General features: G+C 38.9%; 1 protein-coding gene across 1 annotated transcript; it reads right to left on the bottom strand.

Annotated features, from left to right (window-relative positions):
* Window positions 1-24,816: 24,816 nt before the first annotated feature.
* On the bottom strand, window positions 24,817-42,833 carry LOC149263433 (uncharacterized). Its single transcript, XM_089426283.1, is given in 7 exon segments — window positions 24,817-25,168; window positions 25,261-25,325; window positions 25,411-25,951; window positions 25,953-29,354; window positions 29,644-31,285; window positions 40,695-42,071; window positions 42,550-42,833. Coding segments are annotated over 5 exon segments (6,717 nt in total). The 5' UTR covers window positions 41,797-42,071; window positions 42,550-42,833; the 3' UTR covers window positions 24,817-25,168; window positions 25,261-25,295.
* Window positions 42,834-72,089: the final 29,256 nt, after the last annotated feature.

Below are 72,089 nucleotides of genomic sequence, written 5' to 3'. Positions count from 1 at the left end.
GATGTGAGGACAATCATAGACTCCCAAATGGGTGGTCATGTCCCTTAGATAGAAGGGAATTATCACCATAGTTGATCCAGCTGAACCTGGAAGGTATTTTCTTGAATCAAGTAATGGAAAAAGGTTGAGCATATGAGACTGATTGATAGTGGAGGAGGAACAGTGAAATAAATTTAATCAATGGTTTTAGCATAGCCTTATTCATCTCATCATGGAAGAAGACTCTTTAGTGTGGTCAAAAAAGAAATCAGAATGTGAATATACACTAATATTGAGATAGCAATGTTTCTGGATGAGGAAAATACAGGATTGGCATAGGTGGTGAAAGCTAGTGGAAACTGAAGGAACCACTGAAAACTCCAATTTTCCTTTGGTTGCCTTTATCTAATAAAATTTTAACTTAGGGTATCCTTCAAAGGAGAACAAGGGAGGGACCCAGTCTTTGTGTCTTCTACAGGAAATGTGAGGAATCTATCAAACAGATTATAATGTGTTAAATTGGGCAACTAAGGCCAAAATCCACCCTGGACAGCTCATATGATGCAGCTGATATTTTTATTGGATTCGTCTCTCCGAGAGGTGTAGGATTGATCTAAAGATCGTTTCATTCTAACATGTACAAATAGAATTATGAATTTATTTTGCTTATGAACTAATTGTCAAAGTCGGCCAGCAATCTAATGTAGGCTCAGAAGCCCAACAGTCACATCTATTCATCCTCAACGTTTGCATATAAATAGAAGGTACCTTTGCTTCATTTGGACATCACTCATCTTCTCACACATCTCTCTCTCCTCATCTGATTGGGTACGGATTTCTGGGCAACTTCTCTCTCCACACGTGCGAAGGAAAGATCAGCAATTTTCTGTTTTTGGTCGTTGACCGAATTTCAGGAAGGGCTTGACCAGCGTTGACCTGTCAGCATTGACTTGTTTGACTGCAATTTTGGTGGGAAAAATTCTGTTTGGGCAGGCTGCATTTCTGGGCACAGAAATCGAGGAAATCCATACTGTTTGACCAGCGTTGACTGCAGAAGGGTTTGACCGCAGCGTTGACCTGTGTTGACCAAGTTTGACTGAGTTTTTGGGACTGTTTTGGGCTGATCTTGATGACTGTTGGAGGCCAAATGGACTAAGTTTGACCGAGCTGTTTTGGAAGTCAAATTCTGCCCTGTTGACCAGCGTTGACTTTCTGGTTAGGGCTTCCTGTGGCTTATAAGAAAATTGAAGTAAATTTCTCTTAAGCATAGAACATACCATTGTTATCTAAAATTAACATAATGGACTGCCAATATTCCAAGCAAGATAAGGACGTTGTAAGAAGTTCTATAAAATGTAAGTGAAAATGTGAAGAACATACTCCAGCTGAAGATCTTAAGTAGTGATTTGAAGATGCTATGGTGGCAGGAAATAAGGTTCTCCCATGTATCATTTCACGGGCCATCTAGTTTCAGGAGAAGAACACACACCCCCACCCCCAAAGCTTTTAAACTTACTATTTTTAGGAAATAAAAATTATTTACAGGGGTATAAAAGTCAATCACAAAGCAGAAGCTCCCTAGAAAATCAGGAATATTGAGATAAACAAATCTAAGCATGGGGGCTTATTTGATGGAGGTAGTCAAGGTAATCTTGAAGCATGTGATATAACTTGGCTGAACTGTGTTCATTGGCAGTACTCCTCAAAATTGCACTTAAAAAACATCAAATATTTTGGAAATGTTTCATAATTCAAAACTGCTGATTGAGTGTGTTAAGGAGTTCTCTAGGTTTCAGAATTTTATTCTCAGGTCAGTTCTTGATCAAATCATTGAAATGGCAGGCAGATTCAGAGGAGAAAAATTTCCCCATATACATAGAGAGCACAACCTAGGTAATTTGTTTTTTAAAACCTTTTTCATGTTTTATTTTTACCAATGTTTCCCCAGGTTTTCCTAAAACCTATGATAGCAAAGAAGTGCACAATAGGGGCATGTCAGAGTCACTCTCACGGGAAATCATGGCTCACTCTGATCTCTAAGTCAAATGCTAAAAGACCTGCAAACGTCAAATAAGAGAGATGTTTAGGTGAATTAAGTTTACTAGGTAATTTTTGTATGTTTTATCTTTTAAGTTTTTATGCTTTTTGCCAAAAATAAAACCACTTAGGGGGCACACCAACAAGCCCCTTTTTTTGTGAAACAAATCTCACTTTTCCGGAGGGGCATCACAACAAGCCCCCTTTCTGTGAATCACATCCCATTTTGAAAAGGGGCACCCATAAGCCATCCTTTTACCAAAGTCATCCTGCATCTCATAAAAATACTTTGTGTGTGTTTCACGAAGTTCCAGAAAAAGGAAGGTGTGGCAAAAAGTTTCTCTAGGCAAAACAATCACCCCCAAGGTTGCGGGAGGTGTGGCTCCCCCCCTTTCGAATTGATCCTGGAGTGCACTCCGAGCAGGAACGAATCAGGAGCAACCCAGGAGCGCTTTCCGCCAAAAAAAAAAAATCCGCTCCCTGGTTTTTTCACAAAACTTTTGTCACAAAGATGTTCCAAACGCAAACTTTTGTCACAAAGATGTTCCAAACACAAAATGTTTTCAAAGAAACAAGAGTTTTTTAGTAGGGCAGCCTAATATTCAACCTTATGTCCCTAGTATTGATATACAATTCATGGTAATGTTAAATTCTTAAAGCAAAAAAAAATTTCATTTTCATCATTTTACTTAAATTTTTAATATTACTATGAAATGAATCTGGATGTTTGAGATTGGTTCTGACCTCATTAGATTTCATATGGAGAAATTAGAATTTTATATCTCACTCAAAATCCATTAGACTTATCAGTTTTTCAGGATTTTAGGATTGGAATGATTGCAATGTTTCCATTGAATTTTGTCATGTACTAAGGTATGGGACTCGTATTTAATCAAGAGGACCAAGTCCTCTATGTACCTTGATGTTAGTGACATTGATTGTCGAACTCCTCTATCATGACCCTATTAAAAATGTACCCATCACTCAAACAAAATCTTGACTTGACATGCTACATTTTTTCTATCTTATGTTAATTGCTTAGAGGGTGATATTAATGACAAAGATTCCAAGGTAGGCAATGATTTTGATGATATGTAGCTATTTGTTGTAGCATGTTTTTTTTGGATGCTAGAGGCCATCTAGAGCCTATTTGTTGATGTATTTTCTATTCAGAGATGGATTGCACTCAACACTATTTTGGTTATGTGCACCCTTACATGCTATATAAATGGGACCTTGTAACTTCAAGACATGGTTAATGAAGATTATAACTTCTAGACGATTGATGTTATATGGTTTAATCCATCTTTTTATGCTTTTTATCTCTAATATATATATATATATATATATATATATATATATATTCGCTCCCAACACGGGAGCTTTTGGAAATGTCGCTCCCCGCTCCCAAGTAACCTTAATCACCCCCCACCCCCGCAATCCACCAATAGTTCCCAAGACACAAGGAGAGAGGAAGAAACACCCAACCCTTTGGGGCACATCCACATGTAATACTAAATATAACACATTAGTGAGCATTAGACTATGCCCTAAAGCCCAAATATTGTGATGATTCCTATTTGCCACAATTTGGGGTTAAGGCGATACCTTCAAACAAAGATAAGCATGTACCTATTGGAAACAAGGTTATGTTCATATCCTTACCCAAATGGGTTATTGGATTTTGTATGCAACTCAACACGTTTACCACTTGCAATAGTTCGTATGGGAACAAAGAGAATCGTATTTTTGCAGCTTCACTTGGGAAAATCATATTCTGATTATCGTCTATTCCTAATACTATTGAATCGAAGACCATGGAAATACAAGTAATTTTCCTTATTTTCTGACATGACATTAACAAAATATATAGGGAAAAGTAATGACTGAAAAATAAGGTCCATGATACAGTTGAATAATGGATGAGAAGGGACACTAAAAAGCATTGAGGTCAAACAATGATATGGAAGGAAGCCGTCAATGCCTCACCTTTTATACGAAGGTGGTAGGACTAGAAAATTGGTAGCAGTGAAAGGATCGAAATAGAATACCCTTGGATGGGAAGCATGGAACCTACAGCTTTTTTAGATGAATAGAGAAATGTTCTGTTAAATAAGAAGATAGAAAGCCTAGCAGAGGCAATTGATCCTTAAACTCCTAGAATCAAGATTGGAAGTTAGCAGTGTGTATAGGTATTCCAGGTTGACTAGCAGAAGAGTGGGATCAATGTCTCTGTAATCTCATAAACAGTGCTATCAGATTAAAAACAAAAGCAAATATAATAGCTTTGCCAAAACACAAAGCAACAGGGACCTATACTACAAAAGTAGGTTATGGGGCTTCAAAGAAAGTAATTGAATAAGAAGAGATCCAAAGGTGGTGGAACGTTGTATGGAAGCTTATATGCCTGCCAAAACCAAAAAGCATTTTATCGTTAGCTTTATCTATTAAAATTGGCAACTAGGGCCAAACTACATGTGGGTCATCTTATTTATGGCAGTTGATATTTTTCTTGGATTCCTCTCTTCGAGAGGTGTAGGATTGATCTAAAGATCATCCAATTCCAACATGTATTTATGGAGATATGAATTTATTTGTATTATTGACAATTTGTCAAGGTCGGCCAGCAACCAAATTACCCCAACTTATCCTCAACATTGCACTATAAATAGAAGAGGTCTTCAGGTCATTTGAGACACTCATCTCTCTTGGTTTCTCCTCTCCACTTGTTTGGGTTGTCCTCTCTCAAGGAGGACGTAGTGGAAAGGGTCTTCTAAGAGAGCCTTAGAGGCAGTCAACTAAAGAGCCCTAGTCGCAGTCCTAAGGAGACCTAGCTACAGGTAAAGAGAAGGATCTGGCCGCAGTTAAGAGGAGAACTAATATGCAGTCAAGGAGGCATCATACGCAGCACTAGGGAAGGTCTAATACGCAATCCTAAGAAGAGCCCTATACGTTGTCCTAAAGGAGATCAAGTCGTTGTGAAGAGAGGCTCTAATCCGCATCAAAGGGAAGGCTCCATAAGCAGTTAGGGTAGGCTCTATATGTTGTTAAGAAGAGCTCTAATCTACACTTAAAGGGAGGCCCTAATCTGTTGTCCAAGAGGCCCATAATACGCAGGCATTGACTATTGGAATTTCTAAGTCTAACTGTTAGAAACCCTTCATGTACTTTTCTGATTTATTTTTGCCTACTTGTTCTGATTAATTAACAAGTTATTTACAATGTAAATACTGGAAATAAATACAAGTACATGCTCAAAACATTACAGATCATCAACTGAAGGAAACAAAACAAGCACACAAGTGACACCATTGTTTTTTTACCAATGTCCCCAGAAAAACCCAATGCGGGAAAACCGCTACAATTATCTGAGGGTTTTAATTATTAAGCAGTTTCAGAATACAATATTGGTGCCAATACCAGCTCACTCAACAGAGAATAATCTCGGCAGTAGTACCTCTCAGTCGGAGACAGATGTTCCAGCTAAACCCCAGATAAACACTCCGACAGCGCCCAGCTACAATCTGCCCCACGAAAACCCCAGCGTCAGCCTCTAGGGATTGCGTCAGCCCTTTCTGGCCCAGCGTCTACCCAGTGTCACCCTAACTCGCCCTGCGTTAGCCTCAGGAGGCATTGTGTCAGCGCTTAGAGCCTCTGTGTCACCCACGCTGGCTCTTTGAGGCACTGCGCAGCTCCTGGCTGCCTCTACGTGAACCTCTACCTGGCTCTACGTCCCTCTCTCTCGGCTTCTGCGCTGATCCTCCTAGTACAATCTCTGCCTCTCTGCTTCGGTATTCACTGCCCCTCAGCTGCAACTCTGATCACACATTCGATTTCCTCAACAAACCTTGCCCCAAAAAATCGAATTCTTGATCAACTCGGTGTGTTCTCCAAGTGACCCTCAAGCCTTCTCTTATACTTTTCTCATTGACAATTCAACAGCTAAGATTAACTCTAACTTGATCCATGACTTTTCGACCCATCTAACACAGTTTTATATTAATTCACATTAATATTTTATTTTCCCTAAGTCTAGACTCCATTAAAAATATTAATTATTTTAATATCTCCCAAACTGATTAGAATTTGCCCAAACCATTTCTGGGTATTGGATATCTCACGTGCTTTAGCCTTTCCACCAATTTTCATGGCTAGAGCACATCCAATGCTATCTCAAATCAACATTGACTGACCCTAAGCCGCAGCAAAAGGAGCCCTAGACGCGGCAAGAACAATTCTTTTGGGTTAGTTACCGGAGACTGTTAAGGCATTGTTTTGTGACTGCATTTTCTTCTTGTAGGAGGGCCGAGTTAGAGGAGCTCTAGATCAGATTTGTTGGGGTATCATTGAAGGAACAAGGATAACTTTTTTGCTGCCTGGAAGCTACAGGAAGACGGTGTGTTAGGCCGCAGGTCATAACACCACATTCTAGGTTTGCTCATGAGTGTTTAAGGGCTCATATATGCCCAGATCATCAGCATAATCTAGGAGCTGTCTTGTGAGATAATTCTACTAAGGTTAAAGGATGTTTTGATGACTGTTGGAGGACTGTTGCTGTAAAGTTTGGTGCCCTAACTGCTGAAGCAGTGACAGCTAGTGCAGCAGAAGACATCTGAGTTCTGGGAGATGTTTTGGGTCAAGGTTTGATCATGACTGGCTCAGTTTGCTGAACATCCTGTTGATACCAGATGTGTGATCTTCAGAGGAAGATTCTGTCCTGTGTGACCAGCATTGTCTTTTCTGGTCAAGTCTTTTCTACTGATGTCATAAATATCAGTCTTGTATATTTGTACTATCTCTCTCTGCTGAACTATTGAAGAATATAAAGAAGAATTGATTAAGGGTTTCCCCACATCAGGGTTTGTCCCTGGCTGGTGCCACATCTTGTGTCCTCTTCTCTCGGCTTGTCTTCCAATGTTTATGTTTATGTTCTATCTGCACTTTACTATCATGCTGATGTGATTGCTAATCTTAATATTGACATTGGGCTAATAATATGAAAAATTGAAGTAAATTGCTCTAAGCATAGCATAGAACATACCTAAATTTAACATTATCTAACAAAATTCTAACAGGCGAATCACAATAACTGTAAGAAAAGCTACAGCTAGGCTCCTCGTTGGTCTGTTTTAATTCAAAGAGTAGATGAGCCTGTGGATCATTTAATTTTAAATTGTCCATTTACAAAAGAAATATGGGAGGAGGGTCAAAGAACATGGGAAGCAAATACATTGCAAGATTGTTGGGAGAAATAGCATAAAAAGATAACAGTTAAATCTATAGGTCACTTCTGTGTACAGTAATTTGGGCAATTTGGCCATCAGGAAATGAAAGAGCTTTTCAAAACAAATAAGTTAACTGATTCAAGCCTACCATCAAATTAGCTATGTATACACCGGGTATGGCAATCAATGAGGGAGAGGAATCAAAGAATCCTAAACGCTCCAAAGGTAGACAAACTTAGAGTGGGATTATTTTGATAAAGCCTGTCAAGGCAATTGCATAACTTGTGAAGCAGAAATCTGCATATTTTGAAGAGACAACTATGAGGTCAGATTCCAAGCAGTTGTAGGAGAGGGATCAAATAATAGAGCAGAAATTTATGGGCTGTAGTTAATCCTGAAAATAGCGACAAAGATGGGTTTCAGCAGTTACAACTACAAGTAGGAGGTGACTCCAAGTATATCGTAGATTGGAAAATGGCAATATCAATGTGGAAAACTTACTGCCAGTTCCAATAATGGATAGCATAAGGGTGGTAGAGGTCAAATTTCATTTCATAATCTTTTCAGAATGTCTACAGACTGCTTAACATGAAGGTAGATTTATTGTCAAAGGAAGCATTAAGGATGCAGGAAGGATCAATTAAAGTGATAGAAGTAGATGATGGAATTATTCATCAAATTACTTCTCACTCCATTTATTTCTCCACAATATTATATAACAACGTTGTGTTGCAACAATTACTCTAGGAGCTCTAATTTTTTAATGTAAAGTGCAGTTTAAAAAACATGATAGTTGATCTTGAAGTCTTTTTGAAGGTGAAAGCTATCATGATGTTTTGCAAACTTCGTAGATTTACTTCAACAGAAGGCCTTTTGAGTTCTTTTCTATGAGAGTACCATCTTGGCACAACACATTTCACCTCAAAATATGTAAATTTCTTGTTGGAAAAGAAAAGACATTTCGTTCATTTTAAAATTCATGATCACAAGCTCTTTGTACACAACTAAAAAGTTGAATAGATATGGTTGCGTTTACTTTACAAAAAGAAACTAATCAACATCATAAAATATTAAAGATCTTGTTGATATTCATACAAATCTAATATTTGCCTTCACTAAACAAAAGGAGGGACACAAATGTGTGGGATACTAATCCTAAATATTGATAGAAATGTTCAGTGGGAAAATTTGTCCTAAAGGAGTAAAAGTTTATATCAGCCCTCGGCTTTTATTGGGGCGGAGGGGGTGGGGAATCCAATAGCAATCAATGCAATACACTACTAGCTCTGCATTCGAGCATGCATCTACTACAAACTCTTATAATCAAGTTCAACTTGATCACAATGGGAAGAATGATCACAACAGTTGAACCTTGTAGTTCAAACTGTGTAATTAAAATTTGAGACTTTATATTTAACTATGGTATGGAGAATATATGAGAGACGAGAGAAATAGTCTGAATAAGGGAGGCATTATATCAATGTGTGTAAGATTACATAAAATGGTGTTATTTTTTACACAATGGGAAAATCTATCATAACTCTGTTGTCAAACGAGTAGTGGGGACAGCCATTATTGCCTGCTATCCACGAATGTAGGTTGACTCATCACATTTAATCAAAGAAAACCATGCCGCCTGGAATTACCTGTTGGTAGTCCATAAGGGGACAGGCTTTCACCCCTGCCAGTTGCCACTGGGGTCTTGGGTTGTTACAATATATGACGCCCTCTCTTAATGGTGATTTCGTTTTCCACAATCCTAACATCTTTCAAAAATATTCAAACTTCTCCCTATTGAGTGCTTTGGTGATGCCTGCCACTTGACCTTGGGACCTGTGTTAAATTACCTCTTTCTTTGTTCTACCCTTATTTTTTGACATAGTGATACTAAATTTTGACATGCTTCGGCTTTGAATAGTGAATCAAATTCTTTGCCATCTTGATGGCCCTTTGGTTGTCAGATTGTAAAGTTGTAGGTTGCATTTCTGGAAGCTTCAAATCACTTAAAATACTACGTAACCACACTGCCTCACAAGTTGCTCCAACTGTTGACTTGTATTCTGCTTTTTCTATTGAGAAAGCACTATCGAAGGTAGCATTAACTTTTCTGAGAAATCACTCCACTACCAAGCAGAAAAGCATAGTCTACATCTGAAAACCTTTCAACATTAAGTTATAATTCTATTTGAATACAAAAATAAATTGTCAGGTACCTTGATATCGTAGCACTCTCTTTGCTACACTCTAATGAGATTCCCTAGGAAAGTTTCAAAACCTTGATAACATTCCAACTACAAAAGTCTACATCTAAAAAACCATTCAACATTGAGTTATAATTCTACTCCAATACAATACTTAATTGTTAGGTACCTTCCTATATCTTAGCACTCTCTTTCTTACACTCTAATGAGTTTCCCTGTGAAAGTTTCAAAATCTTGATAACATTCCAACCACAAAAGTTACACATGGTCTAGTCTTGCTAAGATAAATACACCATCCTACAATTTGATGACAAAGGAATTCACTCACTACCTCAGTATCAATCTTTGAAAGCTTTATGTTTACCTCCAATGGTGTTTTGTTGGGATTACATTCTAAACTTTTCCAACAATCCTAAACCATACTTCGTTTGTGAAATGAAAATCCCTTGTGGTTGTTGCAAAACTTCAACACCCAAACAATAATATAAATCCCAAGCCAGTCATATCAAATGATTTGCAATGACTATCTTTTTCTTCCTGAATCAAGCCATTGTTGCTATTAGTAATTATTAAGTCATCAACATATACAACCTTAATGATAATTTCCTCACATTTTTCTTTGACATGAAAGTTAGAATTAGAATCAGTTCTATTGAAACTTCTTGATTTAAGATCCACATTAATCTCTCGTACCAAGCTCAAGGGGATTCTTTTAGTCCATACAAGGCCTTCACCAACTTACATACTAACCTTTTTTCCCTTCAATTACAAATACTTCAAGGGGATTCTTTTTGTCTATACAAGGCCTTCACCAACTTACATACTAACTTTTCTTTTCCTTCAGCTCACGATACTTCAAGGCTTCAACCTACTCCATATACACCACTTATTACAAATTCCCATCCAAGAATGCACTTTGGACGTCCATCTAGTGTACCTACCATCCAAACTATGCAACAAGAGCTAACAATATTCTAATTCTGACTAATTTTGTGGTAGGATCAAATGTTTCATCATAATCAATTCCTTCCTTTTATGCATATCCTTGTGCAAATAACCTAGCTTTATATTTATCTATAGAACCATTTGATTTGAACTCTATAAGATATACCCATCTAGGACCTATGGGTTTCTTATTCGAGGGTAACTCAACTAACTTCCATGTGTTTTTTCCACCAAAGCATCATATTCTATTTGCATTGTCTCTTCCCATTCTTGTTTTCGATGTGTTTCATTAAGAGAAATTGAATCATAAGAATGCACAACTTCACTCAACAGAGCACATAGTTATGGTGATTTCGACCTTGTGCTTCTTTCTCCTTATCCTATTCATATGGCTTGAGACTGACTTTCATCATCAAGAGGTTGACTACCATCTTATTCTTTCAACTCCAAGTCATATTTTTCTTCCTCCACTTCTTCATCTTCTTCTCTTTTGTGCCTTCTTTATGCGACAAAAGTCTGAAATTCATTATATTCATTACCGCACTGCAAAACTTAATATTTCCATTCTAAGGTATGGATATGTGGGAGTCGCTCATCAAAAATTACATCTCCACTTATAACAACCTTTTTATTTATTGGATCAATAAGATGTATCCATTTGATTCAATGTTATACACAATAAATATGCACTTTTGACTTTTAGCCTCCAACTTACATCTATCTAGACGTAAAACAAATGCATATTCTAGACAATCAAAAACTTTGAAATTCATTGCGTCTATTTTTTGGCTTGGCCAAGCTTCATAGAGGGTCCACCCACAAACCACCTTTGTCAAACTATGATTTGTTAATTTTTCAGATTGCTCTATATTGTATCAATTACTTTAGCCCAATTCAATACTTCAATTAGCAATCTTTTCAATATCAATTAATCTTTACAATCATCAATAGTAATTGATGATAGAACAATAAATGCAGTGACAAAGGAGACAATCAACACATCAACAAGAGACACCAGGTTTGGTCAAAGACAAGGGGAAACCCCCAAAAGGGAGAAAACCCTTTGAAATTCTTCTATTAGATTTTCATGAAATGTTCAGCACAGAGTACAATGAGCCCAATACAATATCATCCAGCAAAATACCGTGATAACATTCAGAAATATGTTTCCAACATCAATATATATCAAAGACAACTTTTCTTATCTACGGTCAACTTCGGTCAACAATCAAATTTCAATCCAACGTTCCAGTGGCAGGGAGGAGGAGCTGTGCAAACCACTGAGAGCTTCCAATTCCTCCCTTGAGCCTGCAAGCTAGCGACTGCAGCCAAAATTATCCTTTGACAAGCCAACGATTGTAGCCTAAAACCCTAGAAACATATGCAAGCTTCGGACACTGTAATTCAAACCTTTGCGAACTTCTTTCATCGACCTAGCCTCAGACCTGTGCGAACCAATCAATAAAAAAGAGAAGAAGAAGATGCTTGGTGATGTCCAAATGAGCTTGAGGTCACTTGTGTTTATAGGCTTCCAAGGGTGACCAATTTGGCATTAGGGTCGACTTGTCCAAGCTCCCTATCAACTAGGGAGAATTCCACCTACATCATGTCATATGTATCTTGTCATCATATCATGTCCCATCTCTACTCAACTCTATCTGTTGAAACATTATCGAATCTAAAGAAGAAGAATCATTGAGGAGCTAACGCTACCGCCCTCTACATCGTCGAAGAGCACATCTCAATCTGAAACTCATGGGGGAGCTAAACATATTCAACCCCATATCGAGTAATGGGTGATATAGGGGAGCACATCTCAACCCATCTTATTGCCTACCAATCTTCCCATTAATGACCTTCAAGGGTCAGGTGGTAGAACACCTGCATCATAATTCGAGCTTGGGTTGATACCTGACTTACAAACAGGTAGGGATCACATGCCCCAAGCCTCCTCAATTTGTTGGCTATCCGAGGAGGGACAATCCAAACAAGCCTGCCTTGTGGGTATGATGCAAACTAGTTTATACCCTGCAAAGACCAAGATAGGGGAGCAACATCTCCAACCCTATAGGTAACAGATAGGGGTGATACCCTATTGTCGAGAGATCCCTCAACCCCAAGGAGCCCTCTATCTCAATCCCACACCCTAGGAGCTCAAACAAGGGGAGGGGGGGAATTGGCTCAGTGTTCTTGATCAATGATGCCCCTTATCAGGAGGGGTCATATCTGCCAAGCCAAGCTGCTCTTTTGAAGACCAAGAACTTCCCTTTCAGCAAAGTTTTGGTGAGGATATCTACAATCTGCTCATCTGTCGATATGTGATGGAGTCTAACGGCTCCTGTCTGCACCATGTATCGAATGAAGTGATATTGAATCTCTATGAGCTTGGACTTGTCATGAAATGCGGGATTCTCTGCCAGACGGATCCCACTCTTGTCGCAATATATCATTGTAGTGTCTAGGACCTACTCAAATAGCTCTCTAAAGAGCTTCCTCAACCAAACTGCTTCGCAGCTAGCCATGCTAGCAGCAATTTACTCTACCTTTGCAGTACGCAATGCTACGGACTTCTACTTCCAGCTCATCCAATATATCATGGCAGATCCAAGGCTAAAACAACATCCAAACGTACTCTTTCGATCGACAATATTTCTTTCTCAGTCAGCATCGATGTATCCATGAAGTCGAACATCTTTAGCATAATATCTCAGACCAAGTGTGATTGTCCCATGCAAATATCTCAAAATGTGCTTGGCGGCAATACAATGTCCATGGAGATGCTCGGTCATAAATTGACTCAACGTGTTCACTGCATAGCATATATCTGGACGGGTATTCGCTAAGAACATCAAAGCCCCAATCAATTGTCTATACTAGGATGGATTCGCCAATTTGGGTCATGTAGCCTCTCCACATAACTTCTTGAAGTTCATTTCCATCAGTGTGGGTAGGGACTTAAATTCCGTCATTCCAAATATCTCCAACAGCTTCACAACATATTTTCCTTGTGAAAGGAAAATCTCACGGGGCCTTTGCAAGGCCTAGAAAGTAGTGCATGAATCCAAGGTCCTTCATCTCGAATTCAGAGGCTAGCTCCCTCTTACGCTCTATCATCAGGAGCTCACTACCTGTCAAGAATAGATCGTCAACATATAAAACCAAAATCAACAGCATACCTTGGACTACCTTGAAGTAGAGGTTGAGATCGACATTGCTTCTTGTGAATCCCAGCTTCACCAAATAACTGTGTCTATGCAGGGGTACCATGCTCTGGGGGCTTGCTTCAAGCCATACAATGCCTTCTTCAACCTGCAAACATGTGTCTTTCGATCCTCTACTTCAAATCCTTGTGGTTGTTCAACATACACTTCTTCCTGTAATATGCCATGGAGGAGCTAAACATCTTCGACCCCATATCGAGCAATGGATGATATAGGGGAGCACATCTCAACCCATCCTATTGCCTATCGATCTTCCCATTAATGACCTTCAAGGGTCATGTGGTAGAACACCTACATCATAATCCGAGCTTGGGCTAGATACCCAACTTACCAACAAGTAGGGATCACATGCCCCAAGCCTCCTCAACCTGTTGACCAGATGGGGAGGGACAATCCAAACAAACCTGCCTTGTGGCTATGATGCCAACTATGGTATACTCTGCAAAGACCAAGATAAGAGAGCGACATCTCCAACCCTGTGGGTAACAGATAGGGGTGATGCCCTATTGTGTAGAGATCCCTCAACCCCAAGGAGCCCTCTATCTCAATTCCACACCCTAGGAGCTCAAACAGAGGGGAAGAGTTGGCTCAATGTCCTCAATCAGTGATGCCCCTTATCAGGAGGGGTCATATCTGTCAGGCCAAGCTGCTCTTTGAAGACCAAGAACTGCCCTTTCGACAAAGTCTTGGTGAGGATATCGGCAATCCGCCCATTTGTCGATATGTGATGGAGTCTAACGACTCCTCTCTACACCATGTATCGAATGAAGTGATACTGAATCGCTATGTGCTTGGACTTGTCATGAAATACGAGATTCTCTACGAGACGGATCCCACTCTTGTTGTCACAAGATATCACTGTAGTGTTTAGGACCTACTCAAATAACTCTCTAAAGAGCTTCCTCAACCAAACTGCTACGCAGCTAGCGATGCTAGCGGCAATGTACCCTGCCTTTGCGTTACTCAATGCTATTGACTTCTGCTTCTAGCTCATCCAATATATCATGGCAGATCTAAGGCTAAAACAACATCAAGATGTACACTTCCTATCGACAACATTTCCTGCTCAGTCAACATCGATGTATTCATGAATTCGAACATCTATAGCATAATATCTCAGACCAAGTGTGACTGTCCCATGCAAATATCTCAAAATGTGCTTGGCGGCGATCCAATGCCCATGGAGAGGCTCGGTCATAAATTAACTCAATGTGTTCACTGCATAGCATATATCTGGATAGGTCTTCACTAAAAACATCAAAGCCCCAATCAATTGTCTATACTAGGATGGCTTCGCCAAATCAAGTCATGTAGCCTCTCCAAATAACTTCTTGAAGTTCATTTCCATCGGTGTGGGTAGGGACTTAAATTCAATCATTCCAAATCTCTCCAACTACTTCCCAACATATTTTCCTTGTGAAAGGAAAATTCAATGGGGCCTTTGCCACACCTCAAGGCCTAGAAAGTAGTGCATGAGTCCAAGGTCCTTCATCTCGAATTTGGAGGCTAGCTCCCTCTTATACTCTATCATGAGGGGGTCACTACCTGTCAAGAATAGATCATCAACATATAAAACCAAAACCAACATCATACCTTGGACTACCTTAAAGTAGAGGTTGGGACCGACATTGCTTCTTGTGAATCCCAGCTTCACCAAATAACTGTCTATGTAGGTGTACCATGCTCTAGGGGCTTGCTTCAAACCATACAATGCTTTATTCAACCTGCAAACATGTGTCTTTCGATCCTCTACTTCAAATCCTTGTGGTTGTTCAACGTACACTTCTTCTTGTAACATGCCATGGAGGAATGCAGTTTTCACATCCATCTGATGAAGGGTCCATCCTTGATTTGTAGCAAGGGCAACTATTGAATGAATGGTTGTATATTGAGCCACAAGCGCAAATATATCATCAAAAACTTCTCCCTTTTTATGGGAGAATCCTCAGGCCACGAACTTTGCCTTGTATTCCTCAATGCTACAGTCAACTCCATGCTTGATCTTGAATTGAAGTCACCACAGATTTCCCCTTTAGTCTCAACACAACATCCCATATGTCATTCTTCATAATTGATTCATATTCTTCAGCCATAACATCCTTCCAAACTTGCTCTTTCATGGCTTCTTAAAAGGTGGGAGTTTCAGCTTGAATCATAGTGCTCATGGCTGCAACATATCCCTAGTCTCTACATGGCTTCTTTTGGAAACACTGAGAGGGCGAGGGGGGGTGAATCAGTGTTTCTTTTACAATTGCTATTAATAAGAGTAAAGATTTTTCACAACTTATCAACTAGAAGATAGGAAACAACAAATATTTTTTATTAATAATAGTATTGAGGACACCAATCCTCTAATAAAACGATGAGAAGCTCCAACTTGTAAAAATATTTCAAGGCTACAAAATTAAGCAACTTCCCAAGACTCCAATCTTGGTGAGGACACCAATCCTCTCAGTCAAGCACCAACTTGACAGATATAGGACGCCAATCCTTCAGGTTCCAATAGTAAAAAATAGGTTTTCAATGTATGTCTTCATAAGTCTGTCATTGTAAGTTTGTTTCAATGTTGTAAATGAGCTTTCACAAGTCAGCAAACTATGCCACTATATTTCTCCATAGGCTTGCAAGTTATTCATTGTATTTCTTCACTAGTCAGCAAGCTCTAAATATATTATTCCATGGGTTTGTAAAGGAGATTTTCACGAGTCCGCAGGGATGAAGAGAGATGACACCAGTCACGATCAATAAGTTAGGATTAAATTTAGGGTTTTCATAAGGCAAGGGTTTCATCATCTACAATAATGACGTCATTTTATTAACATCAATGACAACTTTGTCCAACAGCTTCTTGCTTTCTCTAAATGATCTTTGAACGGAACACATCTCTCATCACCCTGTAATGAGTCACGAAGCCAAAGCGGCCTCTTCCTGGTGGGAGGATCTAGGGGATCCATGGGTTCCATGGGATCATCAACAATATCTGTCTAAGATTCGGGTACGAAAGGACCATCTAAAATATCCATATCATCATTCTTCTCAGGAGGAGGAGGCAGAGGAACGTCCCTTGCTTTTCCAAGTGCGACATCTTCATCAAATGTAACATCCCTGCTAATTTCAACCTTCCTTTGACCAGGAATATATATTCTAAATGCTTTAGAATTTTCACAATGTCCAACAAACGTACCTTTTCTTCTCGTGGCTTCGAGCTTGTTTCTTTTGTCCTTCAGCACGTGGAAGTATACAAGGCAACCAAAGATATAGAGATGGCCAACATCGGGCTTGACACCTATGAACACTTCTTCAAGGATATTGTTGTCCAATGCTTGACGAGGTACCCTGTTTTTAACATATATAGCAGCATTTATTTTTTCGCCCCAAAGGAACTTTAGCAACTTTTGATCATGGAGCATGGCACGAGCAACTTCTATAATGGATATGTTATTTCTTTCAGCCACTCCATTTTGTTCGTGAGTATAGGGGCACTATTTTCTCTTTCTTGATACCTTCCTTCTCGCAAAAATCAATGAACTCCTTTGAAATGTACTATCCACCATTATCAAACCTGAATATTTCGACTTTCTTTTGTGTTTGATTTTCGATCAAAGATTTTAACTCCTTCAACATTTCGAAGGCTTCATCCTTGTGCTTTAGATAATATATCTATGTTTTTCTTGAGAAGTCATCAATGAAGGTGATGTAGTAGAGATGGTCACCAACAAAATGCACAAGCATCGGACCACATATGTCGAAATGAATGAGATTATGTCATTTGTCTTGTTCACACTATAGGGGAATGGTACCCTAGTCTTCTTTCCATTGGCACAACCTAGCATACTGCATCATGTTGGGCTTGAACCTTGGGAATCCTCGAGAGCAATTTCTCTAATTTTGGAAGGGTGTCATAACACAAATGGGCCAATAATCAGTGCCATAGCTCGCATAGATGATTAGTATTATGGCCCAATGCTAGAAGTGGTCTTTAAGTGGCTCTATAGAGTCACTATCCTGATCCCAATGTGAATGCATCTCTCATAGGTGATCCAACAAGCCAAGTAAGAACCTTTCCCTTGATGAAGTCAACCCTCATCCCTTTGTCTTCCAAAGTGGATATTGATACCAAATCCTTCTTCAATCCCGGCACTTACATCACATCATGGAGCAAAATAGATTCCCAGTGTTCCACGGGGACTCGCCCCCCCCCAAGGGTCTAGTTTCCTCGCTCACCCACGCTCCGGGGACTTGGGGACGAGTAGGGGACGTTTCCCCACACTCCCAAAAATGAGGAAACTCGGGGGGTCGTTTCCCTTTCCTGAGGGGGCGTTTCCGAAAAGGGGGACGAGGGGGGTCGTTTCCCATCTACATCTTCCACTGCTAACATTTTGGAGGTTAATAATATGACAAGGTGTAAGATTCCAACATCAAGTCGTATCCTGATCTCACATATGTAGAGCACGTTTTGTTGCAGGATGAAGAAACGGCTCAACCCCGTCACTAATAAGTAATATAATTGTTAATATTTCTAGATACCAGAGTCTCCAAGGTATAAGTACACGCACCACCCTCATATTCTTTAAATAATTTCACTCGCATTCCTATATCGTTGGAAAACACCGTATTTTGATCACTCCAAATATATATACATAAACTCCAGGATGTGCGTATTCGTTTGACGAAATGGCGTACGAAATTTTCATATAGAATGTATATACACATTGGAAGAAAGTGGTTGACTGAAGACGCTCCCTACTCGACATTATATTTGTATTTTTTATGACTTTATATATACAGCGATTTCTGTCGCTGACTTAATATATGTGTCTGGTTTAGCAAAATTGTCGAGATCTCTGGAGATTTGAAATGAATATAATTATGCTATTAAGCAGCCATTGTTCTTGAAAGTTTGAAGCAATGCCCGCTCAGACCACATGGCCTTTAATCCCATAAGAAGCTAAGGATTTCGAGGGAAGATTATTGTGGCTTGTGGAAAAATTGTATTGCTAAGTGGCTCATCCTTAATTTCACACCATGCTTTATAAAGTTGTTCTTGCAGGTCTAAAAGAAAACATTAGATTTGATTATTATGGGTAAAATTGGGATTGAATTTTGTAATAGATTGTTTAGTTTAGGTGGTTTAGTTTGGTTTGGTGAATTTTGGAATAGATTGTTTAGTTTATGATGTATGATTATAAATTAGAATTTTAAATTTATATGATATTAGAAATTTAGATAATGGTATTCATATCAATGATCATGCTTTGCAGCGTTTCAATTCAAACCCAGTTGTCATAGTGGACTCAATTAATAAATTATATTTTATATTTATAAGTTTTTAAGACCCTGGCGCTCCCCCAAGTTTCCTAAAAAATGGTGGGGAGCTTTTGCATAGGCCGCTCCCGCGCCTTCTCGCCCCCTCGTCGCGAAACCTTGATGGAACATCGTAGATTCCCCAGAATTCAAATGAAATCTGACAGTTCCAAAACTTTTGACCGGATGAGTGAAGTTGTCTCCAATAATAATTTTCAAATTTGACTCCCTCGCTACAAGATTAGAGCGAACTTCCTTATAACCAGAGAAGTGATTACTAACCACACTATCAACCAACCAACTATCCCACGAATCCAGAGGAGATGAACTAGTAAGGGCAGAAATAAGAATATATTCAGATTGATTTGCAACATTACTTTCAGACTTGGAGAATCTTGACTTCTTTTCTGGACGATGATCTTCTTCATGATCACTTGGGGCATCTCTTCTTCTTCTTTCGTCTCTTCCATTGCGATCATTCCTTCAGTCATCTCTTCTTCTTTGATCATTGAACCTGTTGTTGTTGCTTCTAGTATTGTAGCGTGTTCCGTTTTTCTTCTCGGGGCAATCTCGAGCAAAGCGGTATTTCTTATGACAATTGTAGCATTCAATGTGCAATAATTCCTTCCTTCTATTTGAATTTCGAGGAGGCTTTCTTAAACGACCTCCTTTTCCTTTCTTCTTATTCTTGTCATGAGTGGTGAATGCAGCAAGCTCCGCTTCATGCCTTTTAATCCTTCCTCTTGATATCATCCTTGATTCTTCTTGAATGAGCTTTCCAACAATTTCATCAAATGACGAGAGGATATTGTTGTTGCTTATAGTCGTAAAAGGTTTCCCAAATAGGAGGGAGACCTCTTATGGTCACAATCACCAATTCCCTGTCAGGCACAGATACCCCTACTCTTTGCAATTGATCTCTAGGACGAGATATCCTCATTATGTAGGATTGCACAAGCTCTCCTTTGTTCATCTCCGTGTCTTTGGGTTGATCTTTCAAGGAGATGATTTCATTCAAATTGTTGACTTCATACATGCTAGCTATCTTATCATACATGTCCTTAGACTTCCTCAAATTTCCAACATATGCAAGTAAATTATTTTGTAAACCATTAGCTATAATTTGTTTTGTTTTTAACTCACCTTTCTTGTATTTGTTCTTGGCAGAAGCGGAAGCATTCTCTAGAGGCTCAGGTATTTTTCCTTGAATATATTCCAAAACATCATTGTTATCAGCTACGATCTCCAACCTGACTTTCCATTCAGCAAAATACAATACAATACAATGTTTAGCCCAATACAATACAATGTTCAACAAAATGAGCCCAATATAATACAATGTTTAGCAAAATAACGCAATAACATTCAAAAATATGTTTCCAGCAACAATATATATCAAAGACAACTTTTCCTATCTGCAGTCAATTGTGGTCAACGATCAAAATTCAGTCCAACTTTCCAATCGCATGAGGAGTTGTGCAAGCAACTGAGAGTTTCCAGTCACTCCCTCGAGCCTGCGAGCCAGTGACAGCAACCAAATTTATCCTTTGGCAAGCCAACAACTATAGCCCAAAACCCTAGAAATAGATGTGAGCTTCAAACCCTATAATTTCGGACCTTTGCGAACTTCTTTCATCAACCCAACCTCAGAGCTACGTGAACCAATCAATGAAGAAGAGAAGAAGTGCTTGGTGATGTCCAAATGAGCTTTAAGTCACTTGTATTTATAGGCTTCCAAGGGTGACCAATTGACCATTAGGGATGACTTGTCCAAATGTGCATATGTGGGCTTTTCTTCATAAGTACACTTTCCCTTGTCCAAATTTGATGATCTTTAGGTCCATTTTGGTCCTCTTGAAAATAGGAATTCAATGCAATCATCATCTCCATCAAATGAGCTCTCCAAAGTGGAATTTTGCCCTAGTTGCCAATTTTAACATGATTTGAAAACAAGAAACACTATTATCTCAATTGCTTCAGTTCCAAGCTAATACTAAGATGACACCCCTTTAACATGCACCTAGCCATCTCCATAATTTATCTATTCTTCCTCTCTTCCTCTTTGCTACCCCATTTTGTTGAAGTGTTCTGGCCACAAATGTTTGTTTTTGAATACCATGATTAATCAAAAAATGCATCTGATTAATACTCACCTCCTTTATCGCTCCAAAATACATTAACATGCTAACCACTTTCATTTTCAATCCCAAGAGATTAGGTTTTCATTGGACCACAAACATCAATATCAAATAATTGAAATACCTAATTTGCCCTAGTTTTGTTGTTATCAAATTTTGGACCACAAACATCAATATCAAATAATAAAAATGCCTAATTTGCCCTAGTTTTGTTGTTATCGAATTTGAATCGATGTTGCTTCCCCACAAGACATGCTTCACATATGCCTTTATTTTCTTCAATGTTCAGCAATTCGTTTGCTAGATTATGTTTATGAAGCAACTTCAAATAAAACTAATTACGATAACCATATCATTCATGCCACAATTGATTTTCTTAAGTAAAGCATGTCAAGAAGGCTTATTCCTTTAGAATTCCATCAAACCTATACATATCATTACATCACAATCCTTTGGCAATAATATTGCTACAATCTTTAATGTTACCTTATTCAAACTAGCTAATTTGTTTCTCAACAATAAAATTCGAAGTTCATTTTAAACTTCATACAAATTCTTTAACTTTGTCCAAACCTCAAGAACAATGATAATACCATGAATGTGAGGAAGAATATTATCCTCCAAAGCAAAAGGTTAAAAATAATACATTTTTATTTTTCTTCTTATAATCATCAATCAAGGGATCTTGCTTTTGGAGTTGTGCACATAACGATTTCCCAAAACTCGTGATAAGACAATTTGTTCCACTTTGTTTCCAGGCACCAAAAAAATACCATTTTTCCCTTATGCTTCCTTTAAAAAACTTATAACTCCAAAAAATCTGATTTAAAAAACTCATTACTGCTTAAAAAAATCTGATTGATATGGGTAATAAAATAACCTTTTGCCATCATCTGTGCACCACCTTCTACCATAGATCTTTTTATTACAAATGTTGTCTATACAAATTCAAGCCACCTTAGAATTCATTGACTTGATTGGGACACCGTACAATTCTTGAGCCATTAAACGGTTCTATAACTAGCAGCCATTGTACGATTTTGACAAAGTTGTGCAATTCTTCATTGAGCAGTCCATACGAATTGTTGTGCCACTATTCTACAACTGCAAATTTACCGAGCTACAGTCCAGTTATTTCAGATGCCAAATTTAATTCACCAGAGTTTATCAGAATCACCATAAAAATTTTGATTCTGAAAATTTTTAAAATTATAATTAAGTTTGTAACCATGTCGTGAAGATTTAAACTTACCATACAATTGATCGAAGTCACCATATGAATTTTGCTTCTAAAATTTCTAAAAATTTAATTAAATCATTGTGGGGATTCAATGTAGCCAGTCATACAATCTATTCACTGTACAGATTCCTTAGTTGTTGGTCCATATGCCTTTCTGCTTATCAGTAATATGTTGTGTCAACAGTCACATTGATCAATTTCTTCCTCTTGGTACAAATAACAATTTCTTCCAGGTTGTCCGTATAAGTTCTTCTTTGACTCTGCAATTTTGTTTCTTTTTTCTCCAAATTCTCTCGCATGCCAATCTTGGAATTGACACAATACTTTCCACAATCACCACGTTCTGGTCCCATGTGCTATGGAGAATATTCGAGAGATAAGCAAGAGAATCTGAATGAGAGATGTATTATATCAATTTGTGTAAGATTACATAAGGTGGTGTTGTATATATATTATATATCTAGCAAATTCTGCTAGTCCCATTAGGATCCACTCACCTAATTCCATAATCACATTTAACATAAATGTTATATATTACACAGAGACTTGAATTAATAATGAAATCATCATTACAACATCTAACACTTTGAATATCAGATTTTGAACTTCAAATAATGTCCTTTTGCAAATGTAATTTTGTTCTCTACTTTAGTATCATTACTGTTTAAATCATTCATATATATTTCTAGTGTACCTCTGTCACATCCCCACCTAAATCATGTTTAGTAGCCTCCCCTCACACTAGCTCCTACAACAGGCACCAATAACTTAGATACTTTTATTACAGCCTGTGCAAACAAGCACCATTACAACCTAATAACAAAGGATATAAAAAACGCTATGCCTTGTCTCCCACAAAATCTGAAATTTCAAAACACTCATCTTGGCCCAAAAAGTGTGATATTAATACTAGATGCAGATTAATCATTAACACAAGAACCTTAGATTTTCTGATTATTATAATAGGAATTGGGAGAAGATTTGCCAAAAAAACAACCAATATAGTGCATTTCAAGCATGCTGGAGAAGTGGACTCGTTCCATAACTGAGAAATATGCCCACTGCAATGTAGTTCATCTCAAGCATCCAAGAGAAGCATACCTATTCCATCCATGAGAAGTATGTCCATTACACGCAATAGATGGGGATGTAAATTTCATTATTTTCCAACTTGAAGGTGGAAAAATAGTAGTGATATACCCCCAACAAGTGTCATGCAAACTACTCCCATTAGACAAAGAGCATCAATGCTTGACGGAAGGGTATATCTTACTGGTCATGGATACATTTATAAATGACAATGTGTACAATTGAAAAGGTGTTCATACAATGGCAACCATGATTGTCACATTGGCACTATCACATTATATAGTATAAAGAAATGTACATCTCACATTTGGGTAATATTATTATATTAATTATTAATATAGAATTTATCAACACATAGATTGATGATGCCTAATGCATGGCAGTCTTTAATATGTAAGTTGCACATCAATCACGTTAATCACTTATTATTTGGGTATAACTAATTATTATCATCATATTAAATTTAGGTATAGAAAGAAGAAGACTAGAACATGGCAGTCTTAAATATATATTTGTGCATTAGTCATGGCCAATGAACTGTTTTCAAACACATTGCTACTCTGGTTGGTAAAATACCTTATTATTACACTACTCTGGTATGTGGGTACCAAATTCTTGTTCGCATCAAAGGCATCTTAACAAAAAATGACAGAATCATGACTTGCTGGTGAGTATTAAAACATACAAGCAGGTTTACATTCTGATCTCCACAGAGATTTAAATTTAATGCATTCTTCCAATGTAATGCTTATAAGTTTGGAATTATTTTAGTAAAGATGTCAGCAAAACTATACATTCACTTAGGATAGCAGGTTCAGCAATGTGTATTGAAATAAAGATTTAATGCATCTGAGTTAAATGCACTGGTTGATGTAAGAACCAAAAGGACAGACTACCAAAACAATATCTAAAACCCTACAGGTTACAGGAGTTCTTAGAATTATTACAAGGTTGATTGAACAATGATCTTTGAAAACCTATCAGAAAACATTCTGAAGTATTATAGCACAGATATTTAAGTAACAAAGAAATTCTAAAATCTGACTACAATTCCTATAACTACCATAAGGATGTAACTGATATTCTCATAATAATCCTTGAATACAAGTCATATGAAGGTCTTTTAAGTTTTATCACAGAGAAATTTAACTAATGAAAAGGACTTCATATTTTAAAAAATTAGCTCTCTGATAATGCAGAAGTCACAAAACTAATCCTGATATTACAGAAAGAATCTCACTAAAAAAAGAGCAGTCATCTTGCTAATAGCCTTTTCGATAAAATGTGACTTCTGATCATTAATCTAAGATGCTTGCAGAACAATGTATATATCATTGAAAAATGGATAGTTGAATTAATATACATTCGTACATCACCATCACCCAACTAAACTAACAAATATGGACAGAAATATATCAGATGAAATAATCCCGAGACTTTAAAGCTGCATGGATCAAGAAAAAGAAGCAAAGAAAGCAGATTTCATGCACCCAATTGTTCTGGCAAAGCATCACATGGAACAACCCCATGCACAACATCTAATAAGGGACTTTTTCATCCCTGGGGAATGAGTACATTAAAATTGATATCAAAACATACATAGCATAAGCATAGGTAATTGTTGATTATAACAACGGTTTTCAGATGAGACCTCATTCCAACATGATAGAATCTTTTGGGTGCCTTACAGATGTTTGCACAAAAGTAGCCTCTTATGCATCCACAAAGAAAGCTCCTTGCAGCTCTTTGTTACAGACTCAAGCTCACTTTTAGATAATTGAAAGATGCTCTGCAATCAAAGACAAAGGTAGTCATTATCTTACCATGAACAGGCATACGCTACCCTGAAAATGCATTCCTTGATGTTGTAGACAGCGTTACCTTATCTGTACGAAACTTCTTTTGATGCCATTAATTCAAACCCTCACATATTTATCAACATATCCCTGCACAGGTAAAACCAATTATATCAATTACTTCTCCCAACAAGTGTTAACCTTAACAACAATGGTTTGCTCTAATAAATCTAACCTGAACAAGCTTTGTGAGCTTCCGCTCAGATGATGCAACATACTGATCAATTCTCCCTCGCGACTTGGGAATTTGATGGTTTTGCATTGCACCTGCAACTTTATCAACTGCTTTTTTCACTATAGTTTTGAAAGCTTCTTTGCTCATGTGCCCTTCCCGCCATGAAGGTTTAAGTGCCTCTTTCACAAATTCTGCAAGTGCTGACCTGAAAAGCTTCATCGACCGACTATCTTTACTCTTCTTGCTCTTACTAGTTCCCTGCACTTGGTCAATTTCAATCTCCCCAACACCTCCAGCAGCTGCTTCTAATGGATGGTCAGGACTCCAGTTTTTCCCTTCTTCAAGCCCAGGGCTTCCATTTTCTACTGCACCTCCCTCTGCATCCATAGCTGCCACCACACCATTTTCAGCTTCAATTTCTTTAAAAGCAGAAGTGGCACCATCTTTATGTTTGTTGTTTTCTTCCACATCCAGAGGCCGTGAAACACCACCAATTCTGATCTTCCCAGGATTGAAGGGGCTATCATTTTCCAATTGAGGACTCAACCACTACCTTAGCATCATTATCCTTCTCTTTAGTAGAGCCAAGCAATCTCTTCAAGGATTCATTGGCTCCAGTAGAAGCAGGCTCAATACTATCATACAAAGGGTCATACTGGTCTCCAGAAGCAGAAACATCTCTGACTGACTGATGAGGCAACACCGTGCCTGCCATGGAAGACCCCCCTGGATGAGAATATGGGTAAGATTGCCATTCTCCAGCAATAGAAGATGGATTTGAACTAAGAGATTTAATAAATGGCTGCATTCCGGGCCTAGAAATATTCGGTGGAGAAAGAGGCAGCATGGTAACCGGCCTTGACATATGGCTACCCTGCCCATTGCCAGAGAATTGCTGTAAATTGTATGGCTCCAAAGAGCTCTCTGAACGAACAGAGGCATGATGTGAAAAATCAGTTGTTCTAGCGTTGAAAGTGCTTGCATTGAAATCTGGTTCTCGGGTCAATGAATTAGAAATAAATCCAGTCTTAGATTCTGGGTTGTGATTCAAACCAAATGAATTATTTAGACTTGAAGGTGGATATCCACCGAAGTATCCTGGACGAGAATGATCAATAGTGTTCGCCAAATTTAGACGTGATAAAGGTGGATTTCCTTGCAAATTATTCCTCTCCAGCAGAGAAATATTCCCTGAAATTGCTGAATGTGTAGAAGAAGGGTGTCTGACTAGATCATGCTGCTGTAGACTAGACAAATCTCTTGGAACAGAAGGGAAGTGTAAATCTTCTCTAGAGTAAGGCTTTGAAAGCAAGTTTTCTCTAGATTGCAAATCATCTTCTCTAAAACGAAGATCTTCTCTAGGTAAATGTTGACTGCGTAGGCCATCTTTAAGAAATGAACTTGACATAAAACCATCCACCTGCATTTGTGAATGACTTCTTGATAGTGACTGTGCATGTGAATCCTCCCTTAATACATGTGTATGCAATTCTTCCCTGGGAAGTAATGGAGCTCGTGAATCATCTCTAAACAGATCACGTAAATCACGCCTAAGTATCGGCTCAGTATGTAAACCTTCCCGAAGTGTAGTATGTAGGCGTAAATCATCCCGAACCAATGGTGGAGAACGAAAATCTTGTCTAGGCAGAAGGTGACTCTGAAAATTATCCCTGTGCACATCTTCCCTGATAAGTGACTGTGACTGGAAGCCTCCCACAGAGAAGGGTCGAGGTTGCAAGCTTTCAAAAGGTGATGGCCGAGCAGGGAAGCTTTCAATTGGCGATGGCCTCACAGAGAAGCTTTCCCTTGGTGATGGCCTTGCAGAGAAGCCTTCCAGTGGTGGTGGCCGAGTTGAGAATGACTCCATTGGTGGTGGCCGCGCTGAAAATGTTTCCATTGGTCGTGGCCAAGCTGAGAATCCTTCCATTGGCAGTGGCCGAGCTGAGAACCCTTCCATTGGCGATGGCCTAGCAGAGAACCCTTCCATTGGCGGTGGCCTAGCTGAGAACCCTTCCATTGGTGGTGGCCTAGCTGAGAACCCTTCCATTGGCAGTGGCCTAGATGAGAACCCTTCCATTGGCGGTGGCCTAGCTGAGAATCCTTCCATTGGCGGTGGCCTAGCTGAGAATCCTCCCATTGGCAGTGGCCTAGCTGAGAATCCTTCCATTGGTGGTGGCCTAGACTGAAATCCTTCCATCGAATTGGCCCTAGGTGGGAAACTCTCCATTGGCATGTGTCGGTGCCGGAAGTCTTCCCCTGGTAGGTTACGGTGCTGAAAGTCTTCACCTGACAGGTTATGGTGCCGAAAGTCTTCCCCAGGCAGGTTACGTTGCTGGAAGTCTTCACCCAGCTGGGGCCGGTGCCGGAAGTCTTCCATTGGAGGGGGTCGAGAATGGTGATCTTCCATTGGAAAGGGCCGAGAATGCAAATCTTGCATTGGGAAGGGCCGAGATCGTAAGTCTTCCATCGGGGGAGGCCGTGATCGTAAGTCTTCCATTGGCAAAGCATTTGGCAATGGCAAACCTCTGAAGTCTTCCATGGCTGGGGGCTTTTGAAACATCTGGGATCGGAAATCTTCCAATGGCATTGCTGTTGTCGAGGGCTGAGATCTAAAATCTTCCACTTGTAGTGGTGGCTGTGATTTGAAATCCGATCTGAAATTTTCCATATGCAGTGGCTGCAATCTTATATCGTTCATTGGCAAGGATTGTGGAGGAATTTCTTCCATTTTCAAAGGCTGTAGTGGCTGTGATCTGAAATCTTCAACATGAGGTGGCTGTGATCTGAAACCTTCAACTGGAGGAGGAGGAGGAGGAGGAAGAGGCAAAGAGGAGAAATTCTCTATTGGCAAGGGATGTGGAGAAATTTCTTCCATTTTTGAAGGCTGCAAAGGCTGTGATCTGAAATCTTCCATTTGCAGTGGCTGTGATCTGAAACCTTCAACTGGAGGAAGAGGAGGAGGAGGAGGCAGAGAGGATAAATTCTCTGTTGGCAAGGGATGTGGAGAAATGTCTTCCATTTTTGAAGGCTGCAATGGCTGTGATCTGAAATCTTCCATTTGCAGTGCCTGTGATCTGAAATCCTCTGAGGGTAGTGGCTGCAATCTGAAATCTTCAGCTTGTGGAGGCAAAGAACCAAAATCCTCTGTTGGCGTGGCATGTGGAGGGATTTCTTCCATTTCCGAAGTCTGCAGTGGCTGTGTTCTAAAATCTTCCACATGTGTTGGCTGCATCGGAATATCTTCTTCCATGGGTTGTGACTGTGATGTGGAATCTTCAGTTGGAGGCAAAGAATGGGAATCCCCTATTGGCATGACAAGTGGAGGGATTTCTTCCATTTTCAAAGGCTGTGATTGGGAATCTTCTACTGGCAATGACTCTGACTGAAAGTCTCCTCTGTTTTGAGGTGGAGATTGTATATCTTCCTTTCCTGAAGGCATTAGATGCAACTGTGAATCCAAATTTGCATTGGGAGGCGGTTGGGAATCAAGGTTTGCATCCAATTCGGGTAGACATGAATCATGATTTGCTTCCCATCCTGGCATTCTCTTCTCACCAACAGAAACCTCTTCTAATTGTTTACCCTGTTCACTTATTTTCTCTTTTAAAGTAGCAGTATCCTGCCCATTACAAAGTCTGTCAGGAAACATTCTCCCAGGCTTATTTTCCTCCATCGTAGTAGATACTTCCTTTGCAGTGTGAGAACTTCGCACAAGTTCTTTCTGTTCTCTGCTCCGTCCACCACCAGACCACTTGCTAATATTGTCAACAGTGACTTCCTGGTGAACAAATCTGCAAGATGCTCCTCTGAAGCACCTACCATCTCTCTTGAAATAATAACATTCTGGTGCACCCCCCCTCCTTTTTCTTGCTTCTGCTTCACCTCCACGTCTAAAATCAGTTGGAGGTGTTCTGCTTCTGCTCCTTTGCCGTCGGGGAGACCAACTGATACATAGAGAGGGGATGTTAAACACAATTCAACCGGTACACATACATTTCTACAGTAAATAAAATTTTTTAATATGACACCTATAATGCACAACACTAAACTTGAGCACACAGACAAATTCACATCAAAAGAAAATTATAGCAGCTTGCAAACTTCAAATACTACATGTGTTGCCTAGCCAACCACTATAGAATTATAAATCAAATATCTAGTCAACTGAAACTATAATGTCTTTCTCTGGTATAAGCAAATGTCGGTTATTAAAAGGTTTTTTTCGCATCAAACCTGCGAGATCTGCTCCTTCTACCCCTTCTCCTTCGCGGACTGGGACTCCTCCTCCTCCTGTCTCCACGGGAAGGACTTCTGGTCCTTTCTCTCCCAGTATAGGGAGCACCATCTGATTCACTGTCACTTGCCCCTTCCCTTATTAGTCTGCCGAATTCATCAACATTCAGCAGTTTTTGCTCATGCTCCATAGGCATTTCTGTACCTGTCTTTGCATTATCAACTTCACTAATATTGTTGTTTTCTTGTAGAACACATTCATACAAACCTTTGAAAGACTCACTGGCCTCACCTTTAACAGCTTCTATTTCCTTGCCTTCCATATCACTTACAGCCATACTACTTCCCCTTCTATCAGCACCTTCACTCTTTTCTATTTGTTCATTATGTTCAGAAACTCCCCCTGTAATTTCACAGATGGGACCCATAGATCTCACCTCGAATGGCTCTTTCATTGAAGAATCCCTTTCCTGCTCTGCAATCAGCTCAAATGGTTCTTTCATGGATGGAAACCTTTCCTTCTCTGCAATCACCTCTATTGCTTCTTTCATAGATGCATCTCCTTCCTTCTCTGCAATCACCTCTATTGCTTCTTTCATAGATGCATCTCCTTCCTGCTCTGCAATCCCCTCAGATGGTTCTTTTGTCAAAGAATCCCTTTCCTCCTCTGGAAGCACCTCATTTGGTTCTTTCATTGATAAATCCCTTTCCTGAACTGCAACAGTATCAAATGATTCTTTCATTGAGGAAAGCCCTTCCTTCCCTATAATCAACTCAAAAGGTTCTTCCATTGAAGAATCCCTTTCCTGCTCCGCATTCAATTCAGCAGATGGTTCTTCCCTGGAGGCAGAGGATGTGTGCCCTTCCTTGTCAATGTTTGTAAGAGATGTTTGTTGACACTCTTCAGCTAATGATTGAACTGGGCTCGCATCTTCAACAGAAAGTTCCTCATCCATCTGTGGAAGCTCTTTCTGTGAGCATTGAACTGGGCTTAGATCTTCTACACAGGGTCCTTCAGATATATCATGAAGCTCTTTCGGTGATGATCGAACTGGGCTGAGAACTGGACTTAGATCTTCTACACAGGGTCCTTCAGATATATCATGAAGCTCTTTCGGTGACGATCGAACTGGGCTGAGAACTGGACTTAGATCTTCTACATAGGGTCCTTCAGATATATCATGAAGCTCTTTCGGTGACGATCGAACTGGGCTGAGATCTTCTATAGATGGTCCATCATACATTTGCTGAAGACTTTGCAACGAGGAATGGACTGGGCTCAAATCTTCTACAAGAAGTCTCCTAGATGTACGCTCTTCTGGTGAGGAACGGACAGGGCTCACATCTTCTACACAAAGTCCCTCAGATCTTTGCTGAAACTCATTTGGCAAAGATTGAACAGGATTCATGTCTTTTATGCAAGGTGCCTCAGATGCCTTCGGAAACTCATTTGGGGAATACCGTTCTGGACTCAGATCTTGAATGCAAGGCCCTTCAGACATCTCATATAGCCCTTTATCAGCTAGGATTGAGTGTTCAACAAAAGCATCCTCTGGAACATTTTGTAACTGTTTCGGCTGAGATTGGACTGGGCTAAGGTCTTCTACCGAAGGCCCCTTGAATTCAGATATATGACACACTCCTGTAAAATATGCACAGCACATCAACACAGGACAAACATAGAGATTATTCATTATTGATTAACTGAAAACTAGGGATTAAACATCAGGAATTCCAGACAGCAACAGCATACAAATATAAAATATCAGCAGGATTCTGAGACAAGCTAAAAAGATATAAACATGCCTCTTTATGTTTTACAATATTTACCAGTATAATTACTGCTTCAATTATCCAAGTGGACCAAAATATAAACGTCATGTGTGTGTATGTGTGTGTGTGTGTGTATATATATATATATATATACTCATAAATTTGGTTATTTAGCTATAAGTTGCACAGATCCAGATTCCAGATACAGATCCACCGGAATTTTCGAAAAGTCAGAATCCAAACATGAAGACAACATATAAAACGAAGCATAAATCTATATTTTTATCATTTTATGTTGTGTAATATATATATATATAAGTTGCACAGATCCAAATTCAGATCCGGAACCGCTGGAATTTTCGAAAAGTCAGAATCCAAACATTAAGACAACTTATAAAATAAAGCATAAATCTATGTTTTTATGTTGACTAATAAAACCAATGAACCGGAAACATAGAAAAATCAGATCTCAAAATATATTTCCCTCCAAATCCCACTCACAAATTCCAAGATGCAAACTGCTACAAAAGGCAGGGGCTATTTTACAAGCAAAAGCTAGGGATTTAGATCACCAAGCAGATCTGCCACAGGTCCTGCCAGATCATGGATCCTATATAGGCAGATCCATCTCAACCACATCCAACAAATAAGATATCAGAACAAGTATAAAAATTACAAACAGACAAAAATGTTTTATTTAAATTAATTAGTAAGTGTCTTCATAAAAAAGGGATACCCTATTTAATGGCAGTCCATCAGGGACCACTACACATAAGTAAGCTATGCCTTGGGCCTTAATTACAATAATGGCACAGAGTTTTCTCCTCTCATCCAAGGTTCAAGAACATCTGAATAATTCTAGACTAATTAGTTTTGGCGGATTTTATTCTATAAATTATATTCTGCTAAAAGAATAGCTCTTAGATAATTGCAAAATGGCAGACTAAGCTAATTATTTAGGCAACTCTTTCGAATTTATAAGTTAAATAAGTAACAGGCAAGTCTGAATTTGGCAAAATCGTGACTCCATGGATTCAAGCATCACAGAGCCGCCCAATAGCAAGACACGACAAATCCATGTCATGGTTTTTATTCCAGGGAACTGCTTGGTACCGCCTCCATTGTTTTCCATTCCAGTGTATCTTCCGCGTGTTAAAACTTTGTAGACCGATCAAATGTGGAGGATACCAGAACAACAAAATTTATTGTTAAATTGTTACATTCTAGCAGAGGGAGACAGAGTTGCAAGCAAGCTTAATGGTATTGAAGTTGAATTCCCCCAAAGGTATGCAGCACTTGGAATCATTTTAAGGCATTCAGTGACCAGTGAGGGCAGTAATGGTCTAAAGATACCGACTACATGTTTTCTCACCCTGACATTAATTATTGATAATAAAAAAATCATGCTACAGCAGTCTTCATTATCTTCTAATGTCATTGTTTGATGAGCATGATAAACGATCTCCTTCACTATATGTAAGACGTGTAAAGGTTCATTCTGATTGACCACTTTGGTCATTGCAAAAAAATATTTCCATCTTGTATGCAATCAAAAGGATAAATACCTTCTTTGTCCTTGTGTCATACGCATTCATTGAAATGCATTACAAAAGATTGAAAGGATTTCAAACTAATTATAAACTTAAGGAAAATTTAAATACGTTTCCAGGCTACAAATGATAGTCGCGATGAGAGAAACCACTTAGTACAATCATGCAGAAATAGGGTTATTGAAATCCTTCAAAAAACTTATTTTGCCTCATATTCCAGTGAATTACAAGAGTACACCAGCATTGAAGGGAAGACTTCATCCCTACACCCCTTCCTGTCCAAAAGCACACTCCTGAGTACTCCCAACCTCCGATGAAAAAAATGCCCATACAGGTGAAATACACCTAATGTTTTTATTAATTTTTTTAAATGAAAGACCTTATAAACCCCACACCCTATTTACAAAAGCCTTAATCCCTTTTCAATTTTCTATTGCCCTGATGATGAACCGCATCGGCTGGTTCAAAAAATTGGCAAAAATAAATTAATGTGATGGATCCAGAATACATAAATCAAAGTTTCATTCCATTTGTCAGTGACAAATTTTACTCATCACCAATTAAGATTTTGCAAGTTGCTTATGGCAAGAGGAAACAACACGTGACAGAACCATTTCTGCTTTTCATGTTCTGCTTGTCATAGAATTGTTTGTTCTTCCTGCAATTTGGTTTATAACTTCAAAACTGCTATATGGCTGCCGTATCTGGTTAACTTCATTTCCTACTCTATTTCATGCTATCTCGTTACAAAGTCTTGAGACATATAATGATGGTTGATGCTCTAATATACTATTAATCATTTTCAACTTCTTAATAGTACAGTATTTGCTTCAGCAACGAATTTGGTGTTCTTTGCCATTTTTTGAAGGTATATGCATTATAATATCTGTCTACCTATCTATGGAATGCTCCCAGGAACACTTCACTTCAGGGGATTTCTTGAGGAAGGACCAACCCCAAATGCCTACATTTAAGCTGCTATCTCTGGAATTTTAGAATATCACACTTACTAACATGGCTTTTCTAAGTATGTTCCTTTTAGCAGGCCATTTTTATTTTTGTATCGTGCCGATAAAGAGAGTGTGAGATACCAGAGACACAAGGTAATGGAAAATCCATTACAGTGGTTGGAGAATCAAATCTAATAGTTGCAAAGATGAGAGTGTTGATGAAAAACTTAATTAAAACAATTATTAACCATAATGACTGCTGGAAATCGATTGTAGCTAGCTAGGTAACCTATTGAAATTCAATTTGCAATTCAGAAAAGAGAAACTTCAAAATAAATGCCATGCATTTGAATATATTTTTTACTGTAAAAAATCAAGATTACAAGTAACCCTTTTGTAGGCATCTTTATGAAGGAAATAGAAGTATAGAGAGGGCCGTGATAATCCAATTTTCTTCACCTTTCCATTTGAAGTGGCTATTTAGCTATAAGCACAATCTTAGTAATGTTCTTTTTTTTAGATGTTCATCTCATGATTTAAGCAAACTGCTGGAATGATGTATCAACATTTTGAAAATCTAAATCTGTTCTTTTTAAACTAAAATTATGCGTTTTTTCTGTGGATAAGCATTGCGAAAGGTGATCAAAATATCACTCCAACAAATAACAAGGAAAGATGTAAAATTGAATCCAGAGATACCCACATCTCTCTTTTTAGCAGGAACCAGAGAGATGCGGGTGGCAGCTAAAAAATAATCCCTTCAAGAGTAATTAGAGCAATAAGACAGCACAAGGTGGCTACAGCAGCTCATAGTTTTAAAACTCAGACTCAGACTCAGACTCGGAACCGGCCGAGGGTCAACTCCGACTCAGTATTGACTTGGACTAGTTGATTTCAATGACTCGGTCTTTGTAAAAAGTACATTAAATATTTAATTTTAATGAAAAATCAAAATTTTAAATATTTTCATTCATGTTTCCAAACTCAAAGCATTAGAATAATAGAGAGAAGACAACACTTGATCAAAGCATGCTCATGAATATATCTATTATATCAAAATGGCACTGCGTGCATTGGCTAATACATGTAATATATAGAGATCAGAACAAAAACACATAACCAATGCTGCTCCAAAAACCAACTCCTCTATGCTGCTCCAAAGAAAGCCCAAGAACCTCCCCAATGCTGCTCCAAAAACCAACTCCAACTGCTCACAAACTCTTCACAAATGCTCACATAAATGCAATGAGATAGTTGTGAGGAAATATGAGGAGGTTGGGTCACCTTTTAGGCGTGGGAGAAGGGTAGAGGGGCTAGGATATAATTTAAACAAAATAAAAAAGGGGATTTCAAGTCCACCCAGCCCGCCTTTTTTCCCACCGCCGAGACCGGTCGGCTTAAGTCAGGCTCGGTCAGTTCGGTCAGTCCATTACCAAATCGGTGACCAAATCAGCCGGTTCGGTAACGGACCGGCTCGGGCTGCTGAACAGGATAATTGACCTAGTCAGTCTGGGCAGGGGTATGGCTCAGTCAACCAGGCAGATTCCAAGTCATATCGCCCTAATTTTAAAACTATGGTCTGGCTTCACAGCAGCTCTCGTCACCCGCCGGACTCCTGAGCAGACCCAGGTCGGTTTTTCCTTCTCCTTTCGATCAATGTATTTTGGAAGACCCTTTTGCTTCAGAAATTTCCAACAAATAGCACAGTTGCTGCTTGGCCAAAGAGTGCAAATTTGGAGACTGAGGACCTTTTGGCTCTTGTCTCATCTCTCTGGTTTCCTCGCTCTGAGGCAGAGAAGAAACTCATGATTGTACATACTGTAAATTTGGCTCAATTAAATATAATTTAGACATGCTTACTTACAACAACAACAACAAAATTAGAGCAATAAGACAAAAAGAAAAAAAAAAATCAGCTGTTCATTTTGGTGTTGAAGGACACTACCTAAGAAAGATGCCCAAAATGTACTGCCGAAGTAAGTGGAAGGCTACTGAAAATCAGGTTACTCAGCTTATGATCATCTAAAAGGAGGTTGTTTGTCACAAATAAATTTATAATGCAATTCCAAAGGTAGAAATGTAAGGACAAGATAGTCAGATGGGAAATTGTCTCATTAAGAGACTCGATGGTGCCTATAAGGAGATCCATATGTGCTACATATACCCCCTTGAATAGGAGCTTCTTTGCAGTTAGTAAATTATTGGTGCTAGATTGTTGGTATATATTATATCAATGAGTGTCCTCTCAAATATGTTGATGTTGCATACCTATCCACAACTCCTTTATTGGACATCACTCTATGTACAAATGTTTTAAAACCTGGAACCGGATAAGGGCACCTCAGAATCAGCTTGGAATTGGACCAGTTTGAGTTTTATGACACAGATACTAAAAACTACATATAACATTAAAATTAAGGAAAAATATATATATTTTAAGATTTTAAGCCAAGATTCCAAACTTTTGGAGACAAAAACTGCGATGTCTGCTCATTATACAATGTATGGGCAGATTATCGTAATACATATTTGAAACAAAATACATAATCAACAAAGCTCTAAATAGCCTCTAAAGTCCAAAAAACACGCTACTAGCCCACTACATATGACTATCAACATGATCAATCATCAAACTCATCAGCACTGTTGGAAATGGGATCCTTGGCATGAGCCAGTGCTTGCCATGCCGGTTGGAGCTCCTACAAGTGGATCCAAACCCAAACAAATCCACCCTAAATCATCAAGATCAGATCAAACGCTGTTGAGTGAGTCTCCTCTACCCATTTAGACATTGGAACAATATCATCCCACAAAATGGAAATTGTATCACGTCTTCTGCTCAGCAACAGAAACAGTAATTTTTATATTCTGGAACTCTATTTTTTTGTAAGTCACAACTGCATTTTTGGCGTGTCTATGTTTAGCTGCATTCAGGCACTATTGTTTTAGTCTTTCAACTTTGAGAACAAAGCTTTCTAATGGAAAGGGCATGTTCTCTACCTAACGACACCACCTTTATTAGGCATTAGACGCTATGTACACGAGTTAATATGTATGTATACTTTAGAAAAATAAGCAACTGAGTTCCTCGGAGAAGTTTCTCCATGCCCAAATTTGCAAGTGAAATCCACTTTCAGGTGTGCAAGTACCTCCAACCTCCTGTTTTTTGTTCTTTTCTACCATTTGAACTTCACTCACATCATATTTCATTTTATATTTCCTATTAATTTGTAGTTCTTGAATTAATTCCATTTTGTAAAGGCACAGTGAAGATGAGATCAATGATGTTGTCATTCGGCATCAAAGATTCGGGGAATGTAAGTGCGCAATCCCTTGAAATGTTGAACACCTTGTAGAAAACCTGAACTTGCATTCGCCTTCCTTTCACTGAAGAAAATGAACAACAAGAAAAGTGAAGAAAATGGAGCTTACACACACAGACGTTTTGGATATGGGCATACCACATAAATCATTGAAGTAGTCAGTTAGTGTCATAGATTTGGGCAATGTATGTGTGCAATATGGAATATGTTAAAACTGACTACCTTGTCAAAAACCTGGACTTCCATTGACCAATGAGTTGGATAATTATGGTGTTACTTCCTTTTCCAAAGGTAGGAGTAACAATATAAGTCAACGAAATGGAGTTTATACACATATACATCTTGGATACAGGCACATTACAAAGGGAGCCATTGAAACAGTCACTTAGCATCATATTTAGCTCAATAGGATCTAATGGAGGGTGAACCAGAAAAAGGGTGGCAATCATTATGTGTAAGCTACAACAGCAGCCGAGAGATTTAAAGTGCATTCAAGATAAGAGGGTTATTTTGATTTCCAATGGCATTCGACGTTTGCAAAAATGGCCAATGAGCATTTCAACGAGTTGATGATGATACGAGGGTCATTATTCATCTAAATTTGTAGCAATGGGGTCAAACTCTCATCGAGCTTTAGAAAGACAAAAGGATGGATGAATTAGTTTTTCAACCTCCACTCAAACTCATGACACTTCTCTAGAGATTGATTCAGTTCAACAACCCACTATGATCTCAAATGTTGGATTGGAAAGGCAAGAAAATGGGACTCCAAGGATAGAAAGACTTTAGCTTATGTTTTCAGAGTATACAACTACTTCAAGATTGCGAAAGAGCAACAGACTACGAGTGTGTCTATTATCTCAGCTCTGAAAAAAAGAGATTGTCCAAGCTCGTCATCTAGTTCATGAGCTAGAACATGCACAAAAATCCCCACAGAAAGAGGTAGACCGTTACCTGAGAGAACTTGCAGAGGAGAGAGTCATATGGCAGAGTAAGGAACAGGAGAGAATCAAGGCATTTCAACGAGTTGATGATGATACGAGGGTCATTATTCATCTAAATTTGTAGCAATGGGGTCAAACTCTCATCGAGCTTTAGAAAGACAAAAGGATGGATGAATTAGTTTTTCAACCTCCACTCAAACTCATGACACTTCTCTAGAGATTGATTCAGTTCAACAACCTACTATGATCTCAAATGTTGGATTGGAAAGGCAAGAAAATGGGACTCCAAGGATAGAAAGACTTTAGCTTATGTTTTCAGAGTATACAACTACTTCAAGACTGCGAAAGAGCAACAGACTACGAGTGTGTCTATTATCTCAGCTCTGAAAAAAAGAGATTGTCCAAGCTCGTCATCTAGTTCATGAGCTAGAACATGCACAAAAATCCCCACAGAAAGAGGTAGACCGTTACCTGAGAGAACTTGCAGAGGAGAGAGTCATATGGCAGAGTAAGGAACGGGAGAGAATCAAGGCAATTATCCACATTATGAAGGATGAACTTAACAATGAAAGGAAAGTTAGAAAGAGAATGCTTAGTGATGACAACGTCAAAGGCCAGGTCATGGTATGGATCAGCGAAGCTAGAGATGTAGCAAGAGAGTGGTCATATGGACCAGAAAATGGAGATGGAATGAATGGTGTTTGAAAATAGTGAAAGAGCCAGCATATGATGAGAGCCACAATGGCATGATAACATGTGTGGTGTGTGAACAGACTAAGGGTTTTGGTCCAAGGCAAGTGCATTTCCCCAAGAAGTTGTAAGACCTATTGTTCAGGCATACATATTGCGCAAGAGCATGGATTGTTGTAAGGCCTTAAGACTTTGATCAGGCATACATGTAGTGCAATGGCACGTGGAGTCATCAAGTTGTGGAATGGACCACTTGGATAGGTACCATGGTGGCAGGTGTGTACTAGTATCCTAGCTTGAGCGGGGCTATGCAAGATCTCAGATGAGATGGTTGATGAACCATGTATGAGAAAAAGTCTCTTAGATAACTGAAGAATACAGCAGCTAGTTAACCATATATTCCGGTAGATGGTAACTTTTTTATATGGACTTCAACAGAAAAAGAGTGGAAGCAAGTTAATCTCTCTGAGTCAAGTTTACGGGCTGGATCGTTAAGGTAATTCAGGTGAACTTGACTCAGTCAAGTTACTGGCAATTTTCGAGCTCCAGGATTGTGAGAACCCATGTTTTTGTGTCTTGCCCATGGTATTCATGTAAAATATAGCCTATTTAAAAGCAGAAAGACACCAGGTAAATTTGTCCTTTGGGACCAGTGCGTCATGATCCTAATAATAAAATCCCACAATATCACACTATGCTCCTGCCATGGAAAAGCCACATTCAAAGGTCCAGACCTAAGAAAATTCCCCCACAAGCACACAATTCTGAGAAGCCTTAACAAGAAAAGGAGGTCAAAGTAAGATCAGAAAGCACAAATCCTTTAATGAAAAAAGGGACAGGCATCAATCTCAAAGAAACCTGCAATTAACAAACACAATGCAACAGAAACAACTTCATTTTAGCAACAGCAGCAATATGGCAAGAGAGCATGTTACTGCAATTCAGGAAAGAATATTCCTTATTAGAATTTAGGATATCCAGCAACCTGTAAAAAGCTGGTGGCTTCTGGTGGCTTAAATTCAGTTTACCAGTAAATAACCCAACAGGTTACAAACAAATAGGTAATAGTCACAGAAATAGAGGATTTAACAGAACCTTGTCATGGATTTATGTAATTCTGTAATTGATCATATCAATGTTGCAGACATCGACAAAATTCAGCAAAAAATATCATGATTTCGCGATTTTTTCACAATAAAATTGTGATGTTTGCTACACTGGATCATATAACCAAAACATTATCAACCTTGTTGACTTGGTGAAGAGTACATTCAGTAAGAGGCCAACATATATATATCTTCATGATTCCTCGTGTTCATGCTGACAGCATAATCCTCAAATTTTACAGCATAGAATTTGACAAGGTAAAAATTTCTACTTGAATGGAATAGGAAAAGTGCCCCCTATCCTTATACTACTCTTACAAGAAGATGACTCCCCACCAAACCCCACAATTGGATATGAACCAAAATTTTAAGAGATATAATAGATGCAGGTGTATCCCTCTACACCAGCAAAATGATGTAAAATTGCTTTCTATGTACTTGCAGAGCATATTTCTATCTATATCTGTTACTATTTCTTTGGAATATAATTTGGCCCACTTTAGCTGTCTCTCTCCATATTGGAAACTGATTATGCTAGTTATTCTATATTATACAGGACCTCGGTAACCATTACACAATAAATGATAAGTTATAAATAGGGCATTATCTCGAATATAAATACATATCAAAAAGAATAAATTTGACAAGAACCAGTACACGAAACAGCAGATGACCAAGTGGGGCTCCGTCTATTGTTTAAAAAAACTTTACTCACCTTCCATGTCTGTGTCTGAGCCTGGCGGAGATTTTGCAGCCCCTTCCAAAGCAATATCTAACTGTGCACGCTGCTGAGTAGGCTCAGATGGAAACGAAGCATTTGCAAGCTTCGGAGCAGGCTCCGGTGGAAAAGAAGAAGTCTCTGCAAGCTGCTGAGTAGGCTCAGATGGAACGGATTTATCAGCAAGCTGCTTAGCTTCTTGTTGTCTCTTCAACTCTAACTCAAATTGCATCTTTGACCACTTGAAGTATTCAAATCCAATCCAAGCATCACTGCCAGGCTCTCCACCAAACAAAAATGCAAACTTTGGATTGCCAGCTTCTTTAGCTCGGGCCATATTCTCAAACTCCGGTCCATTCTTAACAACAAACTGTGATAAAAGTTCGATATTGCGAACCAGTTCTTCGTCACTAGGCTTTGTTGGAAGTGCAGGGAGAGAAGATGAGATTGGGGACAGTGGCTGCGGCAAACCAGTCGCAATTCTGACAGGCGAAGTCTCCGTTGGTGATCCAGGTGGGGGGGGAGGTGGTGATGGGGGCGGAGATGAGGGGGGTGGTGGAGGAGGTGGAGGAGGAGGCAGAGGCGGTACAGGGGCATCTCCAAGAGGATTTTGTGGGAACGTAGTAAATGATGGAGGTGGAACTGGAGTAGATCCACTCAGCCCTCCAGGAAGAGGAGGCCCTCTGGGCAAAGGCGGTGGAGGAACCATAAAGGGCATTGGTGCTGGTGGTGCCGCTGGATACGGAACAGGTGGCAATGTCCTCAGAGGTGGAGCAAGTGAAACCTGGCCTGGAGGCATCCCAGAGGGCATATGTCCAGGAGGAGGGCCTGGTAGTATCGCATGGTTTGCGTTAGACGCCATGCTTGGAGGAGGTCCATATCCAGGATGATGATGTTGTTGCTGTTGCTGCTGGTGCTGTTGTCCACCTGGAAAGGGAGGAGGATGGAGAGGAGGTCCCCCATGCATTACAGGATGTTGCTGAAACGGTCGATTCATGTTTATCATCCCAGGTGGTGGTGGCCCTGGAGGCCCTGGAAGTTGATGTCCAGGAGGCCGAGGCCTGAACTGAGGAGCACTATTCCTTCCTGGCCCAAACATTTTAAATCAAAATTTCTTTGCAACTGCCCAAATATTGCAATCTTCCGTGTTTCCAAATCGGCCCATTCACTGCCCATGCATCTTCCTTGTCTGGATAACCTATTCCACAATACCTTATTGCGGCTACACTAAAATAACTCCCGAATGCAGCAACCCAATTCCAAGGAGAGACGAAGCTTGCTTTATTAGACTCGAATCGGACAACCTTTCTCTGTTAAGCTTATCCCCTTTCAATTACAGTCTATCTCCGATTATCCTTCAGAGACAGCCAGCTCCTGTAACAAATCACCGAATAACCTCAATCCCAACTAATAGGTCGATTGCATTATCTAAGGATTCGGGTTAAAACAAACATCAATAATAATGCACCATAGACCTATCTGTATGAATACACCCAAATTCAAACACTTCCGACGTCACTTGTACAAAACATTTCTACTGCAGACTATATTGCAGTCAGCTCAATTTGAGTTCAGGACATCAGTTTCCAGGCTATTTTAACTTTAAATAGCCTAAAATAACAATATCAATTCAAGCTGTATTCGCTTTAATTAATGAAACCTGCCGATAAACCCTAGCTGCAAACCCAGTATAACAAAAACTCTAGAAGAAAAGCTGCCCCACTAATCAAAGGCAGATTCGCACGGATTGTTGCATAGAGCTAAAATCACTCCAATTCACACCCAGTTCGAATCCGCCATTATTACATTAAAGATAACAGAAAAGAAAATAACGGCTGGGTAAAAACCTTACCGTATCTCAAGCAAATCTCGGTTCTTTCTGTGCGGCAAGCTTTTACCACCGATATACCGGAACTCCGATTTATTTGCTGAAGAAGAAAATATACATAAATACAGTCAGATTAGCCAATACCCGTTCAGGGCCTTCCCGAGAAGTCATGTAAGCAGAACAGTAGGTCTGGGTTACGAACCTCGTCCGGGCCAAAAACCCTAGGCGAACTGTTTAACGGGGCCTTTGAAGCCGAGTTCAGTCAGTTTAAATCACGAAAACCATTAAACCATCCGAACACGATTGGGAAGGCATGTTTATATAAACCTATATCGGAGGCCCACACATTTTATCAAAAGTTTTGGGAATGAGATGCTTATTTATTTGTATGCCATTGATATTTTTTGGGTGCTAATGGCATATCTCATCCTACATGTTTTCCTTAGAACCGTTGTATATGTTAACGTGGTGGTAACTAGTGTAACTATGTAGGTGTAGACCTCTTATCCATATGTAAGAGAAGGTATTTCATTTCCAATCATATACATATTTTTCCTTATGATGGTTGTAGTCATTATGTTGTGGTACTTGGTCCAATTGTGCATATAAAACCTTTAAATGCACTTAATGTCAAATATATTTAGATAAACCAAATTAATTTAGATTTAATCTGAGTAGAATATTTAAGTGAACATTAATTTGAACTTTTATCTTTTACAAGTAAATTTACTTATAGATAATGACCATGGACCATATGGATAGATACCATGAGTTATCTTACATGCCACATAACAGTGTTATGTGGGATATAGCAATGTCATATTAAGTAGTGTTTGTGCTATTGTGGCACCTCTATTGCCAAAGGTGCCATGTCATCTCCAAACCGGTGGATTTTCAATATGCTTAGCTTTAAACACTTAGGAAGAGGGTATTAACACTTGATATATGGCACCTTCATTTGTTAGTAAGACCTTCACAATTTTTTAAGCATATCGTTGCATGTAATAGATTGACTTTTTCGTGGGTGGTGAAATTTATGTGCCTCACCTTACCACTTGTGTACTTGTTGTCATGTCAAGTTGCATATTGTTGAACATCTCTTGTCCTCTAACGAAACGTTTTCCCTGCCAAACAATCATGATAGGAATGTGTTTTGTGAGGTTTTGCTCATACCAAAAACATTGATATTGGAAGCTAACTTTGAGTTGTGAGTCTCTAGGTTGATATGATGGAATCATCCCTCACTTTAGTGTTAATATCAACAGTGGTTTCAATGTACTCATGCCATGTGGGCCCTTATTGACTTATGGTTGTTATTTTTGTGGTGTTCTTAATAATCGTAAATCTTACTATTATAGTGGCATATCCTTATGTTGGGATTTTGTTCCACATTAATGAACCCTTCCTTCCTTCTATAGTGTGAGAGAAATTTTCCCTAATTAGCAAGCCATGGACATGAACATGTGATCAATTTCATAACAACATATGTTAAACAACTTTGGGACCATTGAGCATTAGTTTGGAGAAGCCAACATCTACTTTCACCTAAATTATGGTTTTGGGTCATTGGATTGTATCATATATAATTATACCTCAACATTTTAATCATAAAATCTACACATTATTCTATTGTTTTTTTATGATTTGTTTGTAGGGCTCACCCCTTGTCGCCTTTTGGTTGGTAAATAAAAATCAAGCATTCGTAATATTGTCAATGTGATTTTATAATTAACTTCATATGTATGCAATGCTAAAAGGGATTTAAAAACAATTAAGATGCAGACTTCTAAGTGCTTAGAAGTGTGTGTGTGTTTGTATTTGTGTGCTTGGTATTATGCAATGCATCATTGACATTGTGGGTTGAGGAAAAACACCAGGGAATGGTGTCTTATACATTTACCTCAAATTCGTCTTCCTCCGAAAATGATATTGTTTTTATAATGTTGAGTGTGTGAGTGTGTGTGCATGTGTGATTGATGTTTGCCCACATTGAATCTTTGTTGTTATACTTTTAGTTTTGTAAGGATAGATGTTATAGGATGAAGGTTAGAATATTTTCAATACTAAGTTGTAGAATGCATCTCACTTCTCTTAGTGTAATCAAAATTATTGATGTTGGAACTCTCAGGCCCTGGAATAGTCGTGTTTAATTCACATTTTCCTCGTATGCTTACTCATGGTTTTCATTGTTATTTCTATAATTTTGCACAATTGTCGAGCTAGTATCTTAAAGCTGGAGCATGACTAGATAATTGTTCGTTATTTAATATATTCACTTTGTTTGGATAAGAATCACATCAAAATTGTTATTAATGGCAGTGCTTGTGTTATTTTAGGTTCTCGGGGAGGCACATGAAACTTCGGCCAAAGATATACGTGCATTAACATTAATGGTTAAGTGCACCAATAGATGGCTTTGTTCCTGCACTCTTAAAGATTCTTGCACCAAGAATAAATTATGTATAAACTTCTTATGTGAAGACACCACGTGGCCTATTGATTACATTTATCAGAGATATTTTCAAAGATTGAATCAAGGTCAAGTGCACTCTCCAAATGGTTGTTTACCAAGTGCAGTTAAGTTCCTGCACTAGCAACATTCTTGCACCAATTTGGGGCTTGAATAGATTGGCACACTTTCAGGAAAACCAAAGAAGGTTTTTGTCCAAAATGATGTTTTAGTACCTCCACATGAGATAGAATGCACCTAGGTCATATAGATCATTTTTTTTAGAATAATTAATGCTGCAACCCCAAAATTTGCATAGTTTTCAAACTGCCAACTTTCTCCTTGACTTGCATGTAGATGAGGTCAAATCCCATAATTCTTAAACAAAAAATTTGTTGACAATATGGAAAATTAGGTTCCCTTAGAGCGGTTTTCAAAAACTTGCCACAATTTGAGAAATCTTAAGGGTTCTTTGAAGTAGTTTTATAAAAAAATGCAATTTTTTCCAAAATTCTAGGATCATGCCGAAAATGCACATTATGCACCAGATCTTGATTTTTCTAATTGGATGATGCTTGAACCAGATTTCCATTGATGGAAAATTGTTGTGATTCATCTTGTTTGTAAGTAGATTGGCTTGTCCAAAGAAAAAATTGTATTGTAAAGATTCATATAAACTAAGCCATGGCCTTGTGCAAGGGATAGTGATATTATTGGAGCGCTCTGTCATAACTTTCTATTGATTTAGACTCGAGGAGAACCCCTTTTTGGGTGTTGGACTCTTTATCTACACACTGTAAAGGCCAAAAGTTGAGTAATAAGAATTTCATGCCGTGTTTCATTCCATTTATTTATGCACTATGAGTTTAATTTTGTTTCTGTGAATTAGTTTTCTTACAAAGGGGGCGAGTTGGTTGGTTCGGGCCCACCAACTTAGCTCGTTGCCCCTTTGTTTTGTTTATTTTGAATAGGATATCTACAAATCTTCTTTTGGTAAGTTAAACTCTAGTTTTGCTCTTAGATGTGGAAGTTCATCGAGTGGGAGTCTTATACTCTATTATTTTATATATATTATTTTTCTCCTTACTTGCTTCACATCTAGAAACCTAGAAGTTGTGTGGTAGGTGGATGTCTCATATTCAAATCATTGGTGTAATTTATTCCTGTATGAATGCCATCCAAAAGTTATAACATAATTTCTTTGTTTTCTCTACAATGAACATATCAATCAACGCATTGTTTCATACAAATATTTTTTTTACATCAAAATTCATTATAGGAATGCAACAGATTTACAGAGATTTGCATATTTTTATCAAATGATAACTCTTTTTGTCTCAGATCTATGGGTCATTGTTGTATAGCTCGAATTGTAACAGTTTTGTTGGTTGAGCAAGCCTTCTAACATTATCATTGATCTCGCGTGCTTATATACCAAGATAGAGTTGATATGTGTGTGTGTGTGCGTGCGTGCTTGGTTTAGGAGACTTGCCATTATGATGATGCGTTGCAACAAAAGCTGCAAATCTGGTAATATTTGTCTTTGACTTTCTACACTTGCATACATTGTCCCACCTCCTTTGATACTTGTTAAGTCAAAGGCGTCACTTTTAAGAAGAAATTGACCACTTATTTATAGGCGTGCAATTTTCTTAATAAAGTGATTATTCACACTTTCCGGAATTAAAATTGTAAGTTTTTTTTTTTTTGGGGGGGGGGGGGGGGGGGTGGTACGGTGAAACTTGTGCAGAGCATACCTGAGGACATATATGAGGGAAGATATGGCATATTTGTAATATTTTATTATCCTTGTGGAATCCACACAGAGATGGTTAATTATAGGACAAAGAGCAAATCTATTAATGGAATTCATTGCTTGTTATTTTGCATCGTATGGGAAGAAATTTTATATTTTCCTTTACACTGTGTGGATTGCCTATACTTTTGATCCTTTTGTTCATTAGCTTATTAAGATGATTCTTATCTTGAAGTTGCTTGGACTAGTTAGAAGTTAATGCTCAGGTCTCTAGCTAATTAGAAGTTAGGGTTTGTTCTTTACTTGTCATTAATTAGAGTTTTTTTCCAAATTGATTTGTAATTAGAGATTGCTCTTTATTTGTCACTAGTTAGGGTTTTGCCTTTTAATTCCCAATAGTTATGGTTTGATTTTCAACTGCTAAAGATTAGGATTTGCTTTGAATGTTGAAAGATTGCAGGATTTGTGTTGCAATAATTAGGGTTTCAGTTCTAAAGATTGATTTTAAGTGCAAGATTAGAGTAAAGGTTGGTTAAGTGCAGGAAAGCAAAGTGTGAGCAGTTTCTAGACAAACTAGAGTTTTGTTTTGCAGGTTGTTGGATTATTTCTCTGGCATTTTCAGTGTTGCGCCTTGAAGTCCAAGGACCCTGAATTAACATTAAGTGTTGGTCTATTAGTCAGACATATACTACACCGAACATTTTGGTGTCATTGTCGAGTAGGCGCATAGGGGATTACCTTGGTGACCTATTGTAGTTTGGTTTGCTCTTTACCCAGTTTTTCTTGTAAGTTTTTTTTTTTCTTGCACACTTTGTTTTCATTTTGAAGGTATTGTAAGAACCCCCCACCCCCCGCTATATATCTATATATATATATGTGTGTGTGTGTGTGTGTGTGTGTGTGTGTGTGTGTGTGCGCGCTGACAGAATACACTTGCTAGCTTGTTGAGAGTAAAAAATGGTATTTCGAGGCATTTTTCAATGAGGAGTTTGAGGCTAATATTAATCATCAAGTACACCTATTTCACTAATAGGTTGGCAAGAACATTTGAAGGAGTCTCAAAGTAGTACCCAAAGAACCTCTTATATTTTGGGACGAAATGGCACACATCATTACCTTCGAATTCCCTATTAAAGATCCAGGAGGAGTGGTACAAATGCACAATATTCCCTCATCTCCTCTTCCAAAATTTCATGGTTTGGCAAACAAAGACCAAGATACATTCTTGTTTGAGTTTGAAGTACTTTGTAAAGGATATGGTTATTGTACTAATGCTCAAAGGTTGCAAGTATAACACCCCCTCCTCCCAGGTCCACCCAAGCAGCCAACCATCTAAGTGAACATGTGATGAGAGAGGTTACTATAAGGGTTTCAATCTCCTTGGTGACCTTAAGGAAATGGAATCGATGGAACATCACACACAGTCATCCAACATCATGAACAGAACCCTCAGGAGACAAGTCAGCCACTCAGACAGCATGTCCCTGAGTTCCAATGTTGTTCTGGATCTCTTAGGCCATAGTCGCTCTCATGCTATGGGCAAGGGAGCGACCAAAACCATGAAGTCGCTCTCATAGGCCTTTGTGCCAACAAATGTGGACTTTTCTCAGCAGACTTGTGCCAGTGACCCCGAGATTTGAGCCACTTTTCTAGCCCATAATCTCGACCTTTTCCCAAAACTTACTACAACCTTCAAAATCCATCAAAGACATGTTAACAGTGTTGATAAATCAAAAATCAACCTCGGAACTAGGCTTGAGCATCCCCAACCAGGACTGAAATTCTGTCAAACACTTGGCATCAATGCAACCTATAGGTCTAGGATACAATGCAAAGCATAAATGATTGAAATTACTTGTGAAACATAACTAGAAGGATCACTTCCTTCTCCATTGGACTATTATATCATCAATTAGATCTTGCATCCATCCATTTAACAATTACAAGTAAATACATGAAATAACCATGACATGAACCAATCACATAACCATGCTTATAATCAGCATTAAACCATATAAATATCATAGATATGACAGCCATTAAATCCACATATAAACAAGTACAAAATTAAGATAACTTAGCTTTTATTAATCACAGGCAAATCCGACTAGGTTCGGGACTTCCACATACCACCTGACCATAGACATGGTTGAACCAAATCTCTCTTTCAGCTAGTCACCCCCGTGCCATATTCCAAGCATGGATATGGGATCTCATAGAACAACCAATCCAAGAACAACTAGAGGAATCCAGAGGTTAAACCACCTCCACCCTCACCAAACCGTGATCACACCAAAACTGGTGCTTTGATCACAACTGAACCGAACTTGGAATGCCATCTGGAATCCATCACTATCCTCCAGGAATTTTCCAACTCCTTGTCTCTCAGGCTTTATCGCAATCCAATCCTAGACCACTAGGCCCTAAACCGAGACCAATCTCTCAAGATTTACTGCAATCCAAACCCGGATCATTAGGCCCTAAACTGAGACTTCTCCCTCAGGCTTTGCCGTGTATCCTACCAAAATAGGTCAACGGATTCCTAGGCCTTTAGGAATGAACCTTAAGACCACCTCCACCCTGAATTCTGAAATCCATCTAACAAACCAAATCTCAAAACCAAAATAAACATCCCAACACAATGGCATCCGAAAAAAAGCAAGGTTAGGTTGAAAATCACTGTCATAACCTGGCAAAACCATGCCACCAACAGCAAGAGAACCATACACCAACATGCAAAGCCATGCATGTCCAAACCAGCTAGGAATTCGCACCTACAAAAGGTTACCTGCAAGTATTTCTGTTGAAGTTGCTTGGTCCTGCTCTTCTTCCTTGATCCTTGATTTCCTTCCTTTCCCTTTCCTTGTTTTTCCTTCCTTGATCCAAAGTTAGAGTGCTCCAAGAAAACTCTATGTGACCAAGAGTGAGAGACAGAGAGAATAATGAGAGAGTTCAAACTTGAACTGAAAAAAGGTTACCAACTGATCCTCATAAACCTTTTTATTAATGAGGCCTCTAATTTCTTCATTTTCCATTATTTTCCTTCAATTTCCTCCTCACATGCACCCTATGACCTTTCACCCTACTTTTCTCCTAATTTCCTTTATTTTCATAGATAAATGTGCTAAAGATGCCTTTTGCCTTTTCCTTTGCCTATTTTCCTTAGCCAAAACACACATCTAGGGATGCCCACTACGATATTTTTGCCCAACATTCAACTTGGAATAAGTGTTCCTTAACCGTGGTCTTATTTTGCCTTTATTAACTTTTATTACATGAAATTTTCACCAGGGCTATTACAGAACCATCCCCCTTGGGGAACACCATCCTCGGTGTTAAACCACACCATGACCTCAGCAAAACCACTGAAAAGAAAACATACTGGCTATGGAGCTTTATAACTTACCTCTTTGTAGTATTTACAACGAAAGACCTACTCAAAAGCAAAACATCATGACAACATGACAATATAACGACTATAATAATATGACACCCATACCACATATTTGAGCTTTATAACTTAGCTCATGGTGGTCTGTACATCCATATACATATACATATATATACCAAAACATCAGCAAAACATATGCCAAACATATACTAACATCAAACCAAAATTGCTTTGCCTCAACCGACAAACAATGAAGGATACAGGGCCCACATCTCATCTTCCATCTCCGTTGTAGCTTCTTCAAGCCCAAAGTGCTTCCACTGCACTTTAACTTTCTTTATGGCTCTGTTCCTAAGCATGAGATGTTTCCGCTATAGTATGCACTAAGGCTTTGACTGGAACTCTCCTTCTTGCTCCACCTGCAATACAGACCAATCAATAAGATGATCAACATCCTTTATATACTTATTAAGCAATGAAATATGGAAAACATCGTGGACTTTCATTGTTGGAGGTAGCACAATTCGATATGCCACTAGTCCAATCCTCTCAAGGATCTCGAAAGGCTCGCAATATCATGGTGCCAACTTGGCACATGAACCAATCCTCAAAGATCTTTTCTTGGGCTTGATGCGCAAATACACATGCTCCCCAACCTAAAATTCCTTGAATAACCAGTGCTAATCTACATATCTCTTTTGTCTATCATGTGCTGCCTCTAGATTCTTCTTTATAACTTGCATTTCCTGCTCCATGTCTACCAACATGTCCACTCTAATAAGTACCTTGTTCACTGGATCACTCTAGCTGATGGGAGTGTTACAACTTCATCCATACAATGCCTCAAAAGGACTCATCTTCAATGATTCCTGATACCCATTATTGTATGCGAACTCAACCAATGGAATATACTCCTCCCATTTTCTCTGTTGGTGCATCACGTATATCCTCAACATATCCTCCAAGATCTTGTTGACCCTCTCTATCTGTCCATCTGTCTGCAGATGATAAGTTGTGTTGAAGGCCAACTCTATGCCCAAGCCTGCAAATAGCTCCTTCCAAAACTTGGAAGTGAACTTTGCATCCCTGTCTGACACAATCTTCTTCGGAACACCATGCAGTCTCACTATCTCTCTGATGAACACCTATGCTACCTCACTCGTTGAATATGTAGTATTTATAGGAATGAAGTGAGCTACCTTGCTCAATTTGTCAACCATGACCATAATAGAGTCATGTTGTTTTACTGTCTTCGGAAGACCTATGATGAAATCCATGGAAATGACCTCCCATTTCCATTCTGGAATCACTATAGGCTACAGTAAACCACCCAGATGCTTACATTCTGCCTTGACCTGCTGATAATATAAACATCTAGCCACGAACTATGCCACTTCCCTCTTCATATTCGGCCAATAGTAGGACTTCTTTACCACCGTCAATGTCTTCTGATATCCTGGATGACCTGAGTATGGCTTGGCGTGAAATTCCCTCAAGAAAAGATTCTTGAGCTCACTGCAATTCAACACATAGATCCTATCGCTAATCTCACCAAACCATCTGTCCTGAGATGATAGTTTGCATCTCGATCACCAGTACCTGTACTTGCACGTGTACTTGCACCTGTGCCTATACTCGTACTCGTACATGTACCCATACCTGCGCTCTGTTGTAATCTGTGCATAATCTCCATGTATTTGTCATCCCGTTGTCTTGCCTACAAGATCCTATCCTGTAACTCTATCCCGTAAGAGCTCATAGCTGCTATATGATTTACCTGTACCTTCTTGCTAAGAGCATCCGCAACCTGGTTCTCCTTCCCTTTGATGTATCTGACCTCGAAGATGAACTCACTAAGGGTAGTTAACCATCTAGCTTTCCTGGCATTCAGATTCGACTGATCAAACAAATATCCCAACCCACTTTGATCGCTCATCAATGTAAACCTATTGACAATAAGATAATGCCTCCACATCTTCAATGTGTGTATAATCGCTGCTAGATCAAGATCGTGCATTGGATAGTTATGCTCGTGCTCATTCAATTTTTGTGACTCATAGCACACTACATGCCCTTCTTGCATGAGAACTCCACCAAGTCATCTCTTGCAAGCATTTGTGCACACTACAAACTCCTTGTTGGAATCCACAATCTTTAGCACTGGTGCATGTGTCAACAGTTGCTTAAACTGCTCAAAACTAGCCTCACATTCTTTTGTTCGTTCTAACTTCTTGCCTTTCTGTTGCAATGATGTGATAGGATATGAAATGCGTGAGAAGTTCCTGGTGAACCTCCCGTAGTAACCTGCCAATCCCATAAATGATCTCACCTCATCCACATTCTTAGGAGTTTCCCACTCCATAATAGCCCTTATATTTTATGAATCCACTGCTATGCCATCCTAGGAGACAACATACCCAAATAATGTACCTTTGTCTGAAAGAAATTTCACTTGCTAAGTTTAGCATACAACTGATGCTCTCTTAACAACCTCAATACTGCTGTTAAATGCTCGGCATGTTATTTCTCATTCTTAGAATATACCAGTATGTCATCAATGAATATAATAACAAACTTGTCCAAATAAGGACACGACACACTATTCATCAAACACATAAATGTAGTTGGAGCATTAGTCCAACCGAATGGAACAACAACAAACTCATAATGCACATACCTGGTCCTGGACATAGTCTTGAAGATATCCACTTCTTTGATGCGTACTTGATGGTATCATGATATCAAGTCAATCTTAGAGAACACTACCACTCCCTTCAATTGATCAAACAAATCATCAATCCTCAACAAAGGGCACATGTTCTTGATAGCTACTTTGTTCAGATGCTTGTAGTCAATGCACAATCTAAGAGTACCATCTTTCTTCTTCACGAACAACACTGGTGCACCCCAAGGTGATACACTCGCCCTAATGTACCCCTTGTCCAACATTTCCTTCAGTTGCAACTTTAACTCAACCAACTCAGGTGTGCTCATCCTGTAAGGTGCTTTTGATGTTGGGGCTGCCCCTGGCACCAACTCAATAGAAAAGTCTACCTCCCTACGTGGTGGCAACTCTGTAATGTCCTCAGGGAATACATCCTAAAATTACTGCAAAATTGGGTATCTTCTTAACACATCTGCATCCTCAACCTCCTTACCCTTGTCACTAGAAATGTGTACTGCAAACATCACACAACCTTTTCTGCAACTACACTTAGCCTGCATAGTGGTAACCATCCTCACTGATGTAGGATTCTTCTTCCCTTGTAAAGTCCTCTTTTCCCCACTATCATCCACACACTCAATGGCCTTATCGAAGCAATCCACTTTGGTTCTGTGAAGGTATAGCCAATCCATACCCAAAATCATATTATACAATCCCAATGGCAATACATTCAAATGCGTTGTTGTAGGCATATCATTTAACTCAAATGCACAAGCTCTTACTCAATGGTGAACTCGCTTCTTTATATCTGTAGCCAACTGTACCAACCAAGATTCTGCATGCACTTCTTTTCTCAAAACACACTTATCCACTAGGTCAAGATTAATATAACTATTGTTAGATCCAGGGTCAATCGAAATAGAAACAACTTGATCACAAAGCTCACCGTCCATCTCAATGATCGATGCTTGATGATCTACCTGCCTGTTGTCCACAACTACTTAGATCTAAGGAATGTCATGACCAACATCCCCAATTGTATGCGCCTCCTCAGCGCTGTATATCTAGGGTCTACCACCACTCTGATACTGTAGACAATCCCTCTTACGATGATCCTTACTACATATCCAACACTGCAATGGTTCCCTACCACCGCCTCTATCTTGTTGCTCTCCATGTCCTTTCTCAGTCATATTGAATCTCTTGTAAGGAACTGCATTTTCTTTCTCGCTTACATCTTGAGGTCTTCCTCTCTTTGGTGGCCATTTTCCTTTAGCTTTCTCATTTCTTTTCAAATCATGCTTGGGCTCAAATTTGCGCTTCAACTACTCATAACAATGCTTCAACTTTCGAATGGCCTCCTCCAATGATCTAGGCTCATTGAACTCAATCCGGTCTTTGTATGCAACTAACAATCCATTGATGAATCTTTGAACCTTGGCCTTCTCCTCCCTGAGGTAAGGCACATATCTCAACAACTCCAAAAATCTGCTAGTATACTCATCATCTGTCATAGAACCCATCCACAACTCATAAAACTCCTTAGCTCTGTCATCATAGTACCTCTCCAACAAGTACTTCTTCTTGAAGAGCCTTTCAAATGCATGCCAATTCAAATCCTCCTCATGTATACCTTTGACATTCTTTGTGTCTTCCCACAAAATATTTGTTTTACCTTTGAGACTGAAAGTGGCTATCTTTGCTTTCATGTTTTCTGAATAATCATGCAATCAGAAGAATTTCTTCATACCAAGCAACCATTCTTCTACATCCTGTGATTTCTTCATCTCTCCATCAAAGGTAGGTGGCTTTTTCTTCTTAAATTCATCTGGTAAGTATCCCCAGTTACTCCTCCTATAAGGACGATGATGATGACGATCATGATGTCTAAAAGAACTAGAACTGGAGTAGTACCTATGTCGATCACCTCTCCTATCCGGAGTGTCCAACAACCTACCATCTCTGATCATGTCAGATCTATTCAACCTGTGTCTACTACGAGACCTACTACCATATGCCCCATTCGTTTTGTCCTCATGTCCATGGTTGATCCGAAGTGATCCTTGTTGTTGCAAATCTGACAAACTTTGAAGTAGTATCGCATTCACCTATGATTGTTTCTCTTGTGCCTACATGATTTTGTCATTGTCCACTTTTCAACTCCTTATTTCTTCCTTTAGGAATCTTAATGTGTCTGCCAAGTCAGAAGAGTGCCCCATATCACGCTGCACTTCTGATGCATAGGGAGATTCTATGTAGTCTACCACCTTGCTAGCCATATGATCTCTTTCTTGTAATGCATACTTGTCAGCTAAACCAAATCACAATAAACCAATGTACCTTAGCATAATTCGGGGAGGATACCTTGTTTACAAGATCATCAAATAAATGTGATACATGTATAACATAACCATAACAACATATAGACATATATCAAATAATTGTATCAACACATCAACATCATTCTAGTCAGGGTCTAGTCATTAATGCAAGGCCATATCAATAATGCATGTTGTGACCTCACGCATGACAACAACCATTACTCCATTATAAAGATTGCCACATGCAACTATAAACATGCATAAGCAATGCCTAATCAACTACACATACATATGAATACATGTAGTCGGGTATAAGTGATCAATTCTTGTAATCAATCTACAAGACCGATACATGTAATCAAAACATTCAAGAATGCACTTGACATACAAGGATGTAATCAAGTGACATATAACCAACATGTAAGAGACATATAACCATATGCAACCAGTCATAAACTTCCGACGATGCATCCCACAAAATCACATCAAGCTCCTCATGACAACCTCACTACAATCATGATTAACATGATGCAACACAACATGAACATGGAATGCAAGTATAAGAGACACACATGCAACTGACATGCATGCATGACCAAGCACCTTCATTGAAGGAGAGCACAACCACGCTCTCATACCACTCTGAAACACCCCCTCCTCCCAGTTCCATCCAAGCAGCCAACTAATTGGGCAAACATGTGATGAGAAAGGTGACTATAAGGGATTCAAGCTCCTTGGTGACCTTAAGGAAATGGAATAGATGGAACATCACACACAGTCATCCAACATCATCAACAAAACCCTCATGAGACAAGTCAACCACTCAGACAGCTTGTCCCTGGGTTCCACTATTGTTCTGGATCTCTTAGGCCATAGTTTCTCTCATTCTATGGGCAAGGGAGCGACCAACAACCTAAAGTTGCTCCCATAGGCCTTTGTGTCAACGATTGTGGACTTTTATCGGCAGACTTGTGCTAGCGACCCCAAGATTTGAGCCACTTTTCTAGCCCAGAATCCCAGCCTCTGCCCAAAACTTGCTACAACCTTCAGAATCCATCAAAGACATGATAACAATGTTGATAAATAAAAAATCAACCTCGGGACTAGGCCTGAGCATTCCCAATTGAGACTGAAGTTCTATCAAACACTTGGCATCAATGCAACCTACAGATCTAGGATACAAGACAAAGAATAAATGACTGAAAGAACTTATGAAACATAACTAGAAGGATCACCTCCTTCTCCATTAGACTATTATATCATCAATTAGGTCTTACATCCATCCATTTAACAATTACAAGTAAATACATGAAATAACCATGACATGAACCAATCACATAACCATGGTTATAACCAACATTAAACCATATAAATATAAGAGATATGACAACCATTAAATCCACATATAAACAAGTACAAAAGTAAGATAACTTAGCTTTTATTAATCATAGGCAAATTTGATTAGGTTTGAGACTTCCATGTACTACCCGACCATAGACATGGTTGAACCAAATCTCTCTTTTAGCCAGTCACCCTCGTGCCATATTCCAAGCATGAATGTGGTATCTCATAGAACAACCAAAGGAATCTAGAGGTTAAACCACCTCCACCCTCACCAAACCGTGATCACACCAAAACAGGTGCTCCGATCACAACTGAACCGAACTTGGAATGCCATATGGAATCCATCACTATCCTTGAGGAATTTTCCTTCTCCCTGTCTCTCAGGCTTTATCGCAATCCAATCCCAGATCACTAGGCCCTAAACCGAGACCAGTCTCCTAGGATTTACCACAATCTAAACTCGAATCACTAAGCCCTAAATCGAGACTTCTCCCTCGGGCTTTATCATGTATCTCGCAAAAATCGGTCAAGGGATTACTAAGCCTTTGGGAATGAACCTTGAGACCACCTTCACCCCGGATTCCAAAATCCATCCGGCAAACCAAAGCTCAAAACCGAAATAAACATCCCAACACCATGGCATCTGGAAAAAGGCAAGGCTACCAACCTAGCTAGGAATTCACACCTAAAAAAGGTTACCTACAAGTATTCCTACTGAAGCTACTTAATCCTACTCTTCTTCCTTGATCCTTGCTTTCCTTCCTTTCCCTTTCCTTCCTTTTCATTCCTTGATCCAAAGTTAGAGTGCTCCAAGAAAACTCAATGTGACCAAGAGTGAGAGAGAAAGAATAATGAGAGAACTCTAAACTTGAACTGACAAAAGGTTACCAACTAATCCTCAGAAGCCTTTTTATTAATGAGGCCTCTAATTTCTTCATTTTCCATTATTTTCCTTCAATTTCCTCCTCACATGCAACATGTGACCTTTCACCTTACTTTTCTCCTAATTTCTTTTATTTCCATAAATAAATGTACCATAAATGCTTTTTCTTTAGCCTTTGCCAATTTTCCTTAGCCAAAACACACATCGAGGGATGCCCACTATGATATTTTTGCCCAACATTCAGCTTGGAATAAGTGTCCCTTAACCATGGTCTTATTTTGCCTTTATTAACTTTTATTACATGAAATTTTCACCAGGGTTGTTACAGCAAGTGTTTCCTCTTACTCTAAAAGCAATAGCTCTCTAATAGTTCATGAGCCTTGGTGGGAACTACAATCAAACACGGGAAGACATGAATAATGTATTCTTAAAGAAATATCAAGACTATTGTTAGGGGAATGAAGATATTTTTGGAATAATACAAGGGGAAGATTAAAGCTTGGAGGACTATGTAGAGTGATTTCGATACAACCCTCAAAAATCAAAACATAAACATTTGGCAAAAGAAACCTTGAAAACACTCCTACTCAAAGGAATCAAAGATGGATTTTTAGAACCTTTAAATTTGATAGGAGCAGGTGATGTTTTTCATTCACCATATGATAATGTTTCTGAATTATGCATTAGGTATTCAAGAGGAATCTCCAAGGCTGGTAAGAATTCTCGAGAACTTTCCTCTCAATTTTTTAAGTCTGCTACAAAAATAGGAGTTGTGAAAACCTCTCTAAATCTATAATTGGGTGATTTGCAGGAAGAACAAAAGCATTGCAAGGAGGATCACTTGATAAATTATTGCCCATCACTGCTAGGGTTTCAACAAGTATTTAAGGAATCAAGTAAGGAAATAAATCGATTGTCAGGTATAACTCAAAACTCGTCATCATTTAATACTTGGACTAACATTTATTGTCTGCAACAAGTTCCTCAACAAATCTATAACCCTACAGTTCCATGGCAGACTTATAATCCTCCTATAATTCAATATCCCACCTTATGGCCACAATGGCCCTCTCCCTCGAGCTAGATATTCCCACAGCCTCAAGGATGGTTTGGAGTCTCCTCTCTAGGGAAATTCCTTATGCAAACTCCATTACTTGAGCCACAATAATTGTAATCCTTGTCCAATGAACCACCATGATATCCTTCTCTATTGTCCCAACCATTTGTGCAACCAAACCATAATTCCAGCAATCAAGTTGCACATCAATTTAAAACACATATTATTCCTACTCACTCCCCTATTGAATGTTATGTCATATCTTTGAGAGATGGGAGAGGAGTGAATTCATAAACTTCCCCTATTACCACACAACATTTACCTTAGGAAGAAACTTTAATCCATAAACCATTAGAGGAGAAATCTATGATTGGAACTTGTTCAAAAACTGTTATTGAAGCTCACAAAGAAGAAAACCCTAGAATTTCTCTTAACCATCGTTGTCAATATGAAGAGAACAAACATCAAGGTGTGGAATACTTGTACAAGTTGGAGAACCATGAATATGTGGGTCCTATTGAACCCTGGTTCCAAACAATCGTCAGCACACCCTATTCTCTCATCATTCAACGACTCTTGGTACCATATCAATCGAAGAAGTTGGTTTCTCATACTCTCGTATGTGTTGAATTTTACATTTTAAACTCGAGTGTGAGTATGTTCAGTATTATGTTATGCACATGCTTACATTGGAAGTACTCCTACACTTGAAGGAGATCTTCCTTTATTTAAATTAGGGTAGGAAAGTATAAAAGCAATAAATAATGATGCCATCTAAAATAAAACAGTTACAACAACACTATTGAAATTGCAATTCCCTAAGGCACAATTACTGAAACTTCCATTATTATGCACTCTTATGGCAAGACTTGTCAGAAGCAATTCACTCTTAATACCTCATATCCTATACAGTGACATTGATCATTGATTAGGTGGTTCTTCTTCATATTGTTTGGTCATCCATTGAGTCAGATAGGGGGATTTGTCATTGTTATGCTCAATACCTTCCATTCATAAGCTAAAACCATAACCTAAGCCTGGTCATTTGAACAAATTGTCATCCAATAAATCTTTTCAAGTTTCTCTTAGAAGGTATTAATGAAAAGCCTCCTATGGTGGGCCACTCCTATAAAACAATAATGAGATCTCATGAGAACCCTAGCATGATTAACTGGAGGAATCTTTCAATCATATATGAGATGATTTATTTAAAATGAAACTTTAGGGTAGCAAGACCAACCAGTAAAGATTAGTCATTACAAACTTTTCACACCATCTCGTCCTCTTAAGGAGAAGATTTACCTACCCATCTATTAAGTAACATATTGAAGGTTAATCATAATTAGAGTTTATTTTAAAATGGATTAATTAAGGGATAAGAGGTCTCAATATAAGCCGACCTACCATGATCATAGGTCCTAAGAAGAATGACATCACTGCTACTAGTCACCAAGTCAGGGTAATGGCTTTTAGTTGTAAAGTTGAAAGATAAAAGGTCTCGTCACGAGCTCGCTTGTTAATTCTTGTTAGTTCTTGTGAATGGCATTGTCGTTAACTGGTTAACAAGCCAACACAACGACCTTCAGTTACTTTATAAACCAAAATAAATGTTTTTAGATGACTATGAATATATATCTAATAGTTGGGACACGAGCATTTCATAAGGTTAAAAGGCATCACTGTCAAGGCTATAAAAGCGTCTTGGTAGCAAGGCTATGCCTATGGTATTAAAGTTAAATTTACATTATGATTTACTTGGTCGTTTTTGCCTTTTCGTTAACTCATTATCACATCTCTCTACTAATGGCTTTAAGATCCTTTCCATAATGTGCTTTGGAGTTCTGTCTTTTAGAAATATGAAGGTTTTCATGGATGTGGGACCCTTAGTGTAGGTGATTCATTGTGCTTGAGCAAGAGGAGCTTCACATATATGCTTGGATAATGGGAAGATGGTCACCCTCGGAAGGTATCTTTTTGTCATCTTTCTTTTTCACTATCTCCATCCATTTTTAATGCCATGGCTTTCAAATTATGTCACTTTTATTTGTAATTAGGATATTAAGGTGAAGAACTAATGGTTGGGATTACTCTTGAGATGGTTATGGAAAATTTGATGGTTGGCTATTTCATGATCCCCATGGTAGCAACATTGTTAGCATTCCAAGCTAAATGTCAAGTAAAAACATAGTGATTGGGATCACTTGTGATTAATAAATGGCTATGGAAATTGGCAATGACAATGACAAAGGCAAAGAGGCATTAATTGGCATTTTATTTATGAAATAATGGAAAATAGGAGAAAATGAAGGTGAAAGGTCACAAAATTGCATGTGAAGAAAACTGAAGGAAAATGAAGAAAATATAGGCCTTAATGATAAAAAGGCTTATGAGGATTTGTTCACAGCTTTTATCAGTTTAGTCTTTGGCACTTTCATTCTATTCTCTCTTTCATACTCTCACATGCTTAGGGTTTTCTTAGAGCACTCTTGGATGATTTTGGCATACTTTAGATATGGAGAAAGAAGGCAAAGGAAAAGCAGGAAAGCACAAGAGGAGAGAGGGATCGACAGCTACAACGAGTTTGCTTGCAAGTACAGAGTTGCATGTATGATTTCCTTGTTATTTTTTGCATGCATGGTATATGCGTGTGGTTATTTGGTTATGATATGTCATTGGCACGGAGGTTTGTTTGGATTGACAACGACTTTGCCTAGCCCTTCCATTTCCTGGATAGTCATGGTGTTGTGGGTTTTCCCTTTTGTTTTATTATTGGTTCTCATGTTCCTTATGGCTATGGGTTGAGTTATTAGTTCCTAAAGCCTTGGTTAAACAAATACTTTGGAAGCCCTAGAACAACTTGGGTTGAGTTACTAGTCCTCAAAGCCTTGGTTGGATAGTTATTAGTCCTCGAGCCTTGGTTGGACAAATTTTCTAAAGCCCTGCGAAAACCATGGGTTGAGATACTAGTCCTGGAGCTGGGTTGGAACAAACGCTTTGGATCCCTGGTCAACTTGGGTAGAGATTGATCTGGTGATGGTTAGTGATGTCCGACTGTGAGGTGGAATCATTGGTCAAGGGTTACGCTAGTTTGGCCTCTGGAAGACTTGGTTTGGTTTTGGTTGGTTATTCCATGAGATCCCACATTCATGCTTAGAATATGGCACGGGTTGATTGGTTGAAAGAGAGATTCTGTTAAGCCCAATCTATGGTCGGGTGGTACATGGAAGTCCCTGCCTTGGTCGGATTTGCGTATGTTAATATGAGATCCTTTCCTCTTATAATTCATGAGTATTTATATTGGTTATTATGTGGCTTTGATGGTTGTTTTATCATTGTTATTATGTTGGTTGCAAGCATGGTTTATGATAGATTTTAGTTGTGGCTCTTAACATATTTTGATTAGTAAATGAATGGTTATTGAATGCATGACCTAATAGATTTTTCTATAGCCATTATGAGAGGGTATTAGACCATCTTGTTGATTCTCAGATAAGTATGAGACCCCTATGTTCAAGTATGTAATTATGACGTGTGGACTACATTTTCATGATGTGTTTGACGAAATGTATGTCATGGTTAGGATGGGTAAGGTTAATTCCTTGATCAAGTTTTGAATTAAAGGCTTTGTCTTTGTGTCATTTATCATTTCTGAGAGTTTCATCGAGTTCTGAGCAAAGATATGGATCGTAGCCCTAAAAAAGTGGCTCAGATCTCAGGGTCACTAGCACATAACTAAGTAATTTAGTCTACAATCATTGGGAAACAGTCGTATGGGAGCAGTTAGAGGGTTACATTCACTTCCTTCCCTTGTCATGGGAGCGATTGGGAGCCCAAATCGGTAAAAAGTCAAGTCAACTCAGGGGTTGGGCACCTGGAGTGGTTGGTTAGCTCCTGGGGGCCTCGTAGTCCCTAAGGTGGTCAATAAGGTTTTAGTCTGTCTATTCCACTTCCTTAACTGTACCTAGGAGGTTGAGTCATATCATAGTAACTCTTCATCACATATTTACCCCTATGGAGCAGTGAACTTGGGTAAGTGTTGGAGGAGGGTGTTACAGAGTGGTATCAGAGCTTGCAGGTTCAACACTTGGACTGGATGAACAAAATGTGTTTGCCATGCATGCATGTAGGTTGTATATGTGCTTATTATGTATGCATGGTGGTAGTCATTGTTATAGTTGTGTTTTCATGTAGAAGTTGATGATGTTGTTGTTGGGATGTGTTTGTTAGACATACATGTCAGTTATATATGTGTTGAAAAGTAAGAAAACTTTTGGTAAAAATCACATCATCAGAGTTTTGTCAACGTGTTTTGAACCATCCAACGTGGTTCATCGTCATGTGTTTGTTATGCATGCTAGTGTATGTATGTTTGTTATGCATGTATGGTTATTGTTATGATTATCATGCATGAGGTCATGGTATGCAATTGGTGTTGTCATGCACAATGTTGGCATATTGATATGGTTATGTATATATACATGTATCGTGTTAATCTAGATTGATCTTGCAGACGAGATAACCTCCTCTGAACTTCACTGAGTTACGTTTGATTATGTTTATATTTGGTTTGTCTCACATAGTATGTTTGGAGGAAGAAGATCAAGATGCTACCAAAATGGTGGACTACAGTAAACGTGACTCTCCCCACAGATTAGATGAGCAACATGGTGATGAGTACTCCCCTCAAATAGCATATACATTGAGAAGTTTGAAGGTGTAAATAAGCAGTTGCAAAGTGGATAATGACAATATCATTCAGTCATATGAAAGACTTTCTAGGGCACATGAGAAACAAGCAGAGGTCAATGTCGTGATTCTTCAATGTCTATCAAATTTGTAGATATAGGGATCACTTAGGATCAGTCATGGACAAGAGGAAACGAATGACAGCAGGTCTCAATCAAGACACAGGTTGGATAGAGAGGACACAGTCAGAGATGGCATATTTCTGGATACACCTGACCGAAGGGGCAATGATCATGGGTTCTATCCTAGTATTGGTTCATAGAGACAGTATGTTCATCACCGTCACCATCCATATAGGAGGAGTGAGAAACAATATTTGCTAGAAGGGTTTAAGAAAGCAAAGCCACCTACATTTGATAGAGAAATGAAGCAGTCGTGGGATGGAGAAGCTTGGTTGCTTGGGATGAATAAGTTCTCCATATTGCATGATTATTCAGAGAACATGAAAGCCAAAATAGTTACCTTCAGTCTTAAAGGTAAATCAAACATTTGGTGGGAAGATGTGAATAATGTTAGAGGAATTTGGGAAGAGGAGTTGACTTGGAGGGAGTTTGAAAGATTTTTCAGGAAGAAATATCTATTTGAGAAATACTATGATGATAGGGCGGAGGAATTCTATGAGTTGAAGATGGAATCTATGACCGATGAGGAGTATACTATCATATTCTTGGATTTGTTGAGGTATGTGCCTTATCTTAAGGAGGAGAAATCTAATATTCAGAGATTCCTCAACGGGTTGTCTGTGGCATTCAAAGATAGGATTGAGTTTGATGAGCCTAGATTGTTGGAGGAAGACATCGAGAAGTTGAAGCATTGTTACGAGCAATCAAAGTGTCGAGTTTGAATCTAAATAGGATTGGAAAGGTAATGACAATAATAAAGGAAAATGGGATAAGAAGTGAGGAAGACAACAGGACACAGGTAACAAGAGAATGCAATGTCACACAAGAAGTTCAAATCAGTTGACAGAGGGTAGGGATTACAATTTGATGAACAGAACAAGTGTGATGGAAGGAAGCCTCTACAGTGTTGGACTTGTAGCAAGGATCATTGCAAGAGAGATTGTCCACAACATCATGGTGGAATACCACATATCTACAATGCTCAGGAAATATAAACAATGGGGGATGTTGGATAGATCATTCCTCGGATTTATGCAGTGTTGGATAGCAGGCAAATGGATCATCAAGCATCTATTATGGAGATGGATGGTAAGCTTTGTGATCAAGTTGTTTCTATTTTGATTGACCTTGTATCTTATTATAATTATGTTAACCCTGACCTAGTGGATAAGTGTGGTTTGAATAAAGAAGTGCATGCATAGTCTTGGTCAGTGTAGTTGGCTACAGGTACTAAGAAAAGGGTTCATCACTGGGTAAGAGATTGTGCATTTGAGTTGAATGATGTGCATACATCAACACATCTGAATGTGCTTCCGTTGGGATCACATAGTATTTTGTTGGGTATGGATTAATTATATCTTCACAAGCGACATCAGTTAGAATGGTTACAATTGTGCAGGTGAAGTGTAGTTGCAAGAAAGAGTGTGTATTATTTGTAGTGCATATCTCTAGTGGCAAAGATAAGGATGTTGAGGATGCGAAGTTCTTCAAGAGGTATCTAGTTTTACAGTAGTTTAAGGATGTGTTCCCAACAGAAGTTTCAGGGTTACTGCCTCACAGGGAAGTGGACTTTTCTATTGAGTTGTTACCAGGAGCAACACCAGCATCAAAGTTACCATACAAGATGAGCACACTAAAGCTATTGGAATTGAAGTTCCAGCTGAAGGAAATTCTTGACAAGGGCCAAGTGTACCATCGTGGGGTGCACCAGTGTTGTTTGTGATGAATAAGGATAGTACTCTTAGATTTTGCATTGATTACAAGTAATTGAACAAGGCGATGATTAAGAACATGTACCCTTTGTCGTGGATTGATGACTTATTTAACTAGTTGAAGGGAGAAATGGTGTTCTCGAAGATTGATTTGAGATCATGTTACCATCAGGTACGCATCAAAGAAGAGGACATCTATAAAACTGCTTTGCAGACCATGTATGGCAATTATGAGTTTGTTGTAGTTCCTTTTGGTTTGACTAATTCTCCAACTACTTTCACGTGCTTGATGAATAGTGTGTTGTGTCCTTATATGGACAAGTTTGTTATTGTATTCATTGATTATATATTGATATATTATAAGAACGAGGAAGAGTATGCCAAGCACTTTGCAGTAATGTTAAGACTGCTAAGAGAGCATCATTTATGCCAAGCTTAATAAATACAATTTATTTTAGACAAAGGTACATTACTTGGGACATGTGGTTTCCAAGGAAAGCATAGAAGTGGATCGGAAAAAGATAAGAGCTATCATGGAATGGGCAGCTCCTAGGAATGTAGATGAGGTCAGATCATTCATGGGATTAGCTGGTTATTATAGGAGGTTCATCAGGAACTTCCCACATATTGCCTATCCTATTACATCATTGCAAAGGAAAGGAAAGATATTTGAATGGACAAAGGAATGTGCAACAAGTTTTGAACAGTTGAAGTAGTTTTTAACAAATGCTCAAGTTCTAAATACTGGAAAACTGGAGAAATAGTTCGTGGTGTGCATAAATGCTTGCAAGAGAGGACTTGGTGGAGTCCCAATGCAAGAGGGACAGGTGGTATGCTACGAATCAAGTAAATTGAATGAGCACGAGCAAAACCATGTGACACATGATCTTGAGTTAGCAACGATCATCCATGCACCGAAGATGTGGAGGAACTATCTTCTTGGTAGTAGGTTCATTTTGATGAGTGATCACAATGAGCTGAGATACTTGTTTGATCAATTGAATCTAAATGTCAGGAAAGTTATATGGTTGGCCACAATCAATGAGTTTGACTTCAAAATCAGGTACATTAAGGGTAAAGAGAACGTGGTCACATATGATCTTAGCATGAGAGTACAAGTAAATCACATAACATTTATGAGTTCATATGGGACAAATTTACAGGATCAGATATTGCCGGCAAGACAACAGGATGACAGGTACCAACAACTTAGGCATAGGTTACAACAACATGGTACAGGTGAACAAGATGTGGACTATCAACTCACAGTAGATGGTTTGGTGAGATTTAGGGACAAGATTTATGTGATGGACAACAGTGAACTCAAGAAGCTTATCTTGTGGGAATTTCATGCTAAGTCGTATTCAGGTCACTCGGGATATGAGAAGACATTGATAGTTGTGAAGAAGTTCTACAACTAGCTAAATTTGAATAAAGAGGTGGTAGAGTTTGTTGCGAGTTGCTTAGATTGTCAACAGGTAAAAGCATAATGTAAGCATTCAAGTGGATTATTACAACCGATTCTGATTCTAGAGTGGAAATGGGAGGTCATTTCCATGGATTTCATTAAAGGTTTGTCGAGTACCTCTAGACAACATGATTATATTATATTTGTGGATGATAGGTTGACAAAGGTAACGCACTTCATTCCAGTAAAGTCTACAAATTCAGCTAGTGAAGTAGCACAAGTCTTCATCAGAGATATAGTGAGGTCGTATGGTGTTCCGAAGAAGATTGTGTCAAACAGAGATGCCGATTTCACTTTTAGGTTTTTGAAAGCGTTATTTGCAAGTTTGGGGACAAAGTTGGCCTTCAGTATAGCTTATCATCCACATAAAGATGGACAAACAGAGAGTGTCAACAAGATTTCGGAGGCCATGTTGAGGATGTACGTCATGCATCAACAACGAAAGTGGGAAGAGTATATTCCACTGATGGAGTTTGCATATAACAATGGGTATCAAGAATATTTGAAGATGAGTCCATTTGAGGCACTTCATGGGTGGAGTTGTAATGTTGCTATCCTTGGAGTGATCCAGTGAACATGGTATTGATTGGACTGGACATGTTGGTAGAGATGGAACAGTAAATGTAGGTAATCAAGAAAAAACTAAAGGTAGCACAAGACAAGCATAAGAGTTATGAAGATCAACACAAGGTGTTTAAGGAGTTTCAAGTTGGGGAACGGTGTATTTGCGCATCAAGCCCAAGAAGAGCTCCTTGAGGATTGGGTCATGTGCAAAGTTGGCACCTCGGTATTGTGGGCCTTTCAAGATTCTTGAGAGCATTGGACCAATAGCCTATCGATTTGCACTACCTCCGACATTTAAAGTCCATGATGTTTTCCATGTGTCATTGCTTAAAAGATATGTGAAATATGTTGAACTTGTTATTGATTGGTCTGTGTTGTAGGTGGATCTAGAAGGAGAATTCCAGTCGGAACCTTAGTGCATTTTGTAGCAAAGGATTCTCATGCTCCGGAATTGAGCAGTTGAACAAGTTAAGGTGTAGTGGAATCACTTTGGGACGAATTAAGCTAGTTGGGAGATGGTTGATCAAATGTAGGCTATGTATCCTTCTCTATTCGCTAGTTGAGCAGATGTTTTTTGGTATTTTTGATGTTGTGATTGGTTATGTCTATATATGCATATGTATGTAAATATCGCATCAAGATGTGTTATAAATCAACAATAAGCGGTATGGTGTTCATGATATGTTGGTTATGTTTTAACAAAGGGATATGATGTAAATGTTGTATTTGGTTGTGCTATAAAGCTCCATAGACAACATGTATTTGATGGTTTATAAGTGCCATTGAACACCGAGGGCGATGTTCCCCCAAGGGGGAGGGTTATGTAACAACCTTGGTTAAAAATCCATGTAATAAATTAATAAAGGAAAAATAAGACCAAGGTCACGGGACACGTATTCCAAGTTGAATGTCAGGCAAAAACATAGTGATGGGGATCACTTGTAATTAATAAATGGCTATGGAAATTGGCAAAGGCGATGGCATAGGCAAAGAAGCATTAATTGGAATTTTATTGATGAAATAATGGAAAATATGAGAAAAGGAAGTTGAAAGGTCACAAAATTACATGTGAGGAAAATTGAAGGAAAAATAGAGTAAAATGAAGAAAATAGAGGCCTCGATGATAAAAAGGCTTTTGAGGATCAGTTCATAGCTTTTGCCAGTTCATTATTTGGCACTCTCATTCTATTCTCTCTCTCATAGTCTTGCACACTTAGAGTTTTCTTAGAGCACTCCTGGAGGATTTTGGCATACTTTGGATTTGGAGAAAGAAGGCAAAGGAAACAAAGGAAAGTGCAAGAGGACAATGAGATTAACAACTACAATGGAATATTGTGAAGGAATTGGAGGAGGTTTGGGAGTGCGCGGGAGCAGGGAAGAGCGATCAGAGTTCAACGCGCGCAGGGGTTGTCAGAATACCTATGAAGGGCGGACGAGGAGGGGCTCCACTCCCTCCTACAAGGAGGCCTTGGCTAGCAGTGGGAAAACCTCTAGAAGATGTTAGGGAAACAGGGGTGGAAGGAAAAAGGAGCACGAAAGAGGGAACATAAGAACCCACAGAAAAGGATCAAAATCGCACAAAAGACAAGGAGGTAGAAGACAAAAAACAGGAAACTAAAGACAAGAAACACAAGGGACCCTGCAAATCCAAAATATATATAACTCCCAGGGTGATTTTAAATAATCCATAGCTACAGGCGTACAGGGAACACATGGGGACATATGCCATCATCTGTAAGTTTATGGGACTATGGCCCACTGAAAAAGCTCTACAATCATGGATCAGATACCACTGGAAACCTAAAGGAAGCATAGATCTTCACCTTGGGTCTAAGGGTTTCTTTAAGGTGGTGTTCACAAATATTGAAGACATGGACAAAATATTTGAAGGAGGGCCCTACTTCTATGCTACTGCAGGACTCTATATGAGACCTTGGGTTATGAACTTTGTCCCAGAAAAGGAGACTTTTACTTCAGTTCTGGTTTGGGTAAGACTCTACTCTCTACCTCTTTATTACTGACAAAACGAATCGTTAGTGGCCATAGGCAATAAATTAGGACGCTATGTTAAAGCCTCTGAAGCCACTAGAAGGGGAAAATATACTTCCTTTGCCAGAATTTGTGTGGAAATGGATCTATCAGGAGCTCTACTAGAGGAGATAATCTTGGAAGTTTTTGATGAATAATGGGTAGAAACAATAGATTATGAGCGCATTCCATTCAGATGTTGCAAATGCCATGAACATGGACATCTTTTTAGAGACTGTCCGCTCAACAAGGAAATAAACAAAAGCAGAAGCAATACAGTGAAAGAATCAGATAGCTTTCAGAAAGTGGTTAACCGAAGTAAAGGAAGTAAGAAAGGTCCGAAGAATCTGCAGCAAGAAGAACAACAGTTTAGGAAAACTAGTTTCCAGGTGCTTCAAGAAGAGGAAGAGAATACTAAAGAAGAACAAGCAATGGAAGGGAGTTCTGCAAAAAAGGAGGAAGGAAAAAACCCAGAACAAACACAAAATGATGAGTACCAGAAAGAAGCCACTGTGAGTGATGTGGAACAAGAAATGGATCAAGAAATGACCCAAAATAACACGGACCCAGAAGACCCTGAACTGTTAGAAATTCTTGATAAAGAAAACCTAGACCTAGAAGGCTTCTTGAGGCAGGGCACCATGGGGGGAGTGGATTCACTACCTCAAGAGGAACTCAACAGAATACAACAACTGTTTCTATGGAGATCGCAAACAGGGGAGCCAGAGCGATGTAACAACATAGACAAACAGGACAGTAGAGGAGTGAAAACGATGAAAACTACACTGGGACTAGTCAATAGAAACCCAGGCAAGAAAAGAGGCAGGAAAAAGCAAAATGAACTCTTGATGGAGTGTGGAAAACTGATGATTGATTCAGGTAAGATGAAAGATCTAGCCAGTTACTCCTTTACAAATCTTTTATAATGAAGTTGACATCTTGGAATATTAGAGGTCTAGGGAGTAAGAGAAAGCAGAGAATGCTTAGCAACATAATGAAACAAGAAATGTCGGATATAATGTTTATCCAAGAATCGAAATGTTCCATTCAAAAGGTCAAACAAATCCAGAGTAAATGGCTCAGCAGTTATGAGTTTCTTGAAGTAAAAGCAGAGAATACAATAGGGGGTTTAATCACTCTATGGAATCCCCACAAAATTGGCATTCTAGATGCTGAGGCATCCAGAAATTACTTATCAATTGTCATTCAACCAGTAGGAGAAAGAGATACCTTTCTGGTCACAAATGTTTATGGCCCTCAGAGAATAGATGACAAACTTAAGTTTCTGGATACCCTGGTGGATCTCAAGGGCAGACATGCAGACATACCCTAGATCATGGGAGGGGATTTCAACATGATTAAATCCCTTTCAGAGAAGAAAGGAGGAACAATATCTCTAAGTAGAGACTCCACAACTTTCCAAACTTTCTCTGACAACATTAATCTAGTGGATACTAATTGGAATACTGGCCTATTCACTTGGAATAACAGGCGAGGAGGAGATGCCCTAGTCACCTCAAAGCTAGACAGATTCTTCATCTCTGAGAATCTTATGATAGATGGGAAAGAGGTAACAACACGAGTTCTTCCCTTTGGTGGCTCAGATCATTGGCCAATTCAATTGGAAATCAAGGGCATAGGGACTCCTAGGAATAAACCCTTCAGATTTGAAAATATCTGGCTGTCTCACCCAGACTTCACAAACAACATTGAGAAATGGTGGTCAGAGGACTTGCAGATTCAGGGAACCAGAATGTATCTTCTTCACAAGAGATTAAAGCACATAAAATGTCGGCTTAAGGAATGGAATAAGAAGGATTTTGGTAATATTTTCGAAGAAAAGAGAACAGTTGAAAACAAAATGCAGGCTCTCAACCAAGCTCTAATCAAGGAAGGCTTTGATAAAGCGATCAATGAACAAGCGGATAAACAGTATCAAAAATGGGAGGATCTATGTAAACAAGAGGAAATATTTTGGAGACAAAAATCTAGAGTTCAATGGTTAAAAGAAGGAGAGCGCAACATTAATTTCTTTCATAGAACCACCATGGCCAATAGAGTTCACAACAATATCTACTCAATCAAGAATGAAGTAGGGGAACTTCAAACATCCCATAAAGCTATAGAAGTTGTGTTAGTCCACCACTTCCAAGGTATAACACAGGATAACACTTCAGAAAGAGAGCAGGCCATCAGGGAAATTACTAGAAACATACCGAAACTGGTATCTAGGGAGGACAACTTCAACCTTAATAGACCAGTAACGGAAGGGGAGCTAAAAGATGTAATCAAAGACATGAAAAATGGCAAAGCACCAGGCCCGGATGGTTTTAATGTGGACTTTTTCAAATCTTGTTGGAACAGTTTTAAGCAAGACATATTGAATGTTGTGGAGGATTCCAGGTCAAATAAAACTATTATGAAAGCCCTCAATACTTCCTTCATCGCCCTGATCCCCAAACAGGAGATTGCTCTTACACCGGATAAATACATACCCATAGCCCTATGCAACGTAATATATAAGATTATATCCAAGGTTGTGGCTAATAGAATCAAACCTTTGCTTCCAGTCCTGGTTTCTGGGGAGCAATCAGGGTATGTGGAAGGCAGACAAATTCTGGATAATATCATTCAAGCGCAAGAAGTGGTGCACTCTTTAACTAGCAAGAAGCAGGTAGGCAGGATCATGCAATTAGATATTGCCAAGGCTTGTGACAAAGTAAATTGGGTCTATCTAAAGAAAATGTTGATTGCATTTGGTTTTGATCATCTATGGGTTAGATGGGTAATGGCACTAGTGACCTCCTCCAGTTTTTCTATATTGGTTAATGGCTCCCCCTCAGAGATTTTCAATCCTTCTAGAGGCCTCAGACAGGGGGACCCGCTCTCCCCCTTCCTTTTTATTATCATGATGGAAGGGCTGGGGAGAGCTATAAAACAAGTGCAATCTACAGGAAATATTAAAGGCCTGTAGCTTACGGATAATGGGCAAGCTCTGACTCACCAACAATTTGTTGATGATACCATGCTTCAGGGACTCCCCACAGTCCAAGAAGCC

Source organism: Pinus tabuliformis, chromosome 6 (assembly GCF_031772625.1).
Source record: "Pinus tabuliformis cultivar Carrire ecotype Pingquan chromosome 6, CPIR1, whole genome shotgun sequence".
NCBI lineage: Eukaryota > Viridiplantae > Streptophyta > Pinopsida > Pinales > Pinaceae > Pinus > Pinus tabuliformis.
The sequence above is the reverse complement of the archived record's forward strand: the minus strand, read 5'-3'. Positions and strand labels throughout refer to the sequence as shown.